Below are 71,004 nucleotides of genomic sequence, written 5' to 3'. Positions count from 1 at the left end.
TGGATAAGTGCGTGTGAGCACTGTGCCCGCTGAGGTAAGAAGGCCCTAAATCTTCCGGCGCTGGAGTTACAGGTGCAGAAAATGCTCTTGACTACTGAGCCATCTCTCTAGTTGATAATTTTCTTTCTACAGGAGAATTGTAATGCAATTTAGTAAGGTACCTGTAGATGTTAAATGATAAAAATGCCAACTCCTAATTGAAAATTCAAGCTCAAAGACCCTTACAGAAGGCAGCACCTCCGGAATGCCTGTTCTTGGTGAAGGAGCTGACCGCACTGAAGCAAACTTTGCCGGGCTGAGGGTGTCATGTGAACCAGGAAATCATCAGGAAAATTATCTTTGGTCTCTGTGACACTTGGTGACTATCTGACAGTGAATGTCTTCCCAGTCAGGGTCACAAAGAACTCCCACAGGTATACTCTGGGCATATATGGACTCTCTCATCAAAGTTACAGAACACAGAGAGAGTCTGCCATCAAGAGCAAGAGATGTAAGAAACTACAAAATAAGACTTTGGCCTCCAGACACTTCATATGATGAGTTACCTTAGAAAAGCTAGACAGCCAGCTGGGAAGATGTTCAGTCAGTATGATGGTTGTCTAACAAATATGAGAACCAATCCCAGGAACCCATACATTTTTTTTTAAGAACACTTGTAATCCCAGCACTAGGGAGGCCACGAGGAAAGAGACCATGTGTTCCTCTTTTGGGAGCTCACTTAAATACCCTGTGGGAGTGGTCCTAACCGCCCCCTGCCCTCAGAGAGAGGGGTCAGGATCTGGCATGCTGGGATTTGGAGTCCAGACTAATACAACTCTCAGGCCTGGGGGCTGGGATAGATGTGAGGGGCTGGGGTCTACACTCCCAACTTAACAAACGCTACTTAGGACTTAGTTCTCAACTGAACACTGCAGAAGCCAATACCGAAAGGACAAAATATTTTGAAGGTGACTAGTAAAAACAAAACAAAAGAAAGTAAAAAATGAAAAACCCATGAACTAACTCCAGACATGCAAGTCCCATTGAAGAAACAGAAACAATAAGAACAGAGACAAGTCATCTGCTTCATGAACCAATGGAAATGACTTGAAAAAAAAACTACCAAAGAATTCAAAAGAATGATTATAAAGATGTTCAAACAATCAGCGTATTCAAGAAGACACAAATATAGCTCAAAAGAGTAAAAACAAAGGGATGAATATAATGATGAAGTCAATCTATGAAAGTTGAGATAAAATTGCTGAACAAAACCCAAACTGAAATGATGGCAAAATGAAAACTCAATAAAAAGCGAAATAAAAACCTCAGTGGTAAACCACACCAACAGAATGGAATGTGTAGGAAATAGAGTTGGAGAACAAGGAGAAGGAAATGGGTCACACAGTACTGGCCAATGAGACATTGAAAAGGAAATAGGAACAGAAAGCGTGAGGGCTCTGGGATGCCATGAGAAGACCTAATCTTTGGATTATGGGCACAGAAGAAGGAGAACACCATAATGAGGGTACAGAGAATGCTTTAAATAAGATCATTGAAGAAAAAAATCCAAATCCAGAGAAAGATATGCCTGAACGGGTACAAAGGCACAGAACTCCAAATAGAAAGGACCAGAAAAGAAACTCCATCTGATTATATTATTATAATTAAAATGTTAAAAACATAGAATAAAGGATATTAAAAACTGCAAGAGAGAAAGGTCAAATCACTTATAAAGACAAACCCACCAGAATATCACCTGCTTATTCAACAGAAACTTTTTAAAGCCAGAAAGGCCTGGAAAAAAAATGTATTCCAAGTTCTGAAAAACAACAATTTTAACCCAGAATGTTATACCCAGCAAAGCTACCTATTAAAAATGAAAGAGAAATTAGAATTCCTCCAGGTATCTCATGCTGGGAGATGAAATTGCCAAAAGCCTAAGTTAGTCAGTCAGGTAAGTTTCCACTCAAAGATTTCCCTTTTATTACACCATCTTTCTTAATAATTTATTTATTTTACATACATTGGTGTTTTGCCTGCAAGAATGTCCATCTGTATGAGGAGTTACAGACAGCTGTGAGCTGCCATGTGGGTCCTGGGAATTGAACCCAGGTCCTCTGGAAGAACAGCCAGTGCTCTTAACCGCTGAGCCATCTCTCCAGCCCTTAGCACACCACCTTACAGAAAAGACAACAGTGTGTCACTGATGGGTATGACCACAATTTGCCCAGGGATGCTTAGATACACATAACTGTAACCCACTACTTAAAGTTTAAGCTTACCTCAGGATCCCGAAGGTACCAGGACCCCACTTGACGATCAGCGGATCTCTTTCCCTCTTCCCAATGTCACTGCCCTTCCACTCAATCCTCACGCAGAGAGATGTGTCTCCTTCCCTCAAGGTCACTTGCTTCCACAGGATTCTAGGAAGACAGCAGGGCTTCAGTGGGAGTGTTCTTGGTTAAAGGTTCAATAGAGGAACTGTCTAAAGAAAGAAAAGGTATCACTAAAAGAAAACAGCAGGAGATGGCCTCAACCAGCCCAAGAAACACACTGTTCAGTGGAGCTCACAATCACCATGACATGCCCTCCACAGGTGACAGCTGTCTGATACATTCAGAACGGAGAGCTGGAGACAAACCTGTGGTCAGAAGTCCACTGTCAGCCCTCAGCTTGTACGTCTGTCTTTATTTAAAAGGAGTAAGTATCCACCTTTTTTAAAAACACTGATGAAGTCTTCAGGTTTGCTCTAAGTTCTACCTGAATAAGGTAAAAGTCCTGGAGTTTGACGATGCCAGGGATGATGAGAAAGTTCTGGAAGCTGGACCCCAGTGACCCTGATGGTAGGAACACAAGCCACACCCTGTGGCCATATAGGCCATACAGCCTTTGGTGAAATTTGATAAGACCCAAAGTTGTGTCCAGGTGTATGGGAGCAAGGTGTGTGGAAGTGACTTAGAACTGAGTGTCGAGCCCCTGGCTCACTAAACAGTTTAATTTTTTCACAATGCACAGAACACTCTGTTAAAGAGAAAGATGGAACAAATGACATTCAAGGAGAAAACTTCACTTGCTGGATCGCAAAAGAAAAAAAAAAGTGTTCGGAAAGATATCACCACTTCCAGATTTGCATGCTTAAATCCACTAATGTTCTAAACGCCTACTATTTCCATTTCTCTCTTGTGCTGTTCCTACTGGTAATGAGTTGAATTTACTTGCAACAACTGAGAGCAATTATGTTGGCTTTCTGTCACTGTGAGTTAAATCCACTTAAAAAAAAAAAAAACAAAACCAGGAGCGGTGGGGTGAGGAGGTGGCTACATTGGTACAGTATTTGCCATGCAAGCATGAAGACTTGAGTTCAGGTCCCCTGCACTCGGGTGAGAAGCTTAGCACAGCACTGCACGCCTGTAACCCCTACACTAGGTGATAGAGACAGAAGGACCCCTGGGGCTCCTGGCCAACCAGTCTAGACAAATGGACGGGCTCCAGGCTCAGTGAGAGACCCTGTCTCAAACAATTAAAGCAGAGGAACAACTGAGGAGAACAGCTGGCACTGATGTACACACAGACATGAACAACCGGGAAAGGCTGGTTGTGGTGCTATGGTGGTTGGATGTTTGGGTTTGAACTCTGTCAAAGCAACATGTCACGTGGAGAGCGCCTGGAAAAGGTCCATTTACCTCATTGGGGCCAGGAAACAAAGACAAGAAGAGACTGTGCCTGTGTAGCCCTTTCAAAGGGGCTTCCCCAGTGGCCTAAGCTCTTCCCATGAGGTCCCATCTCTTGATTTCCCCAGTTCCCATCAGGGTCACAGACCTTGGACACATGGACTTTGGGGAGGCAGGGTGGAAGTTAAGATCCAAAACACAGGGCCAGGGGTACAGTGTTTCCAGACAGACATGAGAACATGGTGTCAGATCCCCAGGTCTGTGATTCATCGCTTACAGCTGAGTATAATAGCCCAAGCATCTGTAACCCCAGAGTGCGTAGGGCAAGACAGGAGATGGAGGCAGGGAAAACCCCTAGAACAGCGGGTCTCAGCCTGTAAGTGGTGACTCCTACATGGGTAGTGCATCAGATATTGACATTACAACTCATAGCAGTAGCAAAACTACAGTTAAGACGTAGCAATGAAAATAATTTCATGGTTGGGGGTCGCCATGACATGAGGAACTGAATTAAAAGGTCGAAGTACTAGGAAGGTTGAGAATCACTGTCCCAGAAGCTTTCCAGCCAGCTAGCCTGACCTACAGCCAGGAACACGAGACCCCCCCCCCCCCTTAGACACGGTAGAAGATGAGGCCCAACATTCAAGTCCTCTGACCTCCACACATGTACGGTGGCACATGCCCACCTACATACAAACAAAAGAATGAACACACACATCATACACATGCACATAGATACAGACATACATGCACACACCATTTAAAAAGAGAGAGAGAGAGAGAGAGAGAGAGAGAGAGAGAGAGAGAGAGTTATCTATCACAGCAGCAACTAAAGTCACCGCAACCACTCCAGGCACTGAGACTGATGGATGAAAAGGAATATTCCCACAGAGGGGCCAAGCAGAGAAGGAGCAGGGTGGGCTTGGGCCTTTTCTGTTTTGCTCCATAAATTTTGACCGCAGCAAACAAGCAAACCAAGATCTGGAATATTCCCTCCCCACCCCTCCCCACCCCCCGGGAAGTTTCCAGATACTCCTCTCCTCTTGCTACCCACACAGACTCACCCACCGCCTTGGTTTGCTTTCTATCACTGTGACGAAACACCATGACTGAAAGCAACTTGGCAGGGAGAAGGTTTATTCCACCTCACAGTTTATAATCCATGATGAAGGGGTGTCAGCACAGGAACTCAAGGCAGGAACCGAAGCAGAGGCCATTGGTCCAGTTAAGCTTAAACTCTCAACCCTATGCCTCCGTCTCCAAGTGTGTGCCGCCACATCCATTCATGCCATTAATATTTTTCAAGCTATTATAAATTTAGTCATACATACTTCAAGAGACAGATGAACCAAGGAAACGAAAGAGACATTTGTAAAAGAAGGGGGAAAAAAAAACCCAAACAGATGCCATAGGGAGACAGAAGGAAGAGTTTATAGCTTCATGCTCCAGAATCCCTTTCATTTGGTTCAAAGCTCGTCCTGATTTTAACTGTCCTGACCACAGTTCTGAGGAAGCTGTAGCTCTGGTTTGTTATAGCTTCCATATCTCGGTTAAAATACCTGAGATGTATTCATTTGTGTTATCTCTATTTACTGTTGAATCCTTTAACATATGTTTCATAACTGAGTTCAAATCTGTCTGTTCATTCCAACATCTGGGCCTTCTGTTTTGTGGATGGCTTCCTCTCTTGGCTGAGGTCATCATCTGTTATTTCTCTGTCTCCTCACCACTGGCTGTGGATACCAGATTCTGTCTGTAAAATAGTGGAGACTGAAGCGAACAGTAAACAGCTCTAGTGAAATAGCCCTCTTTTCTATGTAGCACAGCCCTGCAGAGATCAGCGACACTGGCTTTAGTCATCTGTAGTTGGCGGATCACATGAATTCACCTTGCGGGGTCTGCTTTGGGTACTATCTAGCCACGTGGGGCTACGCGCTGCATTAAAACGGCTGTCAACAGTTGTGATGGCACACATCTTTAGTCCAGGACTTGGGAGGCAGAAGCAGGCAGATCTCTGTGGGTTCGAGGTCAGCCTGATCTACAAAGTATTTCCAACCAGCCAGAGCTATACAGTAAGACCCTGTCTCAACATAAAACAAACAAAAGTGTTGGCCACCTCCTCCTTCCCTGCAGCGTTCATTTTTCCCTCACTGATCTTCCCAGAGGGAGGCGATCCTGACCCTCACCCACTTTCTGAAGTTCAGTTCATGATCATTTCTTTATAACCCCAACTGTCTAAAGGGCTTCTTAAAGCTATGGACTGTGACTGGGGAAATACTTGCGGTGCAAATGTGCAGACCAGCGTTTGAATCCCCAGAGCCTGTGTAAGCTGCATGCGCTGTAATATCAGCGCGCCTATAGCCAGGACATAGAGACAGGATACTTCCCAGAAGCCCCTAGGCCAAATGACCTGGTGCATGGCAGAGGTGAGCAAGAGACTGTCACAAACAAGGTAAAGGGCAAAGACAAACGCCTGAGTCTGTCCTCTGGTCTCCATACATGCAACACCATAACACACACATGCCCATGCACACACATACACAAACAATACATACACACATTATGCACACACCATAATACATACAATACACACACATACACCTCATATATGCACAAACTATACAATACATACATCATACATGCACACAATACACACATACACACATCATACATGTACACACAACGCACAAATACATATTATGCATACATGCATATACATACATTCACACCATACACACACACACACACATAACCTTCTCTCACAGATAGGGTAAAATTAATAAACGATATTGAAAAATAGATTTATAATTTTAATTGATTCACAATTCTTGCCATGTGGCAAAACAAATTCTAACTAAATTTGAGTTTTAAATATTAAAAAGGTAGAATAGGAATGAGGCTAGCATGCGTTTAGCCCTGAACTAGATCACTAACACACACATTTATTTAAAATAATTATATTAAAGAAATGTATAGTTATGAGATGCGATAGTCAAATTGTGACAATAAGGTAATAAATACATGTCATAAAGTCATGAGGTGTGATGTGATAGTCAAATTATAATGGTAAGGTAATAAAACATGAAGGAAATGTATGGATTTGATTGGATAGAAAACAAGAACTTATATATGGTCCCCCAAAATTAAAAAAAAAACTATGAAAATTATTTGTGAAATCTGAGGGAGGGGCTCTGTGGGAGAGATGCCCAGCAGCCGGAGATGCAGTCGAGTAGTGGTGGCGTGAGCTGCACATGGAGGGTGTCCAGCGTGAATGCTGAGGACAGAGAGTTTGATGACACAGCATTGAAGTTCCTTGTTTGGAGTACACGTTACGAACCCTTTGTGGAGCATGTCTGCAAACTCTGTGCGCAGACAAGCTGAAGGTGAAGAGAAGACATTAGCAGCGGATGTGAAAACCAGTCCTCCACGAACTGCACCAAAAAAAGCAGCTGCCATCTGTTCCCCCCAAAAAACGCTCTGCCCATAACGAAGCCTACATCTCCAGCCCCAGCAGCGCAGTCAAGAAATGGCACTCATGCTTCTTACGGACCCTTCCACCTGGAATATTCGCTTCTTGCAGAATTTACGTTGGCGGTGAAGCAGAAGCTAGCGGGTGTCTAGGTACAGGCATCGTATCGCTCTGCATTAGTGTGGTTTGGAGTAACACTCATACGACACGGACTGTATCGGGATGGTGTATTCAAGTTCACGGTGTGTATTCCTGATAACTATCCAGATGGCGACTGTCCACGCCTGTTGTTTGATATTCCCGTCTTTCACCTGCTAGCCGATTCCGCCTCAGGTGAACTGGATGTGAAGAGAGCATGCGCAAAGTGGAGGCGGACCCATAATCACATATGGCAGGTCATAACGTACGCAAGGAGAGTCTTCTACAGAATGGACAGGACAAGTCCCCTAAACCCTGAGGCTGTGGTACTGTATGAGAAAGACATCCAGCCTTTTAAAGGTAAAGTGGTTGACAGTGTTAAGGTAGGTACTCCTTGTTTGTTTAACCAAGGGAAAATAGACGACCCCTACGCAATTAGCATTTTCCATGGAACCCTCCTGTACACGATGAGGTCAGAGAGAAGAGGCTGACTCAGAACAGCCTGACAAATAACACGATAAAAGGGTTCATGTTGCTGGCCTGTCATGGCTAAAGCCTGGCTCAGTACAACCTTTCAGCAAAGAAAACAGTAGCAACCTAAGAGATGGTGGACCTGGCGCACCGTCCACTTTCCTGCTGGACTCTGGCCTAGTTAGAGCTGACTAATGGCGAAGAACGGCCTGAAGAGCAAACCACATGAACAGTCACTGGCTATCAGGCGTTGTGTATGCGTAGGTTCTAACAGCTGGGTGTGGAGACCTCTCATTAAGTAACGTGTTACTTCTGACAGAAGTGTCAGGGTGAATCGAGTTCAGTACTCCAAATTATTGGGGACCTTGAGGCTTAAGTATCTTTCTGAATATGTTAGAGGTAAGTTGTGTTTAACAGCGGAGAGAATGAACACTAGGTGGTAGGTGGAAGTTGGTGGTTTCCGCCGTACATACTTTAGGCCACGAAGAAGGTGTAGAGAGAGATCCAGAGGGCAGCACTTTTGAGTAGAAGGACTGGCTGGCTTTCTGGCTTCAGCCTGCTGACCTGCTGTACAAGTCTGTCTCAAAAGCATTAGGAAAATCTGAAATGCTGACAATTTGTGAATTCAAGGGTTCATTTGGAGCCTGGAGAGATCGCTCGGTGGTTAAAGAGCACTTGATGCTCTTCTAGAGGACCTGAGTTCAATTCCCAGCACCCACAAGGTGACTCACCATCACCTGTAATTCCAGATTTGATGCCCTCTTCTGACGTCTGGGTCACTGACAGACATGCAGGCAAAACTACATACACAAAATAAAAATAAAGAAATGGTCATGTGATGTCAACCAGGGGAAGTGAAGAAAATAAAAAGGAGCGCAGAGATGGCTGAGCAGGTGAAGCTGCTTGCCATGCCTGATTGCTGGCCTGAGTTTAGTCCCTGGGACCCACTCGCTATCTTGGTGGGTGCACATGCGTGTGTGTACACACACACAAGCACACATACACACCACAATGCAATTCAGAATTTTTATTTTTAAAAAGCCGAAAGTTCAACAATAACAAAGCTATGAAGCCAACCTGCGACGTATCCAAAACTGGGCATACTAAGGCAGGCAAACACATTTTTTTTTTTGAGGCAGTATTTCCTGTAGCTGCAGATGACTTTGGATTCTGAACCTCCTGCCCCTACCTCCCAAGGGCTTTGATTGAAGGAAAACGCCACCCTGTCTAGGTTCTAAGTGCTGGGGATGGACCCAGGGCTTTGGCCATGCTAGACCACCAGTTTACTAGCTGAGCCGCATCTGTCTCCTTACGTGGTGTGTTAAGGTGGGAAGTTTGTGTACCTCCTGGTCCTGAAAGCTAGAAGCTACCTCGGATGGCACCGCCATTTGCAGCAGGATCCCAGCTTCCACCATTGCTGGAGAACAGAAGGGGGGCAAATTATTCACAGAAAGAGAAAGCACAAGGGTCAGACCACGAGCATGGCTGCCCACTTCCTTCAGATCCCCCATCTCTTCCTGGGAGTTCTGTCCTCAAGGCCTCAGTATTTCTCCCAGGTTCACTTCCCAACATTACCAGTGTAGGAAGCTTCCATTGTAGAAACTATAGCAGACTGTAGACCAGGCTGGCCTCAAACTCACAGAGATCCGCCTGTCTCTGCCTCCCGAGTGCTGGGATTAAAGGCGTGCGCCACCACCGCACGGCTCAGACTGATTCTTGTAGAAAACGTAAACTTGATTGGGGAGACAGCTCAGTTAGTTAATGTAAAACCAGAGTTTAGTGCCCAAAACCCACAGTTAAGCCGCATGTGGTAGCATGTGCCTGTGAACTCAATACTGAAGAGGAGAGGCTGAGATCGGAGGGATCCCTGGGTCTCACCAGTCAGCCAGCTGGGCTGAATTCGGGGAGCTCTGGAACAGTTAAAGACCATAACTTTAAAAGGAAGATAGAACCTTCAAGATGATCAGGCAGGTAGGGGCTCTGCTGCCAAGCTTCACAACCTGAGCTCGAATTCCAGGACTCTCAAGATGAAAGCTCCTGTCCCTCTATCAAGGCTCCCTTTCTAGGCCTGGGAGCAGGATAGCCCATCTCTTTGCCTTCACAGGGGGTTGGAACCATGCTGGTCTTCCAGGGTAAAGCGTGGACATGAACTGGCCTATGTTGTGCTATGGTCACAGGAAGTTCAAGGCAAGTAAAAGAAGCACAAGCCCGGGTTCCCAACGTCACCACCACCTCCTTTGATATGTGCTGATTACACAGGGAGTGAGCAGAGCTTGGTACAGCAGGGTTGAGACTATGGATTGGCAGTTGATACCAGGGAATGGCGCTGAGCTAGAAGGGGAGGCTGAGAGGGTCCCCAGGGAAGAATTAAGATGGGTCCAGGTACAGTATATAACTTCTATTTCTTTATTAATATTTCATGTATGTGTGTGCTCTGTGGTGTGTGTGTGTGCTCAAGTGTGTCACAGGAAAGAGCTAAGTTGGGTCCTGGCACAGTATATAACTTCTATTTCTTAATTTATTTCTATTTCATATGTGTATTGCTGTGTGTGTGTGTATGTGTGTGTGTGCAGTGTGTGTGTGTGCAGGAGCACAGTGTGGAGGACAGAGGACCACCTCGGGTGTAGGTCTTTGCTTTCTTCCTTGTTAGAGACAGGGTCTCTTGTTCTTCATCACTGCAGGCATCCACTAGATTAGGTGGCCCACAGCTCCAGAGACTCACGTCTCCATGCCCCATCTCCCCACAGGCATACTGGGATTACAGACGCATTACACACACCCTGGAGATGGCCACCCAGCCCTCCTGCTTGCAGAGTGAGAGCCTTAGCCCCTCCACAATCTTCCCAACCCTTGCAGCTTCTATTTCTTGCCTAAGATTTTCTATTTTTAAAATGTGTTTCAAGAGAATTTCTAATTGCTTGTTGAGGCATTTTTTTTTAAAGATGGCTACTTGAAAATCCTTCCAGATAATTCCAACACCTGACTTAACTGTGTGTTGGCATCAGCTGATTTTCTTTTCATGCCCAAGCTGCAGTTTGCCCAGTTTGGGGGAAGGATGAGTGCTTTTTGGTTGTTGTTTTATCCCTGACATGTTTTCTATTACATTAAGAAACAATGAGTGTTTAGGGAATGTTGTCTTTCAGCAGCCAGGCCCCATCAGGCAGAGCAGACAAGTCCCAGCCTGTATGGTGGGCAGTGACTCCAGGAGAATCTCATTTCTGAAGTGCCCCCCCCCCCCAACTGCTTCTGTCCACGTGTGGTTTATCTGGTTCTTCTGGTCCTTCCATGGGCTACAGCTGGAGACTGAGGGCCAAGTGAATCAGCTAATCCTCCAGGGGTGGAGAAATGTTCCAGTCAGTGGAGCTTCAGGGGCTTCCCCGTGTAAGAAACAAAACCCCATTCTCCAGCAAGGAAGTCGAGAAACTAGCAAAAGGGAAACGGTTTCTAGTTCAACTCCGCAAAAAATCAAAAGGGTCACCAGCCTAGAGAAACGGTGAAAATGACTTTGGAAGCCCCTGATTGTGAGAAACCCTTGTGCTCACCCCCCCCCCACACACACACACAGGCTGGTGGTTCACAGTTACAATCAGCTCTTCCAGCAGCCTACTCCCTTCCCCAGCTCCCCATCCTATTGGTTCAGGATGCCAAGCTTTATCTAACGAATGTTCTGGGCCTTGAGACTTCCCCCTCTTCTAATAGCGGGCTTCCTCTCCCCCAACTGCCTGCAATTTTCCGTCTTTCAGAGTTCTGAGATAAGCAGCCACCAGCTAGGGAAGTGTGGGGCAGAGGCCCTCCTGCTTATCTGTGGTTCTTTGATGAGCTCTCGGAACACTTCATGCTGAAAATGGACCACAACCATTTACTCCTGTACAGGCTAGGCCACTCTGAGTGTGAGTGGGTGTGGGAGGGAGGGTAAATGGGTGGGGTGTACACTTTGCTGGTGCCACTCAGCGACATGTGGGGACAGGATTGGGGACAGGTCTGGAAGCTGGGGAAAGGAAATTCCCCCAGGCTAGTCTGTTATCCCAACTCTTCCAGGAAGGAGCCTCAGGGCTCAACTGGAATTCCCAACAGCCTCGCAGGCCTATCTAGAAAGGAACACACCAGTAAATCCATCCCTGGCTATTCACCTAGAGAGGCTCGCCAGGGAAGTTACACCTAGGGAGACACACCCTGAGAGGAGACACACCTGACTCACCTTCCTCTTTTTACCCCAGTCCTGAGTTCGGATCAGTTTACCCATCTCCCCCGCCTTCCACTGGCCTCCTTTGCCTGCCTCTGACGCCGGTTTCATTGTCCAGACACTCGGCAAAGAACAACAGACAAACAGACCAGAGTTGAACCACAGCCGTGTCTGTCTCTACCTGCTCCCACCTGCCTGAGAGCCAATTCATTGTGAAGGAGGAAAAAGACCTGACATAATCCCACCCAGGGATCTGACTGAGCCTGTAATTGCTGAAGCTTTCTTTCTGTGTCTTAGCTTTTGTTTATGATAAGTTCAACTGAACGCGGACATCGAGCAGGTGTCTTCATCATGGTACTCGCTCTCTCCCAATCCTCCCTTAGCTAGAAGCTCATCGGGTTCCCTACAGTCCCAGGCCTTTAAGCAAACCCCAGATGTCACATTCCTCTCACAGAGAGCTTGTGCCTTATCTTGGACAGTGCCCAGTCACCCACCTCTTTGGACAGTGTGGTATCTATTTGCACAGTTCAAGGCATTTATGGTCTTTGAAATTTCTAAATTTAGGGGATCTTACAGGACCCCCAACAAGACAGAGGTGTGTGACTTAAGGGGAAGCATATTCCTGGGGTGTAAGGCCACAATTCAGTACGGTGAGGCTCTGGGCCTGCAGAGGTGTGCAGGGGGTATAGGCAACAGGTCTGAGACTCCAGGGGCATCCCCAGATTTGACTGTCAAGGGGATAACCTGGCCCGTGTGTCTCCAGCATCCATCCTGTCTTAACCTGGGTCTTTGAGTTCTGCATCCCCCATTTGGGACATAATAGCCTCTGGGCCCTATCTCTGCACCAAAGATTCAAAATGGCTTAGAGTGCCTGCTGGACCCTCCTCTCCCAACCAAAGAACCATGTATTTAACCTTCTGGCCTTTCCTCGGTGATGGACTACGATGTGGAACTGTAAGCTAAAATAAGGCCTTTTCTCCCCTAGTTGCTCTGGGACATGGTGCTCCATCATAACGATGGAAACCTAACTGAAGCACTGGATTCATGCATGTCAGGCGATCATTGAACCAGCTCAGCTACACACATGCACCTCAGACTTGGCTTTCCATAAGCTAAATCCAATACTATTCTTAGACCCCCTAGTCTATCTGAGGAGGTGGAAGAAATACACAAAGCTCTGGCACTCGAAAGCCACTGGGGGCAGAGCACCTACCAGGAGGTCTTTGTGTCTATAGGCCCTTGAGCTGTCAATTTAGCTTGAAGCTCATGGTCTGACCAATGAACGACTCCCTAGCTCTCATAGCCTTTAGAAAAGAAGTGCTAAAGAAGGCCCTGTGCAGCTCTGGTGATGCAACCTGTAAGGTAGCAGTTCTCAACCCCTGGGTCTCTATATCAGAATCATATATTTACATTACGATTCATAACAGTAGCAAAATTACAGCTAGGAAGTAGCAAGGAAATAATTTTATGGTTGGGGTCACCACAACACAACATGACGCTGTGTATTAAAGGGTCACAGCATTAGGAAGGTCGGGAACCACTGCCAGTGTGGGGGCTGAACACAGCCGGCCCAGTCTGACCAGAGAGCCACTTTTGTCACTGGATACACAGGGCTCTGAGCACCTATCCCCAACTGCTGAAAGGGAGCCCATGCCCCGCCACTCCTTCAGGAGCTGACCTCCTCCTGGTGGCCCCCGCTGGGGCTACCAGTGCTACAAGAATCTGTTAAAAGCACAGTCCTTAGCCAGGTGGGTAGTGTCCTGTTTCCTGGCTGCTGTGGGATTATGTTGGGGCCTCCTATATGCCTGTGTTCTTCTCTTAGACCCAGAGTGGGTTGCCAGCCTTCCCTTCTACCCCAAACTGCTATGTGCCCCTGGACCAGACCTGCTTCACCTGGAATCCCCTTTATGAGGTCAAGGGACAGAAATGGGCAGCAAGGACATTAATATTTGGAGCTCTAGAGAGATAGCTCAGTTGGTAAACACACTTGCCACCCAAGAATGAGGGCCTAGCTTCTATCTCTAGCACCTCCATGAAAAGCCAGGCATGGCAGCACATGTTCACAAACCTATACTGGAGTGAAGCTAAGGGATCCTCTCTGGCCACCCAGCCTAGCTGACAGGAAGCCCCAGGACCCGGTAAAAGACCCTCTCTCCAAAATCACAGTGTATGTCTTTTGAGGAACAATACTGGAGCCTGAGTTCTGGCTTTCTTGTGCATGCACACACATATTAATGTCAGTGGAGATGGGCAGCTAAAAAGACCCGGCCACATAAGGGAGGGGCTCTGTTATCTTCTGGCAAGGGCTGCTCCCACCACAGGAGAGGCGCAGGGTGTCACAGGTGAAAGAGGAGTCACCCCCATGAAGGAAACAAAGGAGATGAGCTGCAAGAAGCCACACGTGAATGGAGGCTGATTCAGGATGCTGAATGCTACCCTCCTCATGGGGTTCTGTCTGGCATAGGTCCAGGACAGAGGACTTCTCTGCCTCCCCAGGGTGGCTCAAGGGAGGCGAGGCACCAACAGAACAAGACTTTCTGGACCAGGGGGCTTGTCTCAGCCTGTAGGATTCAACCATCCCCAGAGCTGTGGACTCTGCCTAGGGGCATGGATAGCCCTGTGCGTCTTCCCAAACCATCTGCTGGCCTCTCCTGTGGCTCTCCCTACCCAGCTAGGTCAGGACCCCTTTTGGAAAGAGGAAAGCTGGAAGGAGACCTCCCCCACACCCCCAGCAGGTGGACCTATGACTCCTTTGTGCTCTGAAATTTCTCAAGGCAGGTCCTGGCAGATGTTCCAAGCAGAATGGACCAGAGAGAGGTCTGGGGAGATGGCTCAGCAAATAAAGCACTTGCTGGGAGGCAGAGACTGGGGATCTCCAGAGCAAGGGGTTAGCAAGATTAGCAAAACTCCAGGAACAGCAAGGGACCCTGACTCAGTAAATTACACAGAAAGACATCAAGAAAGACACAAGTTGTGAACCCCTGATCTTCACACAGACTTAAACCCATGTGCTTGCCTACTTACACACATGTGAAACACACACACACACCTGCACAACACTCACACATATGTGCAAGCATATGCATACAGGCACAAGGAGGCAAAACCCTTTGGGTAACCCTTTGGACAGTAAGTCTGCTGGCATCTCATCAAGCTGTGGGAATCTGCCTTGCCCAGCCTGCCACTATAGGGTCACCAGCTAGTCTCAGGAATGTGCCCTGGGAAGGGGGGGGGGGGAGGGCAGAAAAGTCAAGAGAGGGACTTGAAATTAAGTTTAGGCTACTGGATGCACAGCCAGTGAATGATGCCAAGGAGCAAAGTTTCCCTTACACAGGCAGCCTCCAGGCGGGGGTAGTTCAGTGGGTGGCCCTCTTCACAGTGTCACGAGCATGAGGCAGACTTTTTTTTTTTTTTGAGACAGGGTTTCTCTGTGGTTTTGGAGTCTGTCCTGGAACTAGCTCTTGTAGACCAGGCTGGCCTCGAACTCACAGAGATCCGCCTGCCTCTGCCTCCCGAGTGCTGTGATTAAAGGCGTGTGTCACCACCGCCCGGCAGGCAGACTCTTTAGACTCTCAGGTGAAGTAGGCAGAAGCGGGGGGGGGGGGGGGGGGGGGGGGGGGGGGGGGGGGGGGGTGCGAGGCATCAGCATTCCAGAGGCTCTGGTGGCGGCTTCAAGTCTGAGTCCTTCAATCCACCGGAGGTGGAGCATTTTCTAGGGGACAACTAGATCACGCATGTTCACCCTAGGCAGGCCTTTGCGGGAGGGTTTGGAAGGGTACTGCAAAGTTCTTGAGCATAGGACAATTCTGCCGTGGGAGAAAAGGGAACAGCAGAGAAGGCTGTACTGGTGGAGGAGGCAGGGCACTCCAAGAAAGAACCATTCAGGAGACCAGGCGACAATAGGGGGTAAATGGGGCCGACAGGGTCTACAGAGACTGATGGGCTCAGGTCCACGAGAGTGGTCCAGCTCTGCTCCCCTGACCCCTTCAGTACCAGCTCTGGACTCAGTCCATTGGCTACTGAAGGGTCTGAGAATCCATCGCTACACCGAGTCACCTTTAAAAGTTTGTCCTCAAGCAAAACCTCTCCCGGCTCCCGCCTGCAGCCCCAGGGGAGGCTCTAAAGACAACGCGACAGCCTCCTGCACTCCTTCGGAAACAATGGGCAGACAGCCGACGGAGAACCAGGGAAGCAAGTGTGGAAAATCCCCCAATTTTACAATGTCAACTGCTGAAGGAGGTAGCAGCCAGAGGCTGTGCCCCCGCGTGTCCGCCCGCGGGACTGCACTCCCGGGGACGGAAGGGGGGGCGGAGATTGATCTTCTGGTTCTCAGACTATGAGAGCGCATGGTGGGTAAGGAATTATGTTAGCTTGCTAAAGACGAAATCTTAATCTTTTCTCCAACAGAAGTTTTTTTTTTATTGGGTCATCACTTCCTACCACTAACAGTGTCTTTTCTTTTTCCTCCATATTAGCCCAGAGCTAAGAGCTCTGAAGTAAGCCTTCAGAGGACAAAGGTAGGGACAAACTAGTATTTGAAACACTAAGGCTGCTGCTGCCTCCAGCAAACACTCAGCTGGGCTTCTTCTTCTGTTCATGCACTCTCCTAGGGCTATGGGGAACCCTGGCTACCAGGGAGAGAAAGGAAACAGTAAATAGAACCCGTACTGAGTGTCATATGACAGCTGAGCCTCATCGATCTCGCTGGCAATCCACAGCAAACTCTCAGGGTCACATTTCAGCCAATTTTTCAGGGGCAAGAGCCCAGGGAAGCCTGGCTAGTCGGGTTGCAAAAGCTTTACTCCTTGACTTCAGACTTCAGGCACTTGATTTCGGGGCAGTTCACGCGATTGCCTCTGGAGTATCAAGAAGCACCCGCTGGGCTTAAAGAGGGTGGCTTACGAAAACCTTCCTTGTAAGAGAGGCCTTCCTGGCTAAAGAGAGGGCTCTTCAGCCATTGTGGCAAGAACGAAGTCTGAAGAAACAGCCTCTCTAGATGAGATGCCGTCGACCCTTGAGCCAGAGCGCTGTGGCTACCACGGCAGTTTGTCACAGGGACAGCCATCCACCGCACACCTATGCCAGACTCATCTGCCTCCATGGGCTTTCAGTTTTCCCATCGGCACAGCCGAGCATCCGAGGTTTTCTCTTGACTGCTCTGGGGCCACTTGGCAATAGATACCACTGTGGTGGCCCTCTAGATCCTGGGGGCTTCAGCCTCTGACCTGGAGAGCAGAGATGAACACAGGCTGGCCAAGGACAGAGCTCCGGAAGGAGTTTCACCTGGCCAGGAATGGAGTGAGAAGTTTGTCTGGCTCTGGAGTGCTTCCCCACACCCCAAACCTCGGTATTTTTTTTTTTTTATAGAATGGTTATTATAGCTTGCGCTTGCCATACTTGCTGGTGGGGTTGGAAATAACATCTCTGCTGTGCCGGGCTGTGCCGGGCTGTGCCGGGCACCAGAGCAGCCCTATTTGGGATTTGCCTCTTGGCAGAACCTTAGCATCTGGGCAAAAACCATCCGATGGGCTCGTTTACAGCAATGCCCTGTAAGTCTGGACTGTTGGGCCAACCAAGTCCCACGCAGGAATAGCACCCTGGTCCGCTACTAAAAGGGAGCTCCCTTGGCACACTGCTGTGTCCTCACACCTAACCAGAAGAAATCGTTACTGAACAGGCTGCCCTCCGGTTTTCTCTGGGCCCAGGACAGTTCCAGCTTATAAAATGGGCAGGGGCAAAGGGCTCTGGATCTCACTAAGGGTACCCCTTCCCCACAATCTAGTCACGGGCCATGCACCCATCTGACAACAGTGGTTACTTCTTGGATCTGTCTGCAAAACTTCGTGTGAGTGTGAGTGTGTGTGTGTGTGTGTGTGTGTGTGTGTAGGATAGAGGACAACCTTGGACATTGTCTTTTGAGAGGTGCCCACCTTGTTTTTTGAGACAGTGTCTCACATTGGCCTGCTACTCACCAAATAGGGCAAACTGGCTTGGTTTGCAAACCCCAGGGATCTGCCCATTGTGTCTTCCTCCCTAGTCCTGGCATTGCTAACAAATGCAAGCATGTCTGGCCTTTTAAACGTGGGTTCTGAGTACTGAACGCAGGCCCCCTTCTTGCATAACAATCACTTTACCAATACAGCTACCGGCCCAGTTTCTGCGTGTTCCTGAGGAACTACATTTAAGCGTGTCTGCATTCTCTTCTTTTCTGTTTGCTTGGGTCGGGGGCTTCCTGGTTTGACCTTATTTTCAACAGTCTTTTTGGACGTGGCAATAAATGCCCTGGACCCCGAGTGTCGTCCCCTCTCCCACTCCTTTGATTCCCCCACCCCCCTTAGCAGGCCAGAACCAGGGCCTCACCTGGCAGTACATGATGTGGGCACCTGAGCCCAACCGCAGGCGTCTCTCCCAGAGGCCAAGCTGGCTTGTATCCAAACGAGAGAGCCCATCCCAGCTGCCCTAGGGTGTGGAATTCTGGACCGATTATCTCACGTCCCACCGCCAGCTGCTCCGGTGGCCTAAGTATAGCTAGGAGCCCAGTACAGAGCACAAAACCGCACAGGCTGCACAGAGGGGTCGCTGGAGCCTCCACTTTGCAGGCTAGGGCCTGGGATTGGGTCGAGGACCCATGATACACGCCACTGCGGATAGAACACCAGTCAAGGCTGCAGGTCCTGCCACCAACCCTTTTTAAAAAAAAAAAAAATCAAGGAAGTTGGAATTTTAAACGTTTGTCTTTTAATGTTGGTTCAATATTTTTAAACTACTTTTTTTTTTTTTTTTTTTGGAGAATGACCAGGATCAAGACAGTGCATGCTGGAGGAGAGGGTTTTTGCAGACATTTAGCTCATCTTCACTAAGGGCTTCGGGTCATCGTCCAATGCCACTGGGGAATGGGGGAAGTCCACCTAAGACCTGGATCCATGCCGCCCTCGACCTCTCTTTTCCTTCCCCAGCCTTGCTGCTAGCCCCAAACTGAATGGTGGTCCCAACTCCCAGAACTCTCAAACTTGGAACTTCAGATCCTTTGCTGTGAAGGTCAAGGCCCCAATATTCCCGTGGGAGTGCAGGTAAGACAAACTGTCCTGAGAAGGTGAAGAGACTCAGGCTCCCAAAGCCACGGCCGAGGCCCAAATGAACCACCCATTCCTAGACTCGGGACAGCCTTGTCGCCACCTACAGGCCTGCGAGCAGGAACCAATTCCCTTTCCGTAGCCACCAGCGGAGACGCAGCGTGAGAGACACGCGACCCCGCGCCCAGCACCGGCCTGTGCCCCGGCCTCCTCCAGCCCCTCCCCCCAGGGCGCTCCAGAGGCGGAGCGGAGGATCGGAGCGGGCGGCGACAGCAAGAGGCGCCGCGAGGGCGGGCCGGGGGCGGGGCGGGGCGGGGCCGCGACGGACTGCGGAGACGCGGCGGCGCACGGGGCGGTGCAGAGCGTTCTCGCCGCTGAGCTTTGCGGGCGGGTGCGGGCTCGCGCGGCTGTGGGGCGCTGTGGCGGGGGCCGGGCTGTACGCTAGCCAAGTCGGGGACCGGGGCGGGAAGCAACCACGGCGCCGCGGAGGCCCGGGGCCCGCGACGCTGCGCACAGCCTGGGCGCCGAGTAGCCGGGCCGGGCCGGAGTGCGGGCGGCGGCGGCGGCGGTGGCGGAGCAGCTGCGCCCCCCGCCCTCCCAGGCCCGGCGCCCGGGCCGCCGGCGATGGTGACACATGCGGCGGCGGCGCGCCGGCGGCAGGACCATGGTTGAGCGCGCCAGCAAGTTCGTGCTGGTGGTGGCGGGCTCGGCGTGCTTCATGCTCATCCTGTACCAGTACGCGGGCCCGGGGCTGAGCCTGGGCGCGCCCGGTGGCCGTGCGCCACCCGACGACCTGGATCTCTTCCCCACACCGGACCCACATTACGAGAAAAAGTACTACTTCCCGGTGCGCGAACTGGAGCGCTCGCTGCGCTTCGACATGAAGGGCGACGATGTGATCGTTTTCCTGCACATCCAGAAGACCGGCGGCACCACCTTCGGCCGCCACCTTGTGCAGAACGTGCGCCTGGAGGTGCCCTGCGACTGTCGGCCCGGCCAGAAGAAGTGCACCTGCTATCGGCCCAACCGCCGCGAGACGTGGCTCTTCTCTCGCTTCTCCACGGGCTGGAGCTGCGGGCTACACGCTGACTGGACCGAACTCACCAACTGTGTGCCCGGTGTGCTAGACCGCCGCGACCCAGCAGGTCTGCGTTCGCCCAGGTGAGCGCCCGCTGCGGGCGAGTGTGTCGGCGGGAGGCGGGGGTGGGGGTGTTAGTACCTTAAACGCCGGGCCAGATCAACCCTCCTTGCTCTCTTGGGGCCCCTTCCGATCGGCCAGTTCATCTGTCCCTGCAGCTGCCACTCCTGACCTCTGATCCCTCGTTTCACCTTCTTCTCTGCCTTCCCTCACCATTGGCCTGACTGCGCAGTGCCCAGACTTCCTCCTGGGTCACCGCCCGCTGCCCTCTGTCCACCCCACCTGCGGCGTCGTACTGCTGGCTAGCCTAAAAGATAAACCTCCGGGACTAAAGGTCCAACGTTGGGTCTAGAGGCAGAAAAATAGGGGTGAGTGTGTGTGTGTAGCCCATGCCTGTCTAGTACCGAAAGTGGAGCAAGAGATATGAGGTCCCTCTTCCCTTGCACCTGTGGTGTCTTCAGGCCCTCCAGTGCCTGCCAGCCTGGGGAGGAGCTGCCAGGAAAGGGGTGGGCTCTGCCTGCCGGTGTGTGCAGGTAGAACAAAGGCCTGTGTGACCCGGGCTGAAGGCAGCACTACCTGGCCACCCCAGCCACAAAAGTGGAACAAAAGCCTCGGGTTGGGGACTGCCTTCCCTAGAAATGTCTCCGCCACCCAGATTAGGGATAGCTGAGGCAGTTAGGGCTACTTGCGCAGCTAAGGACCTTCCATCAACCAAGGGCCCTTCGATCTTCTCCTTGTTTGAGGGATGCAGGTGGGGGCCAGTGGGGTTGGGGCAGCACCTCAGGAAGCACTTTGTAAAGTTGAGATTGTAGTCCTGTTCCTGTTTGGTGCCCGCTGAACCTTCCGGGATCATCTCCCCCACCCCACCCCTGGAAGGGCCAGGAATTAGGGCTTCTTGCCTGCCTTTGTGTCTCTTCCATAGTCACTGTGGGACTGAATTTACAGATGAGCTAGGAAGTAGGCGTGGGCATGTCTTGACTGATGTCGGTGTTTTCCTTGGTACACTTAGGGCCGGAAGGTGCTGGCTTTCTGATGGGGTTGGGAGCCTCCAGGGTCCAGCCAGCCTGGAAGCTGTTTAGGGTCCACAGTACTGCCTACCTTAGAGCACCAAGTTTATTTCTCAAACTGCAAGGTCACTAAGATATGAGAGTTAGGTAATAGATCTACTTATTTTGCCATACACCCTGCACCGTACCCCTGGCAGTTCCCGGTCTCAAAGTGAGCTGTTCCAGGACCCTAACTGAGACCCAGAGTCTCCTTTCCAGGCCCTTGAAACTGCTTCCTGCCCAGCACTAGCTCTGCTAACTCACACGTGTATTATGTTCCAGGTGCAGCACCCATTCCGTGGTTCAGCCATGCTCTTACGATGGGGCTGGGGCTGGCCATAGCAGCTGTTCACTTGTCAGCCAGCCAAGGCTGTGGGTGCCCAGTGCTGGGCCCTGACAGACCCCAGCAGGCCCAGGGAGGCCCTCTCTGTCTGCGGGATGTGGGGGTTGGGACATGGAGGGCATCCTATTTATAGGTGGTCCAGGCAAACGGTGCATGGCACTCTTGGAGCAGTAGAGAAGCCAGAGCCTACCCATCCTGGACGCGGTGAGAGGGAACCCTTGAAGGCTGTTCCCTCCCAGATGGCTTGTGAACTGGGTGGGCTGGGTCTTCCTCTTCTCTCTGCCCTCAGGGTTTTGGTAGTGCTTGGACAAATGACTCTGCCCAGTGGCTCCCAACCTCCCCATGGGACTTCTGCCTGTGGTTGCACTGAACTGGGCACACGTTTGGGTGACTAATGGGGATGGGCGCTTCTTCCGCTCCTTCCTAGGTTTGTGACTTACGGAGTCTCTGGTACTTCCTGCCTTGGTAGGAAACAGGTGTGTGAGCAAAGCGTTGGAGGTTTCTGTGGCCTCGGTCTACTACAGATGTTTCATATCTGCAAGCATCAGCCGGTGTACTTACAAGACCAGCCTGGAGAGATAGAGGTTGCTGGCTGACCTTGGACAGGTGGAACTGCCAGGGGCTGATCGTTACCAAGGACCACTGGCACCTGGGCCAGCTCTAGTCTGAGGACGTATCTACCTGGGCCAGAGAACTCTTCCTGATGAACACAGCGTACCTCTGGGAGCCAGTGAAGCCCACCGTTGGTGGCTCTGGACTCAGTTTATGACTTTCCTTAGTGGCTAGGGGTGAGGGTGGGAGGTTTTTATGCCGTTCTGGGGTGGTACCTAATGGGGCTGGAGTCCTCCAGGGTCAAATAGTGGGAGGAAGAGGAGTCTGGCATGATAGTAAGAGGCCTTGAGTCTTCCTCTCACATGCCCCCTTCTGTTGTGGTAATGATTTCTGTGACTGGGCAGGAAAAGGGGGCAGGGTTGAAAAGCCAAGCCCTCCATGGTTTTTGTGTTGAAAGCCCCAGTGTTGTGAGAAGCTCAGAGTGTGGCAGCTGTAGCCAGGCCCTCTGTGGGCCCATCGTTAGCGCCACATGTGGAGAGTTGAAGGTTTCCCTTACTTCACTTGGGTAAAGAATGAGCGCCGAGTGGACACCGCCGTGTGCAAATATTGCACATAGCTTTGGTTTCCTTTGCCAGTTTGTCTGGGTAGGAAATCCAAGCACTCTGCAGCTCTGGAGGCCGTTTAGTTTGCCCTTGGGGTATTAGTTTATCCATGCTTCATGCATTCCAGCCTGTGCCATCAGAGTTCCCAGCTGCCACCTCACTAGGATCACAATTGTGCTTTTAAAAACTTTCCTGGGGCTAGGAATGTGGCTCAGTTGGCAGAGTACTAGCCTAGCATGCAGGAGGCCCTGGGTTCTAGCCCCAGTACCGCATCAAACCAGATGTGGGAGTGTACCCCTCTAACTCCAGCATCCCAGGGCATGGGAGCAGGGGGACCAGAAGGTCACGGTCATCCTTGGCTGTAGAGTGAGTTCCAGCTTACACTACATAAAACCAGGTCTCAAAAACAATAACAACAAAGTTTTTCTTTTCTTTTCCATTTAAAACTCGGCTCCAACTTGGAAGCCACTCTCACTTTAAAAAAAGAAAAGCTATTACTACATTTTTGCTTTAGTGTGTATGTGTGTCTGTCTGTCTGTCTATGTTTGTATGTACCTGCCTTGGACATGTATCAGAGGTTAGAGACCAACTTGCAGAAGTCAGTTCTCTCGTTCCCACCATGTGGGGTCCAGGGGATGAGGTTTTATGGCTGGTGTCTTTTATCTATTGAACCATTCATCTTACTGGTTCCCTGAAGTGTGTGTGTGTTTGGGTTTTTTGTTTAAGCAAGCAGTACGTATGTTTTTAAATGTAAAGCCTTGCCATACTCCTACCTTGTAGGAACGGGCCATGGTTGTGTCCTGTAATCCATCCCACCCCCGTTGCTTCCCCACCTGCTTAGGGTGTCTACAGCAGTGATCTCAGTGGGCCCTGTGACTTGCTGGGAGTTCGGTCCTCAATATAATGATTTTGAGGCTCGAAGCCTTTAAGAGGAGAGCCTAGGTGATTTGGTTATCTGAGGACACCTTCCCGAGGGAGGGGGAGATCCACCCCGCTTAGTTCCTGAAAGACTGAATCTGGACCGTGGTTGCCCTGTGGCTTCCAGTCCTGCCATATGATCTCTCTCACACACTGTCCCACCGTGATGTCATCTGTGCACCACAAGGCCCTCACAAAATCTGAGCTGCTGCTGGCATCATGTCCTTAAACCTCTAAGAACTGGATTAGTCATCTCTGCTTTGGAAAGCACCAAGCCTTGGGGATTTCAGTACAATGGAAGAGAGAATGAGATAAGTCCTCAGCACCCCCATAAAGTAGGTGTTTAAAGATTGGCCCGTTCAAACTCATTGGAGTGGCTAAGCCTGGAAGGCTTGAGGCAGTATTTGGACATCTGTCCATCCTGAGCCCTGTACCTTAACTGGCCCTTTACTGTCTCCTGCCCCAGTGAGAATTATTGTCTCCAGGTAAAAAAGGCAGCTGTAGATTCAGGCCGTACAGGCTGTCCATCCCTAGGTAGAAATGTACAATATTACATGAAACCTGAGTCATCAGGCCTACTAGAAGCCATCCGACAGCCTTCACCCGTAGCTGCAGGGCAGGAATCAAGCCATGTTCTCTTGGCTCTGAAAGGGAACACTGGCAAGGTCTGCTGACTGACCATCCGCAGTGGCACATTCTAGTAGCCTACTCCTGTTCTCCAGGAGTTTCTCAGTCCTAGGCTGCCCACTCTGCCACCTCTCCTGGGGAGGATGGGCAGGGTCAGAGGCAGCACTATGGGGACATGGCCAGCTCGTCTCTAACTGCTTGTCTAGGAAGCTAGAAGCCAGGTGCCTTTCCACCCAGCCTCTCTTGTCCCCAGTGCAGAGGACTTGAGAGATGTTTCCAGAGCAGACGTGAAGCCACAGAGAGAGTAGGAAGGGGCTGTTGCTAGGGCTCTCCACTCACCTAGTAGGTTTGAAAAGAGTCAATAAAGTACAGATGCCATGCTTAGGAGAACGGTTACAGAGTGAGGGGCAGGTCGGTTCATCAGTCCAGGCTCCAGACTGAAGCGTTGAACCCCAGCTCTCCCGACCCACTGAATAAATGTATACACTGGGGGCAGGCAGGTACCTCTGCCCCTGTTTCAGGACCCATCAGCAAGGTGACGAAATGCATGTTACTAAGTGTCTGTCATCTTGTAAGACTTTTTTTTTTCTTTTTGGCTCTGGGGAACTCTGTCTTTCTCTTCCAAGTAAGACCTCATTATTTTGCTTTTGTTTTGAAGAGAGAGAGGGTTAGACTGACGGGGACGGGGAGAGGAATAAGCTCGAGACTCAGGGACAGGCAGAGGTGTGTGTAGTGCCCGTGGGAAGTGATGTGGGCAGCGTCTGAGTGGGTGGAAAACCCTCTCCCGTGTGTAGGGTTTTCCAGGTCGGAGAGAGGTATAACTGGTTCCAGAGGGCGGTTTTCTCTGGTGCAGGCCTGTTGCCCAGAGCCGGTCATAGGGATGAATGGGAGCAAGAGAGGTACTTGGAGATAGCCCCATTGGAGAGAGATAGCCCAGGTGTTATTGTCTCATCTGCCTTAGAATTCCGGCCTGTCATTGGCTGCCTTTTGGGCTTCTGGTCTTGTTTGTCCCTGAATAAAGTGCCCCTTCCTGCTGTGGCATTGTCCCCAGTCCCCAGGGTCTGTCACTTTGCAGACGTGGCACGTGCATTTTCACACACAGGAGAGGGCTAAAAGACCCAGGGAAAAGTCTCTCCTGCTTCCAGATAGCTTCCACTGGAGACGGTATACCCTACTTCAGCCTTAGGGGGACACTGGGGCCTGGCAAACCCAGGCTGGATGAGCTCTCTTTCCTCTATTGCAGGCCCTTATGAGGCAGGCCCATTGTGTGGGCACTGGGAGCTTGGCTGATCCACACCCTTTTCCTATACTCCTATTGAGCCCGGAAAACTTGTCATGTAGCGGAGGCTTCTCGACCTTCTGTGGCTGGCTGGTGTTCTGCCTGAGTGAGATGCCCTTCAGGGACCGTTTGAAGCCTTCCCGCGTATTCCCAGCTATACCCCAGTTATTCACTCATGGATTCCCTGAGACTTTGGCCTTGGCAGCCTGTCACAGGAAACAACCCCAAGTTCTAGGAATGTTTCGATCCTCTCTACGAACAGGACTTGGCACCAGGGGAGGGAGCATACAGTGGCCTGCCTGTGTGCCTGCCCTCTCGTGTCCTGGGGACATGTGCTAAGGAGGGTTCCAGAATGGATCCTCAGGGCTAGAGGGAGCCTCTGAGCCAGTCTCTTCTGCCTTGTGGCCAGAGCCAGTGTGTAACCCTGGGACTCAGTAGACACATCCCCATCTTTATTTTATGATGGAGGTAACCGGCCACCACTGGGGTCTAGAGAAGGACTGTATCCAGCTCGAGACTGTGCCCAAGTCTTGTGGGAGCCATAGCCATTCGTGACCACTTGAAATTCCGCCGTGTGCCAGCAGGGAGGGCCCAGCTCCCCATCTGGTGAGCAGGCTGTCTGTGGTACCCTGGTGGGCACTGTTGAGCAGGACCTTGTACATATGCATGGGGCTGCAGAGAGAATCCACTCCCCACAGCCCTGCATCTGGCTTGGGAAGGCCATGAGCCATGCAGCTGCCTCTGTTTGTTTACATGGAAATTGCTAAAAGGTTCAGCAGCAGGGACCTCAGAACGGATCAGTAGCTGGAGATAATCATTGGACCGCTTAGACTGGGGGATTAATGGTTTACAGAACTGTAAAGCACAGGGGTCAATGGCCAAAGTCATCTACCCCTCTGGTCATGAACAGGAGCAGGTTCCCTCCCTCTTGTGGCAGGCTCAAGCCTCTGCCTCCGTGGGTCAGGCTACTCCCGCAAATGCCTGGCCATTCCTCAGAAACTGTGCTTACCCTGGGGACTCTGCTGGGCCTGCATCTGGAGTCAGAACAGTATGGAGTTGAGTTTGGGCTGCTCCCTGTCTGGACCACTCAGAGCCTCATTTTCTGTCTTCACTCTTGTGGAATGGTGAGAGTCTAGGGCGCAACAGGGTGGTAAGCTCCACTCAGTGCAGGGGGCTAGGTAAGGATAAGAGATGCTTTGGCTGCCCAACAGCAAGGAAGCCAGCTAGGGAGATAGAGGGGAGCAGGAGCTGGGAGTGGCAGGCAGCTCCAGAGCCATACTGAAGTGGCCCAGAGTAAGTGGCCTTGAAGCTGGTCCAACAAAGTACAATCCCAGCTTCGCCTTTGCAACATTTGTGCCCAGTTTCCACTTCTGTAAATGGTCACCTTGACTGTGCCTGCCTCAGGGCTAGAGACCAGGACCGATCTCTGCACCTACAGTTCCCCCACGGGCCTGTCCATTCTTTTGAGAGGTTACTCACTGTAAAAAAACAGAGTTTTGCCACTTCTGGGGACAGAAAAAAGGGACCTCCAGAGCCAGCTCTCGACCTTACTCTGTGACCTGGTGGGACCTGAGGCTAGCAGCTAAAGCCTCGGCAGGGTCTAAGTTGTCCTTGAACTCCCTTATGTAACAGAAGGTGATCTTGAACTCTGCTCTCTGGATGTTGAGATTGGAGCCATACTCCACCGTGTATAATTTATTCAGTGTTGCCTACTGAACTCAGGCCCCTGTGGGTGCTAGGTAGGTATTCTGTCAACTGAGCTCCATCCCCAGCCCAAATGTGGACATAAGGCATGTTGAGCCTGGTAGTGGTGTCCATGGACTGACTCCCCTCTGGACTCACAGGAACTAAAGGGCAAGGGCAGGAAGAGTGAGCATGGCATGGGGCTTGCTCCTTGAGATGTGGCATTGGGTCAAGCCCAGGCTCCAATCACACACACACACACACACACACACACACACACACACGAGTGTGCGAGGGTGCAGTGGAGAGTCTGGGGGTATGTTCGCTTCTGCCCCATTGTAGTCCCAAGGTGGAGTCTCTCCCTATCTGCCCCACCCTGCTGTCTGCTATTTCATGATTCTCCTTTCTTCCTTTTTGTTGTTGTTTTGTTTTGTTTTTTGAGACAGGGTTTCTCTGTGTAGCTTTTGGATCCTGTCCTGGAACTCTTTGTAGACCAGGCTGTCCTCGAGCTCATAGAGGCCTGCCTCTGCTTCCCGGGACACCACTGCTCCGCTCCTATCTTCCATTTATTTGTTAGCATCTAGGCTACCTCTCCGCTAAACCAAACACAGAGCTGTTCCGATGTTGCAAACTTGCTAGGCCCTGTATCCAACTGTGCTTGGCCTCCCCCAGCCTGCAGTCTGTGCTCAGCCTGTCTCTGAGGTGTATCCTTGCTGGTCCATGACATGCATATATAATCCACCCACCTCCCAAATCAGCCCCATGGCTGTCTAGACACAGCTCCTGTTTTCTAGGCTTTGTTCTGCGAGCAGCCTGGAGGAAGCTTCATTTCATGTTGCCTGCCACGGTCCGGGTTATTAAAACTGCACATGTCTGTGGTCCTGTACACCTTGTCTAGTAAGACAGGGTGGTCCATCTCAGCACAGCAGGCCCTGCAGACTTAGGCATGTAGTTTAACTGCCATGAAATAAGCCCCAGTGGCCTGGGTGCCCATCTGCCTGCCTCCTCCGCTGGGTAACTGGGTAATCTCTCCTGTGTGTTGTCTGCTGAGATTTTCTCTACTGTTATCTGTTTGTGTATTTGGCCTTGGTTTTCCTCTGTGGGGTTGTTTATTCTCTCCCTGGTGGCTGGTAGGAGCCTCTCTGTGTCTTAGGGCCAAGTTCCATGGGTGATCTGCCCAGCAGATGTCACTTGCAGCATGCCCACCCACCTTTAATGTGGCTCTAGGCTCTTGGCTTACTTGGGCACTGCAGTGGCTAGAACCAAGACGGCTCGAGCACCCTCTGTCCTGTCACTGGGACCATGTGTACACATGGAGTGGATGTGCCTGCTGACCTCTGACCCCTCGGGGACCTTGCTGATAGAGGCAGTTTCCACCATAGGCCTTGATAGCCAAGGGAGTGGACAGATGACTGTCTTATTACTGTCCTCCCACCAATGTGGACACTCCAGTGGACACTCCAGTCTACCTTCAGAGGTGCCCACTAGGGCCAGGGTACACAAGCTGAGCCCAGGAAGGCAAGTGCTGCAGGCCGCATTAGCAGGGTCTCAGACAGTTGGAAGAAAGAGCCTTACAGCTAAAACCAGAGCCTGGAGGCTGCTGCTTGGAAAATACCCAGGCTCCATATCTGTGCACAGGAAAGTGGGCCCCAAAGACCCATCCCTGTTACTTGCAGCCTGACCAGGACCTTGGACACCACTTGTCTGCATCTGGTACCTGGCCCAATCCCCTCCCCATCCACAGTCAGCACCATCTGCTGCAGCCACACCCAGGGCTGTCCTCCGCGTGATGCTGTTCTGTGGACGAGCTCCTAGCTCTGCCCTCCCAGGGGAGGAGCTTATCACGGATGCCCCTACACACTCAGCCCCAGCCCCTGATGCCTCCTCACCCCACCAGCGCGGCCCCCCTGAGTCTCTTTCTGACTGAGAATTAGAACACTCCGGGGCTTGCACAGCCCAGGGGACAGATGTAGACAGTTGCTTCTAGCTCACGGGCAGCAAAGGAGAGCAGCTCCCTCCAAGTCGGCACTAAAATTCCCGTGTAAATATTTACCTCTCTGGAGCTTTGGTGTCCTTGGGAAATAAAGACTGGAGACGACTGAGTTTTGGTGTTTATGTCACCATGGTGAGAAACGAGGTGAGCGTCCTTTGAAGCAGGGAAATTGGGGGTGTAGGGGATAATAGCCTTCTTGAGTCCGAGACCTTAGGGAACGCTTTGTCACAGCTCTACTGGAAATGGAGGACTAGGGGAAGGTACCAAAGAATGAACTGTAGGGGAGCCAAGACGGGCTTTGCCAGGGCAGATGGCAACTGACCCACTACAACCCTCACTCGGCGCCAGGCTTTCTTCATTCAGTCTCATCATTAGGGACCCCGTTCTGCAGACAGGAAACTGAGGTCAGAGCATGAATAAATTGTCACATAAGGTCACCCACGGCAAAGCCGAATGCCTATGGTTCCAAAGACCCCTATATCCCTCTCCTACCTCTTTAGTGACAGGCAGAGGGGGCCTCCCACCAGGGGATCTAGGAGTCTGGCTCATGCCGGGGTCTTGGACCTACCGTGCTGCCTGTCAGCAATGGGGGTGGGGGGGGTAAATGTAGCTGGTCACGGTAGGCCTGTCAGAGGCCTGGGATAATGTGAAGGACCTGGGTGGAGGTTCCCACATAGCCTGACTAAATGAATGGTTGTGCAGGTTCATTAACTGTGGCATGGGGGGTCCCCAGAGATCAGAATCAGGGGGATGGGATAAGCAGATGGGCTCCCTAGTACCTAGAGGCCTTTTAAAGTATAATTGTTAAAGATTTATTTTTATGTTGTTTTTGTTTATGTAGATGACGTCTGTTTTTGTGGGAGTGTATGTGTGAGTCACTTTGGAGGCCAGGGGGAGGCCTTGGATCCCCTGGATCTGGAGTTACAGAGGTGGCTGTGAACTGCCCAGTGTGGGTGCTAGGAACCAAACCCAGGTCCTCTGCAAGAGCAGCAAAGGCTCTGAGCTGCTGAGCCATCTCTAACCTCTCGTTTAATTTTTAATCTGATTATGTGCCGAATGTGAGGGGGGACAACTTGCAGAAGTGGGTCCCTCTGTCCACCCTGAGGGTTCCAGGAATCGAGCTCCAGCGGTCAGGCCTGGTGAAGTGTTTACCTGCTCAGTCGCCTTGGGAGACTGAGCCTAGAGGTTTGTGAGGGAAAGACAGGCCCTGCCAAGGCAGAGGTGGGGAGAGAATGGGCTACAGGAAGACTTTGGTGGCCATGCCCTTCTCTGCCTGGAGGAGCTTGGGGCTTCCTCTGCCACCTCTGTCCCTGTGGCAGGTGCCAGGTGTGGATTTACTCATGGAAGTTCAGGCGAGGCTGCTTTCCAGCTCACCTCCTGAACTCCAAGAAGATTCACTGCCTTCCCCATCATGCTGTTTACAGCCGTCGGGAAGGTGAGTCCTTTAAGGACAGGTTTGTGCCTTTGCTTTCCTGGAAGCTGGGCTGGCACTGTGCCCAGCAGGAAATGCAGCTTCTGTAGGGGACCAGCCGGTTTTAGTCCCATGGGTAGAAGGCAGAAATGGGAGCAATGGACCGTCTGAAGCTCATCTCCTCACATCCTCAGCTCTCAGGGAGCTGGCTTGGAAAGGGACCCGGGTAGACTTAGACCTGACAGTCCTCCATGGAATGTACCGCAGGCCCTTGGCCTTGTAGGATCCAGATCCCAGCAGCCTGGGATTGTTGTGTTCAGTAGAGTTTTTAGAGGAGCAAAACTGGTGTGTGTGTGTGTGTGTGTGTGTGTGTGTGTGTGTGTAATAAAGATTTATTAGGATGTCTGGGCAGTCGACATCAGACACTGCATGCTGGAGAGGCTAAGAACCCAATAGCACACTTGGTCTGGGTGTGCAGATGCCTCTGAAGGCCTAGAAGATTCCTAGAGCTTCTAGGCCTTCAGTCTGTGCTGGGTGCTGATGCCGTGAAGAATGGCAACCCCACCAGGAATGCATGTACCCTTGACCAAGGGGGCAGACCAGCCAGCAGCCATGCTTCCCCCTCCAACCTCCCTGCATCTAAGCCGTCACTGGAGGACAATGGGATGGTCTTCTTCCCCAGTTCCTGGAAATGCCTTCACAGACCCACCCAGAGATGTGTCTCTCAGTTGATTCCAGATGCAATCACATTGACAATCGAGATAGCCATCCCGGAAGAAAGGTCTTCTGGCTTAGTCTGCAGTGTGGGTGTGCGCCTTAGGTCAACCTCGGCTGCTGTTCCTTGGGTTCTGTCTGCCTTAGCTGCCTTTTAATTGATAAGTCTCTCACTCACCTGTAGCTCCATAAGTAGGCTAGGCCGGCCAGAGAGCCTGAGGGATCTGCTTGTCTCCGCCTCACCTCCCCAGTACTGGGATTACTAGTGTGTAATTACAAGCCACCAAACCTGGCTTTAAAAAGAATTGTGTGTGCGGTGGGTAGGTGCAAGTGTGTGTGAAGTCGTCCGTCTCCGTGCACACTGCTGAGGCCAGAGGAAGACATCCATCGGTCTCCACTCACTCCTCTGAGCCTGGCAGCCAGCAAGCCCTGCTGATCCCGTCTACACCCTCTACAGTGCTGGGGTTAGGAGTGTGTGTGGGTGTGGGTGTGTGTGGGGGTGGTGTTTTTCAACCTTTCAATGGGTGCTGGCAGTTTGAGCTCAGAAGCCAATACTCAGAGGTGTGTCCCTTAGTTGATTCCAGATGCAATCTTGTTAACAATCAAGATAGCCATCACAGGTGTCTTTCTTCTGGCTCAGTCTGCATCAAGGCCAGGCCCCCTTTTGCCTGTGGGTTCCTCACATTGCTCACAAATGTCCAGAAGACTTGAGGGGTAGAGGGTGTGACCCTCCACATGCAGCTGGGGCTGTGGGTCTCCTCCCACACTGCAGCATCCTCCCTGCACTAGATACTACCCACAGTGAGCACCGTACCATCTCCACCTGGCACATGCTCCCAGACAAGAAACTGGGATGGGGGGATTTGAACCTGTGCTGACTCCAGGCCCTGCCAGCCACCCTCATTATCCTCTGTATCCTCCCTTAACCTCAGCCCTACTACGTCAGTCACTGTGTCCCCTGACCCCTTCCCCCATGTGTTTTTCTGGTCAGGATGGGACTGTGTGTGGTCTTGGCTTTTGTTCGCTTTCGTAGTGTGCAGCAGACAGGTGGAAGGAATGAACTGTGAGTGACCCTCCCCTGGTAATAATCACAGCAACTTTGCCAGGTCAATAGGAGGGCTTACTACAGAGCCATGGGGCGATGCCCTGCAGGGAGGGCGTGGTGGTGCTTGGCCATGAGAAGGGAGGCAGGCAGCTATCCCTTGAGGAGACGGATGCCGAGCTGTCCCAGTGTGGGGTGCTCTAACTGAGCTGGACACCAGGGTGCAGCTGCTGCGCTGCTGGGTTTCACGGGCCCAGCCAGTACACAGCCTTCCTCAGCGCAGCCCCGTGAGGCAGAGGCACTTCATATCCCAGCTGCAGACTGGAAAACCACTCAGAGTTGAGGGCTCCAGACGATGTGCTAGCCCAGGGGTCTTTCCAAAGGCCTCTGTTTCCAGGGCCACCCCTGAGGGACACTACACCTTTGCAGTCTGTGGTAGGTACCTATTTTTCCTACTTAGCCCACATACGACAAATCACCTGTGCCCATTTCCTTGTGTGCAGACTTCTTGGTTGTTCTTGTGGTGCCTGCCCACACTTGGGGAGCGAGTGTTACTTAGTTCCAATGCCAGGCATTCTTTTCCAGTCCTCTGGGGGTCCTTAGTGCAAACAGGTGACACCTAAAGTTAACCATCACTTAGTACCCTTTGACACGTGCCCCAGACCAGAGGCAATGGCAAGTGCCCAATCAACATGGCCATTATTTCCAGGTACCTACTTGATGTCCCCAAAGGACAATCTGGGCATTGCAGAACAATCTGAAGTTGATCTGATGGTTAACAAGTTGCAAATATGTACCCAGCGAGGCCGACCAAATTACCTCTCTGTGGATGCTCAAGCATCCAGGCTCCAAGAGAAGAGAGGTGGGCAGCCATAGGAAGCAGAACATCTCAAAGGGCCGAGCCCAACAAGGCCTACCCTTCCTTGAGCAGTATAGTATGTTAGGAGAGGGAGGCTGGGACCTGGTGTCCCCTGCAAACCGCACCTCCCCTTCCAGTCTGCTTGCTGCTACTTAAACATATCACCCTCGATTTTTGGCTGCTTTTCTTCGTCATGGATGCTGCCGCTCACAGAATGGGGTTGCACACCCCGAGCTGTAGCGAGGATGATAATAAGGCCAGGTGTCAGCACAACACAGATGTTCTCCAGACTTCCCCAGGCTGCCTGTGGCTTCCCTGTGCTGATGGAATTAAGTGCTGTCACGTGTCGGGAGGTTGGTTCTATTTGTCCTCCGAGGCTAAAGAAATACACAGAGAGCAGTGACTCCCTATGAGGTGGTTCGTGGACGGAGGAGGCAGGATGAGTTGGTTGGGTGAAGAGGCTGGGGTGGAAATAATGTATATTGTGGAGAGCTTCTGCTTGGTCACCAGCCGCCTCTGCAGGCCCTCCTTGAACCAGAGAGGGACTTGGACCCCCTAGGGAGCATGCATTCCTCAGGAGCCGGAGGGACATAGGTATTGTGGGTGCAGGCATTCTTAACTGAAGGCTCAGTGAGGAAGTAGGCATGTTTGCATATTTTCCTAGCCTTGAGGGAAGCAGACCTAACCCTGCTTGTGCTGAACCTCACCCTCAGCTCCTGGTCAACATTTGTGACCTTGGGTCCTGCAGCCCAGCAGCTAGCCTTTGAGTGGCAGGTCCCAGGAGCAAGTGTTCTCTTTTGCCATGCATGAGAGGTCCTTAAGGGAAGAGCAGTAACATAGAACCCCAGAGCCCAGGGTCTGTACCCACCCCTATTATACACAGTGGTTCCCATGTCTTTCTGCAGTGTGGCCTGACTTTAAGGCACTAACTGGGGTGTGTGTATGTGAGAGGGGGCCCCTCCTCGGGATCCTACTGTCAGGGTCATTAGACCTGGGCCATGGGTACGTGCCCTTATCCTTTCAGACCCAGCCAAGACCCATGTCATTTGGACCTCTGAGGTGCCAGAAGCGTGCCCTGGCTGCCTTACTCAGCTGCTCCTGTGAGCCAGTGTGGAAATAGACTCGCCAAGCTTTGAGGACACAGCTGTGATTCCCTGGGATCCTGCTGGAGTCTGGACTGTGGCAGCTGAGACACAGGTCTCACCTGCCCATACGTACCCCAGTGCAAGTCTGCGAGCCTCCTGGACTAAAACAGAGGCTCAGAGGGCAGGAAGCCTGCTCTCGACAAACACGGCCACCCTCATGCCTGTGTGTGTGTGTGTGTGTGTCCCCCCTCACACATGCACCCACGACAACTCATGCTTGGAAGCCCATGGTGGCTCAGACATTCCGGATCAAGAATCCCATTTTCCTTACAAGCGCTTGGCACTCACACATTTTCTCCTGCTTGGAATTCCTTCCCGCGAGTGCCCGCTAAGAACTGAGCAATTTTCCACTTGGTGGCTGGGCCCTTTCTGCATCCTGGCACTAGGATGTGGGAGGATATGTCTCAAGGGTGACCTCTCGCTGCCGAGGTGGACTGAAGTCTCAGCCCAGGGTCGGGTCCGTGGCCATGCAGAAGTCTGTTGCTAGTACGTCTATGCATCTGAAAGCTGGGACTAAGATGGTTCCCTTTCTTCCCTTGTGCCCTCCTGGGAGAGAGGCGCCCATCTAGGAGGATGGCAAACTTTATGTCCTAGGTGACACTGGTGTGCTGTGCTTTCACGCCTGTCCTCCTCACAGCCAGTGCTTGCTGTGACCCTCCTTTGGAAAGGACAAGGACCAGCACCTGGAAGAGACTGAAGAAGGCACTGAGCCTCTGTCCTGGCAGCCTAGAGGACAGGCGTGTGGTCCCACCTTCGGCTTCTCCTATTGGGATGGTTGGAAGGCAGCTCTCAGCACAGAGACCTGGGGCATGGACATGAGGAAGAGGGTACGGTGTATGATGTCCGAGTGCTTTCACCAGTGCCAGCCTGCCCCTTCCTTCCAGGCTGTTTTTACCCTGGCACAGAGTCATTACCAATGGGACCCTGGGTGGGGAGTCACAGAATCAGCTGCCCTTCTTTCTCGTTGGGGAGTGGTGTCCAAGAACAAACCAATGGAGGTATGCAAGTGTGTGTATAAGTGGGCGCCCTATGATGCCTCTGCCTGGTCGCAGTAGGTCCAAGAGGCGAATGCTGGATCATGTGGTCAATCTGTTTGTGTCAGGGCTTCGTCATGTTCCTAACAGGAATATACAGGATTCTCCTCTCACTTGCCAGCTCTTATTTTCTGGGTTGCTTTGTTTTGGGATAATGTCTCCCCTCGCCCAGGCTGGTGTACAATAGCTATTCATAGCCTAATCCCACTATTGTTACTCACTGCAGGCTACAGCCTCAGACTCTGGGCTCAAGCAGTCCTCTGCCTTGGCTTCCAAAGCGGCTGGGACTGCTACATACCACCAGGCCTGGTTGTTTTCTAATAGCCATGCTGGCACATATGAAGTGGTACCTAATTCACTAATGGCGTTGAGCACGGTCTGTGCTTTCATGGGTGTGTGCAGGTGTGAAGGCCACGTGTCTGCATCAGGGGTCTCCTCCCATCCCTCTCACCTTTCTGTTTATTTGTTTAGTTTTGTTGTTTTTGCTTTCTTGAGACCAGGGTGTGTACAGGGCTAGCTTAGAACCTGCTATGAAGACCAGGCCACTGCCAACTCACAGAGCTTCCTGTCTCCACTCCTGAGTAGTAGGATTAAAGTGGCGTCTGCCAGGCCCAGCCTCCACCTCATTTTCAGAGGCACAGTTTCTCACTGCATCTGGGGCTCGCCTATTTGAATGAGCTGTCTCACCAGCAAGCCCCTGCCACTCCCAGTGCTGGGGTTACAGGCATGCGCCACCATGCCCTAATTCTCAGTCCTCTTGTTTGTATGTCATATGCTTTGCCATTGGGCCGTCTCCCCAGCTTCCTCGTTGTGGTCAGGTCATATGCTTTGCCATCCAGCCGTCTCCCCAGCTTCCTGGTTCTGGTTTAGATTTGCAGTCCTCTTGTGCTCAGTCGTGGTGAGCATCTTGTGAGCGTCTTCGCCCTTTGTATATCTTTGGGAAACTGGTTCTTCAACTTCCTTACCTATCTTTCAATGGACCGTTTGGTGTTTTATTAAGTTGTAAGAGTTCTTTATATATTATGGATATCTGGATATGTATCTATTACCAAATACAACATCTGCAAATATTTTCTCCTATTCTGTGAGTTGTCTTTTCACTCGGTTGATGACTTTGACACACAAGAGTTTTAAATTGCAATGAAGCCCAGTGTGTCTCCTTTTTCTTTCCAAGAAATCATCATCCAGTCCACCCTCAAAGCTTCTCCCGATGTTCATTTGTTTTTTAACTCTGTTTAGTTGACTGATCACTCAGCGTGTTCTGTTACCTGAAGGAAGACAGGGGCCCAAGGGCTCAAGGTACAGACTGAGCACTTGTCTAGGCCTGGATCCGATCACACTGCCACCAGGTGGGGTGATGAGGTTCCAGGCTCATTCTGTAGACTATGGCTGTCTAGTTCTCCATCCCTTCCCCTGTAGACTGATCTTTGTTAAACTGGAAATGGGTGGGGGATGAATATGCAACTCTTAAGTGCTTACTTACTTCAAGGACTCCTTACTCTGTTTTGGCTCTGTCCTTCTTTGTGCTGGTACCAAACTAGTTTTGTTTGGTATTTAGTGGTGTTGGTTTTTGTTTGTTTTTTTGAGACAAGGTTTCTCTGTATAACAGCTCTGGCTGTGCTGGAACTCACTTTGTAGACCAGGCTGGCCTTCAACTCACAGAGATCTGCTTACCTCTGCCTTCTGAGCAGCGCTGGGTTTAATGGCGTGCACCACCACTGCCCGCCACCACTGCCCGCTACCACACTGTTTTGATTGCTTCCGTTTTCTAGTAAGTTTTGAAATGTGTGACCTTTAATTTTGCTCTTTATGACACACACTTTGGTGATTTGAGATGCTTCCATAAGACTCTTAGATGAGCTCTATCTACACGGAAAATACTCTGTGATTATGACAGGCATAACGATCTGTGTTAATCCCACCAGTCGAAAATAAGACCATTACCACGCTTTAAAGCCAAATTTATAGCAAGCTTTAAATAAAAATTGGCCAGGTGAATGGGCTCTGGCCAGGGCCTTACCTTCATTCTGGGAAATGGCCCCTATCGAGTTTTGCAGCAGCTTAAGTATTTCCCAGTGGGTCCATTCTGGCCAGCACCCATCCTGATGTGTTTCCTGCCTGTGGGCCTCCTCTTGCCCACATGTAATCCAGCACATCCGGTGCATGTGGGTCAAACTTGTTTAGGAGAATGAGAACGTGTGGCTTGTTATCTCCAATAACCTCCAGCATCTCAGGAACTACCTGTCCTTGGGCACGAGGCTCTCAGGTCGGAGGCATTTTTGTTTTGTGGATCTCTAAGGCATGGTAATGAAAATTGAACTGTGGCTCCCACATCTACAGACTGTAGTTCTGTAGTTCTTGGTTAGGTCTTCTCACTCATCCACATGAACATCTGTCCGTGTCAGTTTTCATCTCTTCCATTCGAGGCCTATAGTTTTAGGATACAAATCTTTTTTCCTCCTTGCTTTGAGCTTACCCTTAATGCCACTGAAAATATAGTTGTTTTGCTAATTTCCTTTTCAGATTCTTTATTGCTAGTATATTCAACCGATTTGTGAATTTATATCCTACAACACTGCCGAGTTAATTAGTTGTAGTGTTCTCTCCCCTCCCCTGTCGTTTGGGGTCATATACATATAAACTCGTTCGTTGCTCTGCAAACATAATTTTATTGTCTTTTCCTGTTTGGATGTCTTTTATTTCTTCTTCTTGTCTATTTCTAGGATCTCTGTTTCTAGGATTATGTTGACTAGACCTGGCAAGTGGGTGTTGTGTTTATTTCTGATGTCCCTGAGCTTCCCCGCCCCCTTACTGGTCGCTAGGAGTCGCAGAAGCCGGTAGTCAGGTACATAGACAATACTGGTGGCTGGAACCCATCTTCATGTCCTCGCCTAGCTATTGCTCTCCAAAGGCTAGAATTGCACACAGGCAGGCCACCTCTGTTCTCAGCCTCAAGGAGCCCTGTGCAGGGTGGACAGGGCTGTAGAGGCTTCTGAGTCCTGGGCTGCTGGCCTGGACACCGCACAGGGTCTCTAACCCAGCCAACAGCACTGCTCACAGCCAAGTTCCAGGGTGTTCAGGAGCCAGTGCAGAGCCCCCTTTGCACACTCACAGCAGACACTCTGCTGTTGGGGACTTCCATCAGCCAGGAGGACCCTAGCACCCTTGTAGGGATGGTAGCCACAGTACTATACCCAAGCCTCTACAGGGATCATTGTTGTCTTCCTCATCTTTGTGAAAAAACTTTGTGTGTGTGCACGCGTGAGCGTGTGCGTGTGTGTGAGCGCTTGCACTTATGTTTGCACCTACGTGCATGCCTGCCTGCCTGCCTATCAGTGTCTTTGTCTGTGTTGGCTTGTCAGTTCTTGCTTCCTTTTCAGCCTCAGGCCAGGGATGGTCACAGTACAGAAAGAGTATCTCAGGGAAGGGAATTTGACACCTAACTGCAGCCCTGCCTTCTACTCCTGAGCTCCCTCTGCACCCAGGCCCTCCCTGTTTCACAGACCCAGGATGCAAAGCACCCAGAGACTTGTGACCTTAGGAGACGTCGATTGCCCCACCCGTGTGGTCTCTCTGTCTCTCTCACTTTCTCTCTCTCTCCACCTGGAGACCCTTCTGCAGGCAGTTTCTGGTCCCCAGATCTTTCTCTGACCACCCAGAGCTTCCCTACCCCCACCCACTGCTTGCTGAAGACATTGTGGTCTCTGCCAGTCTTTTGCTCTCAGTTTTAGGGAGTGGCTTTGGGATTGTTAGCCAGTGGGCTTCCTGCCAAGCCTCACCTCAGAGGCTTAACTGAGGCCTCATTCTGCCCAGGCCCCATGGGGCCAGACTAGTGGAGAAACAAAGCAAGAGAGAAAAACAGCAGCTCTGCCTGGTGTGCATGGGGGCCATCAAGTAGGCCATGGCCAGAGCAGCACTCCCTTACGGAGACAGGTGTAGGGTGGGTCACTGGCGTGTGTGGCCTGTGCTGGCTTCAAAATAGTGTGATGAGTTATGTCGCTGTGATATGGTGTGTGCAATGCTGGGGTGGGCCCTCGAGGGAAACCATGGAGACTGTGCATAGCCAAGGGGCTGCAATTACAGATCCAGGGGTCCCCTGGGTGATCTGCGGGGCTCTCTTAGAGAGAGAGAACTACCATAAAGGCGGAAAAGAGAGAACTGACTTCACACAGTTGCTTTGCCCTCTGTACACACGCCGTGGCCTGCACACACATCCATACACAAGTGCACATCATAATAATAGCATAGGCTTAATTAAAAAGAAAAATGACATGAGGTTCGATGGTGTCCCAGTGGCAGAGCTGGGACTGTTCTTCCAGAGCCCCTCAGAAGTGCTGGCAAGGCCGAGTTGAGGTGGTGTTTCCACAAAGGGTCATGTGACCTCAGTGCCACCTGCACCCAGTCTGGGGTGTGGAAGGGTCTGCATGTTCCCGTGGGCACCCTATGCACGTGAGATAGATCTGAGGACCACAAGAACCTTAGGAAGCATAAGGAGACAAGGCCAGTGATAGATGCAGTGGGATCATGTGACCAAAGCATGGCATGGCTCTGTGGTCATATTGCATGGGGTGGACAGTTGGATGCCTCACACTCTGCCACACAAGCCCCGCTCCGTGGCCTCACACATCTCTGAATGGCCCCGGGACTCAGCTCTTATTCTGCTGTCACCTCCTCTTTAGGAAGCATGGTAGCACCCTGTAGATGCTGATGGGCGTGTCCCTATCGCAGGAGGAGCAGTGTGACAAGCACAGGTGACAGCTAGGCCGCAGCTCCCTGCAGGTTGCCCTCCTTCTCTGTTTCAGCAATCTTCTGGCTTCTGGGTCAAGCCTTCATTTCCACTGGGAACCTGTCAGTTGACACCACCCTAGTTGACCCCCAGAACCCCCTCATGTCAGAGGCCCTGTGCATGACGTGTCTGGGGTCTAGCCCCTGTAGCTTGTCCTTCCCTATACCCACCAGGATGGCTAAGCCCTCTTTGCTGCCATTGCATATTGATACAGCCCTGTGCCACAAATTCCCCACTAAACTTTAGCTTCCCCAAGGCATTGAGGGCCCAGCAGCTTACCCAAATGCCTGGCTAAAGTGCACTGGGATGGCTACTCCCAGAAAGTGTAGTCCCGCAGCTGCCAGAAGGGAAGGCCCTTTTTCCTGAGTGAGCCTCAAACCTGGGTGTCTCTACCCTGCTGGGTGTGGTTGTGCCGCCCCTGACAGAAATGTCTGGAGCACTCCTGCAACTGCAGGAACCTAGCCGCTCCCAGCCAGAGCAGGCCAAAGCCATCCAAGCCTGTGCCTGTCCAGACCAGCCAGGATGATCCCCTAGATCCTCTTGGCTTGTCTTAGTGCAGTAGGAGGGCTTGGGGCACTCCTTGGGCTAAATCCTTATTGTGTTGCTCAGACCCCCTCCCACTTCCCAATCCTAGCTGCTCCCCGTTAACTCTTTTCCGACTGTGGACTGCCCCAGCCTCGTTAGTGCATGCCAGACTTCTCCAGATACCCAAGATACTTGAGCCTTACAGGCTGCGCTGTCTCCTTCAACTACTCTGGGATAAAGGAGCTTAGGTGTGGCCTAAGGCCAAAGTTGGGCAGGGGAGGAGGACTGAGGACGCCGTGGAGGACAATTAAGTATGTTTTCAGACAGAAAAACCTGTGGGCACGCAGCCAAGCTGCTGGCCAGCCCCCCCGTCCCCCATGTCTATCTGAAGCCTCCCACAGAAAGGGAAGGAAGGCACCAGAGGACTGGAGAGGCCCAGCCTTGCCCATTTGCGTGTCCTCAGACACCTGCCATGGGCTAGTGAGACGTTCACTGGGCAAAGGTGCTGGCCGGCAGACCTGGTGATCTGAAGCCGATCCCAGGGCCCCATATGGTAGAAGGAGAGAACTGACCTCCACACCTGCCCTCTAACACACACGCACGCCCGCACACATATACACATACGTGAATAAACACTCTATAGGCAGAGCGCACACAGCAAGGCTTCTTGGAGAGGCCCACCCTCCTCCAGGCAGGGTACTGGTCCCTGGAGGCTCCAAGGCCCCAAGGCCTCATGCTGCAGCCAGAATCTCCCTGAGGGTGCTGAACTGTGCCCTGGCTGACGCACTACTGAGCTCACTGGTACCCCGGAGGCCAGGCCAGTACAAGGAGGAGATGACTAAGAAGGCCACTGCCTCCCCCACCCCCTTCCACCTCGGACCTCCAGGACGCGCTGTCTCTGAACACAGACGCGACCTTGACTGCTATGACCCCAGGCAAGGACTGTAGGGCGTGAAGTTCTCCACCCTGTGCGAGGACTTCCTGCTGACCAGCAGTGTCTGCACCTGGACAGTGGTGCCCCTGGGTCTCCTGTGTCTGAGGAATCTCACATGGTGGGAATTCTGTATGCCTGCTTTACTGGGGGCTTAAACTGAAGAGGTATTCCATTTCAGCAAACACTCCTGAGTGCCTATGGAGATCTATAATCCGCTGAGTGCAGAGCCCACCACCACAGGGGAGTTTTCTCATTGCAGATCATCGGGCACACCTGGTGAGATACTTAATCTTGATTGTCAGGCTGTTGATCTAGAATCGCTATGGAAATAAATGGTTGCATGTGTCCGTGAGGGAGTTTCTAGATTAGGATGGCTGAGGTGGGAAAGAGCCATCCTCAGTGTGGGTGGCCCCGTCCCATAGGTCCATGTCCTAGAATGAGAGAAAGGAGAAAGGGAGCTGGGCGGCAGCGTTCTCGCTGCTTCCTGACTGCGGAAGTGACTTGACCTGCCGCCTCCCACTCCCGCCGCCTCCTGCTGCCGAGCCCACCCCACCTTGACGGACTGCGCCTGCAGACCATGCGCCAAAGTCAACCCTTGAGTTGCTTTTGCCTGTCAGACCTGACCCAGTCACACAGTACAATGTCAGCATGTTCTCTTGGAGATGATGAGTGGGCCAGAGTTTTGTTCAGGATGCTTGGCATCTGTGTTTGAAATTGACTGTGCCATCCTCTTTGGTTTGTCTGAGCTTTAGTGTTGCAGATCCATTGGCTCCACCTTTCCTGTCTAGGAGAGAGAGGGAGAAAGCTCTATTTGTTTGCTTGCTTGCTTGCTTGTTTGTTTTTTGAGACGGTTTCTCTGTAACTTTAGAGCCTGTCCTGGAACTTGTTCCTTTCTTGTCTAAGAGAGAGCATTTGTTTGTTTATTTGTTTGTTTATTGTTTTTCAAGATAGGGCTTCTCTATAGACTTTAGAACCTATCCTGGAATTCACTCTGTACACCAGGCTGACCTCAAACTCTCAGAGATCCGCCTGCCTCTGCCTCCTGGGATTAAAGACGTGCACCACCACCACTCCACTATTGGGATAATCTTTTGCTTTAAGTTTTGGTAGAAATAAATTGGCATTTTTGTAACAATTTCCCCACCCACACACACTTTATTTTGAAAATACCAAATCAGAGCTGAGAAGATGGCTTAATGGGTAAAGTTCTTACCACCCAACACGAGTGAGTTCCTGCCCTCAGCATCCAGAGCAGCGTAGGGAACACAGAGGCAGAAGGATCCCTGGGGCATACTCGCCAGTTACTCTAGCCACATTGGTAAGCTCCAGACTCAGTGAAAGACTCTGTCTCAAAAGGATAAGGTAGAGAGTGATTGAGGAGGATACCTGTACACACACACACACACACACACGTGCACGCACACACACGTGCACGCACAAAATCAGATCTTCAAACAGTTGAAATAATGAGCTGAGATGGTCTTTCACTTGACTGTCAGTATTTTATTTGTGCTCATATATGAAAACTAAATTTCTAAATACACACATGGACTTGTAGATACATGTACACTTACGTGTGTGTGCGCATATGACTGCATATGTGTCGTAGTTGTTTTAGGTAAGAGTAAGCTGCAGTAGATTCTTCCCTCTATATTAGTCTAGGTTGGCCTCAAACTAGTGATTCTTCTGCTAAGCATCACCACACCCAGCATTTGTAGGGTTATCCTCAGTTACTTTGTGTGTCGGGATGGGGGTATGCATGTATATATACGATTGCACATTTGTGTGTGGAGACCAGAAGACAACCTCCCGTGTTATTCCTCAGGCACTGTCCACCTTGATTTTGAGATGGAGTCTCGAACTCATCAGATAGGCTAGTCTAGCTGGCCCGAACTCCCTAGGGATCCACTTGTCTTTATATCCCCAGTGCTGAGATCATAAATGTGTGCCACCGTGCTGTGCATGTGTTGGTGGGTGCGTGCACGTGTGTTTGTGTTCTTGTCATCATGCAGTGTGTGCGTGTGCACACACAAGTATGCAGGAGCGCGCACACATGCATATGTGGAGGCCAGAGCAGGCATTAGTAGCTTCACTTTATTGACTACAGGGTCTCTCACGGAGCAGATGTTCACAGTTTAGTCCTAAGTTGGCTAGCCAGCAAACCGTCAGGACCTGCCTGTCCCCGCTGCTCAGTACTGTTACATGGTGCTAGGGGGTCAGACTCTGGTCCTAAGGCTTACAGAGTCAATGTTCTCGCCACTGAGCCCCATACCTGGCCTTTTAATGTGAGTTCTAGGGATGAGACTCACAATCTCATGCAAGACAAGCCCTTTACTGACTGAGCCACCTGCACGGCCCAGTTCTGACTTCATTTTTGAGATTATAGGGCAGTCTGTGATCTTGCATCTAGACACTTTCTACAACATATTTGACAAATGGTTTCTCTCTTTTGCATGTCCTGGCACCTCTGCCTCAATGGGTGATGGGTGAGAACAGGCAAGTGCGTTTCAGCTGCTTCTCCTTCCTCTCATGCTGGGCTGGGCTGGGCTGAGCCTGCCCGGGTCACTCCTCCTGCTAGGTGCCATGTTGTGAACCTCAGGAGATGCGGTGTCTACGTTTCACAAGAAAGAAACAAGTCAGGGGTCTGTTCCGTGGGGACCCTGTTCCAGCCACACAGCTACTCAATGTCAGAGCCCTTGGCAAGTGGGAGACCTGAATCCCAGTGTTGACTATGGCACACCTGGTTCCTGCCGGGTGCCTTGAGTAGACTCAGTGATAGAACACATGTGACCTGTGACATCCCGTGTCTCTGGGAGCCTCAGTTTACCAATCCACGGGGGGGGGGGGGGAGCTCTAATAGTGACCAGGAGCAGAGCCAGCAAGCACCTGTGGAGAAATTGAAGTAGCTAGGTGGGTGGGGGAGGGTTCCTGACTCTAGAATAACCTGTAGTCCTCAGGACCCTGGTCATTACAGGTGACAGCTTTCCCAATGTATCCAGCAAAGGTGTCAGCTCCTTCCCTTGTGAACGAAGCTGGGTCAGTAGGGCCACAGGCTGACCAACACTGGGACATTGCAGTGGTTCTCTCTGGACAGGCTGTCAAGGTTCTGATCTCTTTGGGGGGAGGACTCTACTGCGGAGTGGGTGGAGGTATGGGGTGGAGGCAATAGCCTCCTTTTGAGAAGACTGTTTGTGGGGGCTCTAAGAGAACTACTGGTAGGGTGTTGCTTAGCATTGTGGGAAAGAGCCAGCCACCATCTTTAAGTTCAGCAAGGTGAGCCTGGAGGGTGGACCCCCCCCCTCCAAAAGTAAAGACACAAAGTAGCCTTCCAGCTTTGAACATAGTATCTGTGGTGCACTTGTGAATCAGAGGATACCTTTCTGTTAGATGTTGCGCATTGCTGTGTTTCTTTGGTTATAAAAAAGATTGGAAAACTATGAGGAAAGCAAAGAAAAATCTACCCTGGACACTAGACAAAGGCCCCAGCATAAGCTGTGCCCTCGCGGCTGCCTTGTAGTCTCTAGGAACAGCATGTCATTGACTCTGGCTCGTAGGCCCCGTGCACTTCCAGTCCTTGCAGGGATGGTTTCCATCAAGGTGGGGCATACTGCATGGTGGTTTTTTTGTGCTTATGACTGTGTGTAGCATACATGCCTGGCACAGATAACCAGAGGTGGGTGCTGCCTGGTTAGTGGCAGAAGCAGGTAGAGACTGGCTATGCGAGGGTGGGTGCCCCAGCATTCGTACTGCACACATTGGCAGAGCCCAGCGATACCCTCCTTCCAGGCCTCTGTTTCTCCTCTCTGGCCTGGTATTCATGGTGAGGGAGGGTAGAAGCTAGTTACAGACGGGATGTGAGGAGGTCTGGAGTTCTGACCACCTGCGCCCACAGGAGCAAGGAGGCCGGAAGAGTTGAGTTGCCCTTGCTCCCCTGGTCCCCAGATCTGGAGCAGGTCCATGCCACCTCCTCCCTGCACACACCCAGCAGAGGAGCAGTGTTCTGTCCCCTTCTCTTGACCCCAGAGTGGGAGTGCATTCATGGGTTCAGGCAGAAGTGACATCTTGCCTGCCCAGCATTAAAAGCCAGAAAGTACCAGGTAGGTGGGCGTGAAATATGAATGAGTTACAACAGGCAACCCCTTCTCCCCTCTTCCCTGGCATGCGGCCCCCAGGCAGCCTTTCCTCTCACTAGAGAGGCCCACTCACTGGAGCCCTGCCTAGATGACTCAGATGGATGCCAAGACAAGGCCCTCCCTGTATGCAGAAGGCTCCAAGTAGATCACTGCTTAGGGTGTCTGCAGAAAAATCCTGCAGCCCAAACTGGCAGAGCACAATGAGAACCCTAAATCCAGTCACTTGTCCCCTCTTCTCTAGAGAGCTGATAGCTTACAGGCCTGGTTCAGTGGGCTGTGCTGCTTGAAGGCATTGATAGGGCCTCCTCCTCTAACTCCTCCTGGGTGGGGCTTACCCAAAGCCTCCCCTGAGTCCCTCCTAGCCATACTGACCCAGCCTCCTTAAAACCATCCTGGGCCTCGTATCCTAGCCCCGCCCAGTTCCCTAGGTTGCCCTGTAGTTGCCATGGGTGTCATCACACAGGGTTGGCACTGGAACAGGTAACTAGGAAATATATCAAGGAGAAGGGGCCTCACCTGTGCCTTGGCTTGTCCAGTCAGCACACAAGCTGCACCAGGAGGCCACCCTGAGCTCGCTGGGCCTTGTCTGGTCTTCATGGCTTAGGTACTTTGAAATAGCTTGAACTTCTCCCAGGGTAGGCAACTACTTCTGGTAAGTCACCCGCCTTATCCTAGAGAGAAGAGGGACTTTGGGGGACCCTCATGCTGCCCCCCAGATACCCGCACAATAGCTCAGTTTCTCTGTGGGTGCAGCTCTTTGGCAGGAAGGCTTCTTGGTGAAGCAGCCAACCTCATTTATAAAATGAGCAAAGATTTTTTACACTCCCACTGAGCCACTGGATGTTGCCAGCAGGAGAGCGACCATCAAGATCCCACAGCTAACCGAGGAACACTGCACTTTCTCAGTGTTTTTTTTTTTTTAATAGTTTGATATTTTGAAACAAGAATGAGAGATTCCATTTTCCTCACGACAGGGCCCTCTCCTTTCGTGCATCCAGGAGATGTTCCGTGAATCCCATGAAGTAGGAGAGGGATCAACAAACCAGAGCTGAGAGGGTAATGCTCCCTGAGGCTGGGTGGAGCCACACCTGTGCTTCTCAGGGTAGACTTAGCTAGCTGGCCAGTGAGCTTCGATAGCTCGGATGTCTCCACCTCCCAGCTTTTTCCATGGGTTCTGGGGATTGAACTCATCCCCCACTCCCACCCCCATCCCAGTATAGTGTTCTTTAATAGATAGCATTCCATCAAGTCTTTGTGGGCTTAGAAGTATGTATCTTCTGTCAGCCTGTTTGACAAATGTAAGTGCTGAGACCTGGGGACTAAGTGTCCCATTTCGTCCTCTCCCCCCAACCCAAGCCATGTAGGACGACAGCTAGCCAAGTGAGGTCCTTCCTGTTAGTTTAGCCCTGGGACATCTTGTTCTGCTGCCCACTCACCAGGCCAGAAGTACGGGGATTGGGGAGGGGTGAAGGTAAACAGTCTTGAGTGCTAGAGCACCCATACCCCCATACTCCCCAATTCACCCTGCAGAGAGAGGCCAGCCAGTGCCCGTCTGGCCAGGGCGACTGCCGTGGACAGGATTTGTTAGTTCCTTTCCTCATTGCTGCAACAAAATACTTGACAAAAACTATCTGTGGCCTCCAACAAGGCCACACCTCCCACTAGTGCCGCTCCCTTTGGAATTATGGGAACTAAGTACATTCAGACTACCACACACTGACAGAGAAATAGACTTTTGTCAGGCCAGCTAGCTTCATATCAGAGAATGATAAGATTAAAGCAACTTCAGGAAGGAGGTTGCTTTGGTTCCGTTGACTCCAGCGTGGCAAGGAGGACAAGTGGCAGGAACACAAGGCAGGCAGCTGGTCACATTGCAGCTGCAGAGAGATAAGGGCTGGTGTTCATCGCCCGTCCTCCTTTCATTCAGTCTGCTGCAGCCCTCAGGATGCCTCTGCCCCCATGTATGGCAAGTCTTCTCACCTCAGCCCAGTCTAGGCGATGTCTCATAGTCACGGCCGCCGGCCTGTCTCTTTGGTGACTGCAACCCACCAAGCTGACTTTCTTAAGCATCATACCTGAGGTGGGCAGAGGGGAGGCAGGTTGATGTGGAAGGGCTCTGCTGGTTTACAGGTCTGCAGTGTCTGGTTACACAGTCCCTCAGCCTGGTAGCCACTCTCCACAGGCTGACTGACCCTCCCCTACATCCTACACACACACACAAACCAGGAAAAAAAAACACCCATGCTTCACCTGGACATCCTTTTCTTCTGACAACTTCCACCAGCCAAGATCTGACCTCTGGTCCAAAGAGAGCACAGGACAGGCAGCACACTGGGTGCTAAGGCAGCATCGTCCTCTACCCAGCCTACCACCCATAAGCCTACCTGGTAAGCAGCTCGGTTATGATTCCAGCTCAGGGGAGGACTCAGCACAGAGGTGCTTGGCACAGGAGAAGGCAGATCTATGTGTTGTGGTCTTGTTGGGCCCCACTGGGTCTGCAGACCAAGGGCAGGCTGGAGAAGTCACCTCAGGTCTGTCTTGGTCTTCCTGCCCTCTACACCATGGTCAAGGGCAATGGGGATGGACACTCATCAAATAAACAGGCCAAGGGCTACAGTAAAGAGGGATGGAGCCCCAGATAACTTTGGGTCACATATTACCCTGGCTCCAGGAAACAGGGTTAGTCTCACCCCAGAACCTGTCACAAGTTCACAGCAAAACTTCCAAGATCACAGCTGCTGCAAGTAATGTGCTAACATTAAAGGAGAGAGAGAGAGCTGGAGATAGCTCATTGTGTAAAATCTTACCACGTAAGCGTGAGGTCCTGAGTCTTAGTCCCCACAAAAGCCAGACGTGTAGCGTGCACATCTGTGATCCTGGCGTTCTGTCTTAGGCTTCCTATTGCTGTGAAGAGACACATGACCCTGGCGGGAAGCATGGTGGCATGCTGGAGGAGTAGCCCAGAGTCCTCCATCCTGCAGGCAGCAGGATGTCAGCTGAGACACTGGGTGGTATCCTGAGCTTAGGAAACCTCAAATCCCACCCCACAATGACACACTTTGTCCAACAAGACCACACCCACTCCAACAAAGCCACACCTCCTAATAGTGCCTCTTCTTTTGGGATTATGGAGGCCACTTACATTCAAACTGCCCACATCACATACTCTGGCAGAGAAATAGAGATGGCAGACCAGCTAGCTTGACGTACATATCAGAGAATGATAAGAAAGACAAAGGCAAGAACCTATACTTGAGGTTGTCCTCTGACCCCCCACATATGTGTTATGGCATGCATGCATGGACACACTCCTGTATACACACAAGAGAGAGAAGCATAGAAAACTAGTTCTCTCTAAAGGCACTGCACGGACCCCAGCCTCGGCAGACTGCCTGCCTAGGTAGGACCTTTGACAGACTACCCCCCCATGCTGCATGGTAGCCATGCAGTGCCTACCACACACATCTGTGTGTGAAGACAGTGGGCGCCCAGTTCAGACGAGCATCCTCGGCCGTCTGGAGCCTGTGTCCTCAGGAGAGGGGCCCAGGTGCTGAGGCTGCCGAGTGGACTGACCGGAGCAGGTAGTAGATACTCTGTCGGTGCATGTCTTGGGGAATGTTTGTGTCTCCTGGAGACCAGAGATGGGTTTGCTGTTGCAAATGATCTAAGGCCCAGGGCAGGAGCCCACTTAGCCAGAGCAGCAATGGCCAGAAGAGCTGTACTTAAATTTGCTGGACTGAGAGAAGGGTCTTGCCTTGCTGTCCACTTACATCCTGGCTATAACCCAGGAAAGTCACAGCCTCTCAGGAGTTAAAGGAGAAGGTATAGGCACCGACATATATCCAGGCCTTAAAAAGAAGAGGAGAGCGCAGTGCACAGGCTGGGTGAGCACCTGTGGTATGCAAGGCAGATGGCAGAGACCTAGTGCCAAGTGTGACTAGGACAGATGGGTAGCCCTGGAGATGGAGGTTGAGTATCAGTGTTGGTGGCCCTGGGCACAGGGCCCAAAGCATGCAGAGCCATGGACCCCTGACTCCTCCAAACACCCAGCTGCAGGCATAGCCATAGAAATCTGGAAGAAGGCCCAGGACAAGCAGCCTGCCTCTTGGCAGTGAGGCCAAGGTTGAGCAGGAAGGATGGCTGTGGACCTGGCTGAGAGAGACGAGTGGACTCAGAATGAGGTTGCAAGGCTGTCTCGGGGGTGGGGATGGGGATGGGGCAGATCCCTGCCCATGTCCAGCTTGATTCAGGCCAGGTTTTCTGTAAGTAAGGAGCCTCCCTGTCCTGCCTATTATCAGCCTAGAAAGAGAAGTTCTTGCCCACAGGGTCTATTTTTGCCCTTTCCATGTGTAAGTTTCCTGCAACCCTATGAGGAACATCTGCAGTAGACCTTGCCTCTGAGTGAGCCTGGGGAGCAGCCTAGGGATCCCAAGACTTTATCAAGAAGGACGAAGGCCTTGGCACAGACATTATCCCCTGCACCCCGGCATAGATGCAGCCTGCTGGCTGATCACAGGAGTAAAGCCCAGAAGGCCCCACTGGCAGCCCTTGTACAGTATTGCGTGTGAATGTGGCCCCTGAAAGCCACTACTTCACTCTAGAGGCCTGGGCCAGGGGAGGGGGGGGGTGGACTTGTGCTTCTGAGCTTAGAGCAAAGCTTCCAGTAGTGTCATTGCACGGTAACCCACCATGGCCCATATCTGGGGATATCTGTGACTGCTCTGTCACTGTAGGAACTGCCCGGTAGAGATGCAGAGGCATAGTGCTGCTGAACCTAAGGGTCAGAGAAACTCCAGGGCCTTTCCCCTCCAGGCCCGAGCTGTTAGGGTGCCAATGGCAGGCCTGCAGTTGCCCATGCCGCCAACAGATGCCAGTGTATCTGACAGCCCTGATCGCGGTCACCAAGAGGCACCAGGACATTCTTAGCTTTGCCCCATGACTGTGTAAGAGGCAGCTGGGAGGACCGTGTCCCCATTTTATAGGCAAAAAATGTGGGCCCAGAAGGTGCCCTGCCCAGGATCTGAAAGCTGAAGGCTTGGAGTCATGCCCTGGGTTTAAAAATAATAGCTAGGTTTTCATACACACACACACACACACACACACGCACACACACAAAATCAGGAGTTCCCCTCTCTATGTTTGAAATGCCCCTGGACACCGAGACTGTTGGGCTGGGGCCTTTGTGTTCAGACACCTGCCTGCCTTGCTGAGCAGTGGCTGCTGCATTCTGGGATGACTCAGGCCTCCTCCCTGGATTTGTGGTCCCTGCCTGGCAGCTAGACTTAGGGGCAGGACAGTGTCAGTGAGTGGGGTTCATAGCAGCCCTCTCCCCTATCCTCCCCACTCTATCTGCCTTTCCAGGGACACAAGGGCACTGGGAGGGTCAACACCGCCCTCCTGTGTCCATGTCTCCCAAACATCTAGCCTCTTCTCTTCCTAGCAGAGACGCTGTTAGGACTCCTGTCCTCAGCTTGGACTCTACAGTGAGAAGGATGTGTGTTGGGAGTTGGGGGGACCTGTCCAAGAATCCACACATGGCCAGAAGTGACTAGGGTGTGTGCCCTGGCCCCTAGGACAGTGCCAGTTTCTGTTGAATGTCTCTCACTGGGATGCTGCATTTTCCTTGCGAAGCTGACGTAAACGTGGCCCTCTCTGGCTTACAGCTAACGGACCTTAGCAGAACTGACCTGTGATGGATTTGTTTGTTGCTCGGAGTTGAGTTACAAGCACTGCCACCTGGGCTGTAATGTGGACAGCTGTCAGCGAGTTGTCCAGGCGCTCATTCCAGGCGGGCACATTTAGCTGGCCTTCTGGGTCACTAGCGTAATTATGTTATTATTGCTGCAACTCTGATACCCCGGGCCCTGTAGCCCAGCATCCAGCTTACCCTCACATTGTGTAAGGTCCTCAGTGTGTCGGCCCTGAGGAAATACACCAGGTTCAGAGACCCAAATGGGGTAAAAGTTTATGTCCCTCCCTTTAAAAGGATACAGACCCAGGCTGTCACAGTAGGAGTACAGCCGTGGGAACACCAGAGACGCAGGCTCTTCCTCTACCTGTCTGGAATGGAGCTTCTGCTTAGGGTCCAGGGTGCCTGCAGACACTTGGAGTCACAGCTACACTCCAGCCAGCAGGAAGAAAAGAAGACAAGGAAGAGTGTCTCTGGGGACATCCTGATGGCCAGGCTTAGTCACATAGCCATACTGAGTTACAAATACCTCCCGAGCTGCTTCCTCCGCAGTTGCTGTCATCTTGAGCATCCACACAAGTGAAGCTCCTTAGATCTGCGTTGCCTTTTTTGCTATCTATAAGAATTCAGCTTAGGCTGGGGCTGTTGAAGTGTCCATGTGATTTATGTTGGACTAACCACTCACATCCCTGGGTATTCTTTTCTAGTTTCTCCAGCTGGCTGCATCAGAAGATTGCATAGGTCACCAAAGAGGCCCATCTAGGGCTCAACTGCCCTCATCCTTGCCCAGGATAGGATTCCATTCTGTGTTCCCCATGAGCTGGTAGCTGTGGGCACTACCTACTCTGGGTGTCTCAAGGGCCAAGTGGGTTCAAGAGAGGGATCGGTAGAACAGCCTTCCTAAGAAGGCTGTGAGCAGGGTCTGCCTGCTCCTGTGTCTGCACCTGACCCCTGACATGAACCCTGGGCCTGAACCAAGGTATTTTTGGAAGCAGACTCGGGGACTCAACAGAAATCACCCCTGCTTTTCTTTAGGTATTAGCAGAGGGGTGGCCTTAGACCAGCATTTTCTGTGCTGCATTTGGAGAGAAAAACATACATACCCCTCCCCAGCTGCTAACAGCAGCTCAGACAATGGGCTGGGGCGGGGGAGGGGGGGGGGTTCCCACAGGTACCAAGTAGGCTAGTTCGCCCTGCATACAGGGTCAGGGGCAAGGTGATGAGGGGCAAGCCCCTGGGAACCTGTTTGCTTGCTAGGCACCCTCTTATGTCTCCATGATCTGGGCCATCCACTTGATCCTTTACCCCTCAGCCTGCAGCTGTGCCCTCTGGGAGGGGAGGCCACACACACAGTCTTACATTCTCAAGAAGCCTTGCCCACAGCCATTCTGCTCCTGGAAAAAGGAAAAAGCAGCCAACCCCACATGGCCTCTGCCCCACGGTGGGACTTGAAGCCAAAGTCACATTTCATTTTTCTAAAGTCCTAGCAGGAACCCAGGAGCGGGAACACACAAAGCCACTGTGGGGTAGGAAGCAGCTGGCACCTGGGGAGCCAGTGGCAGGATGCTAGCCAAGGTACTTTGTGTCAGGGACTCCCCAGCTTTGGCAACCTCCACAGTGTTCTCTTCCCTATCAGGGACCTAGGGCAAGGTCTGCTTGTCTCTCACAAAGAGGCACTGTCCAGCTCTGATGCCTCATGAGCCTGGGGTGATGACAGTAGTCAGAACAGGTCTGGGGAAAGAGACCCCTTCCCCAGTGTCCTGAGTATGTGGGACCTTCTGAACTTGAGTCGGGTGTCTTAAAGGTTATTATTTATCTATTTATGTGTGTATGTGTGTGTGCCACTGTGAGCTGTGCATATGTGTGTGCCTCTGTGAGCTGTCCATATATGTGTGTGTGCTTCTATGAGCTATGCATATATGTGTGTGCGTGTGCCTCTGTGAGCTATGCATATATGTGTGTGTGCCTCTGTGAGCTATGTATATATGTGTGTGTGCCTGTGAGCTGTGCATACGTGTGTGCCTCTGTGAGCTGTGCATACGTGTGTGTGCCTGTGAGCTGTGCATACGTGTGTGTGCCTCTGTGAGCTGTGCATACGTGTGTGTGCCTCTGTGAGCTGTGCATACGTACGTGTGTGTGCCTCTGTGAGCTGTGCATATATGTGTGTGCGTGTGCCTCTGTGAGCTATGCATATATGTGTGTCTGCCTCTGTGAGCTATGCATATATGTGTGTGTGCTTCTGTGAGCTGTGCTTATATGTGTGTGTTCCTCTGTAAGCTATGTACACCACATGCAGGCAGGAGCCTCCAGAGGCCAGAAGAGGAAGTCAGATCCCCTGGAACTGAAGTTGCGGGTGGTTCTGAGCTGCCCTGTGGGTGCTGTGAACCAAACCTAGGTTCTCTGCAAGACTGGACACTCAACTGCTGAGGGAGAGAGAGAGATTGTTTTCTCATGTTCGTATGTGTATGTGTACACATGTATACTGCATGTAGAAGCCAGAAGTCAAGCTCAGGTATGATTCTTAAGGTGTTGTCCACCTTGGGTTTTTTAGACAGGGGGATGGGGTCTGTCACTGGAGTGGAACTCACCAAGCAGACTAGACTGGCTGTCCATCACACCTCAGAGGTTTACCTGTTTCTTTATCCCTGGCTCTGGGCCCCAGCCTTTTTAACATAACATACATGTTGGGAAGTGCATGCAGGCACGCCACAGTGCACCGTGGACGTCAGTGGACCATTTGCGAGAGTCGGTTCTCTCCTTCCGCCATGTGGGTTCTGGGGATCAAGCCCAGGAAGTCAGGTTTGGCAGAAGTGTGTTTACTCACTGAGCCTGCATGCCAGGCTTTCTATATGATTTCTAGGGATCACATTCAAGGCCTCTGCTTGCATGCCAAGCAGTTTTCTGACCGGCCCAAGCTGTGTTCTCACAAAGGAAGGCAGATCTTGTAATGCCTTTTCTCTCTGAGGCCTTTGCGCTCCAACACCTCATCCTGCAATTGTGACATTGACTCAGCTGTTTACTTACAGGTTGAGGATCTTCTATCCAAATGCCTGGGATATTGAATTTTGTGGGAGATCTTTTTCTGATTTTATTAATAAATAAATAATAACGTTAATGAAGTATGTTGGCCATGGGTCCGAGGGCAAATATTACCCTCTGTGTACATGTAATACGGAGGTATTGAATGCTGTATTTTTAACATTGAGTCAGATGTGTGGTGTCATGTCAATACTCTTTCAGACTTTGAAGCATGCCCAGTCTTCAGATTTGGGATGTTCAGTCTCTAATGCATAATGACTAGCAACACAGAAATATAAAGAAACCGGGAAAAGGGAGGGGCTGAAAACATCTAGGAGCTAGAGGGTGGAGAGGAGCAATGTGAAACACTGTCTTCTGAACGTGGCCTGGTCCCTGCACCATGAACTCAGCTCAAGCCTGCGCTCCCAACATTCCAGCATGGGTGGGAGGGCCATGAAGCCCCCCCCCCCCCCCCCCCCCCCCCCGCTCCGCTCTGATGAACCTGTTTTGGGAGGGGGTCATATTCCTCGTGGTGTAGCCACTGGTCTCGGTGGGCCACACCCTTACTCATGCAAGCCACCCCGCCCGATTAAACTAATTGTGCTTGTGCCTAGTAGGTCACAGAAAAATGCGTGGAAACAGTGGGAGGAAGTGGGAAGAAGAAATTCAGGGATTAGAGAGGAGTGAAGATGGCAAAATGTGTTATATACATGATGAAATTGTCAAAAGATAATTGTTTTTTTAAAGAAGCCAGTGAGGTGTCATACGCCTTTAATTCTAGCACTGCAGAGAATTTGGGGCCAACCAGGACTATATAGTAGATAGACCCCATCTATCTGGGCATGGTTGCTTGTCTGTGATCTAAGCATTTAGGAGGCTAGGATGGGAGGACCACCATGAATCTGAAGCCACCCAGAAGCTACAGTGTGAGACCCTGTTTCAAAAAGTAAAATAAATTGGGAGGGAGAAAGGAAAAAGAAGAGTGTAATTATCAGACTTACCAGATTGTACTGACCTGTAAAGTTACCTAAGTTTGAAAATTTTTGTAATAAACTATTAGGGAAAAATCCCTTACCTCACTAAGACCCCCTTGCTCAGCTTTGAAGAGCTGTTCAAGGCCATCCTTAGCTCAGTAGGGAGTTGAGTTCAGTCTGGGCTTATCTATAGATGAGAGGAGCAGGATTATACTAACTAGAGGAGTTACAGGGTAGGGAGGGCAGTCTATTGAGGGAGGAGCTTATGACTACTGAACTGGTTAGGTTAGTAGTTCTGGGATTTATATGTAAATAAGGCATGAAGGCGAGTGCCTGCCATCTCTGCATTGAAATCTGAGTCAAGATTTCAGTATTCATTCAGAAATGTAAAAATAGTGGGTTTTCCCGAACCTGTTACCCAATTTACTCCCCCTTTCTCCGATTTCTCGCAGCCTCGTCTACCTCTTGTAAGTAGATTTAGGACATGTTGGGGCTGTGGTTCCTTGGGTTGTCAGCAGAGGACTTTGCTCTGGGAAAGTCGGCCCCCTGCCTCTGAGACCAGTCCCCAGTCATTTATAAGAATTGTGAGAGTCACCTGAACTCTTTTGGGATCGGATCCTGGTTTGCTCTGTCCCCTCAGGGCTAACAGGGAAAGTGTCATGTAACTGAGTCTGGCTTTGAATGATCCCCTTTGGGTTACTTTTCTTTTAAGATTAAGGCAAAGAGAACCTTGTTAGTTTTGTGTGAGTGTGAAACTTGGTTGTGTGTATATGCTTGCTTGTGTGCAGTGTGTGTGGAAGCCTCAAGTAGGCATCAGGTATCCTCATTGATCTCTCATCTTCATCTGTTAAGACAGTCTCAGTTGAACCCAGAGCTCACGGATTAGCTGAATTTAGCTAGCCAGCCTACCTCGGGGATCTCCTTCATCCATCTCTCCAGTGCTGGGTAATGGGTGGCCTGACCTATGACTTTTCTTAGTGGATTTTGGTGTTCCAAAGTCCTCATACCTGCATGGCAAGGAGTTTATCTACTGAGCCACATCTCCAGCCTCTGGGAACTTTTTATCATGCCCTTTGACCAGGCCTGCTTGGAAAATATGTTCACTTTCTCTCCTGGTGTCCCTGATTTTTAGTGGGGTAGCTGGGTCCAGAGCAGGGGCCCAGCCCCAAAGGCCTCCTATGGTTTTGCATGGGGATTGAAGGGAAGGGAATGTTGACAACAAGCGTCCAGTCACTCTCTGGTCTGGAGCTCACCAGTTTAGGTAGACTAGGCTAACCAGCATTTCCCCCCACCCCACCCCACCCCACCCCAGCCCAGCCCACCCCAGTGATCTCCTCTCAGGCTTCCCAGCACTGAGATTACAGGCACAGGCACATGCTGCCACAACCAGTTTTATATCAGTGCCTTCGGATCTGATCTCAGGTCCTCATATTTGTACCTACAAGCCATCTCCCCTCATGTGTGTCTGTGTGTGTGTACCAGAGGACACATGGAGAGGTCAGAGAACAACTTTACCCACCAAGACATCTTGCCATCCCTTCTCCTCTAATTTTTACTTAAGAGGCTCCAAAAACAGTTGCCTTTCTTGCCCTGATGGTACATGACTGGGGGGCCCACCAAACCAGTCTCCACAAAATTAAAAAAATAAAAATAAGCGTTAAAATGACTGTATGTCTCACAAAAAAGATTAACCCAGCCATGATTAGCTACTTAAGTAAGCCAGGCATGATGGTGCACAGCGTTAACCCCACCATTTGGTAGAGTCTCTGAGTCTCCTAAACAAGTTCCAGGCCAGCCAAGCCACTTAATAAGACTCTTAAGTGGTAACGCAAGGGCCAGTAGGGAACTGCAGTCTGAAGGACCGGAATTACTATCCCTAGGCGAGAGTCCTCTGAGGCCTGCCTTACCTGTGAGTTTTATCTTCCTGACTGAGCCTCTCTCACCTCTGTCTGATCCCTGCCCACCACACCCATGGTGTGTGTGGGTCTCCAGGTGTTCTTAGCTGCATGGGTACCCAGGTGTTCTCAGCTGCGTGGGTGCTTATGGAGGCCAAGTCGGATACCAGAATGTCTTCCTCTGGGGCAGTCCAGCTCACATTTTGAGATAGGACCTCTCACGGAACTAGTCATCCCTTCAGTTTGACCTCCCGAGCCCTGGGACACACATCTGTCTCTCTCCCGTCCCCTGTAACCCAAGTGCTGGGGTTATAGATGTATGCTGCCAAGCTTGGCTTCTTAGTGTAGGTGCTTGGGTCCCAAGCTTGAATCCTCATGATTGCACAGCAAGTGATGGGTCTCCCAGCCCTCCTACTTTGTCTGCAAACTAGGAAGATACTCTGCTCTGGCCTTGCCTTGGCCTCTGATCTTCACCGCAGCAGGCTCTCCTGAAGTTGAAACCATGTGCCCACAGTCCTCTAAGAGTACTGCCCGAGGCTCGGGGACCGCTGCCTCCCCAGGCTAGAGAACTCTGTACCTAGCTAGCTAGAGACCCAGCCTTGGTCAGAGGTATTGCATGGTCTATACAGAGATAGATAGCATTGTTATAATCATACCTAAACCACTATTTGAGGGCCGTCTCCCTCATGGTTTTTCTGGAGATGATTTTCCCGATCGCATTTGGCTGAAGCTGTCTACGCAGGTGTGGGTGGTGGTCACTGTGCAAGGAAGAAGATGCTGCTTCCAGAAAAGAGGAAGTGGCAGGCAGGGTCACACAAGCAGAAGTCAGCAGGGTGGGTTTAGCGCTGTTGTCTCAGATCAGGCGGGGTTCCTGTTCTGTGTTCTTATTCTGGTGTCCCCTGATATTTCCTAAGTAAGCCTGTCAATCATACTAGTTAAAGCTTGCCATTTCCCTCGTCCCCTTCAATCCCACCAGCCTTCACCCCCACCAGATCTCAGGTGGGACCAGAAAGCTGACAACGTGAAGACAAGAGGAGGTGAGATGAGATTCCAGTCCTGGGCCACCCTTGGCTCCCTACCCAGGTTGGCCACCCCTCTGGTTGACTTGGTACTGAACACACTTTGCAATCAATGATGGTTCCACCCAGCATGGTGTGGGCGGGGCTACAAGGGAAGAAGGGAGCCACCTCACAGTCTCCTTGTCCTTCACCCTCCCACCTCACCCGTGGCCCTAGGCTGTGTTAGCTGCCTAGAATGACCTAGATTAGTGGGCACAGACCAACTTTCCCAGAAGTAGAAGAAGAAAGCGGAACAGAGTCTGGAGATATCAATTGCAACACTTAACTGCAGAGGTGTTGTTTCCAGAGGGCTCCAGGGCACATTTTCACTGCCAGTTACTGCCTGGGGGCCTGGCTGTGGCTGGTTGCAGCTACAGGTATAGGAAGGACTGCTACTGAGTGGCCACCACATGCCCCATTCTGCTGACTACCATGAGCCCTAGACTTGTCCCTGTGTGGAGTATATATCGAGGGCTATGCCTCGGTCAGTGTGCCATGGGCACCTTATAGGGTGGGACAGTGGTTTACACTGTGCTCATGAGAGCACAAGTCAAGTGGTCAGCCACCCTGAGAGAGCACAATTTGTGGGGGAGTCCCTGAGAACAGAACTGCTTCTGTGTACACCCCTAAGGCTCTCTGTGCGACAAAGCCAGCCATCATCCAGATGCTGGACTCAGCAGGACGTGTGGTTTCCTTCAAGGGAGCAAGTGAGGGTGTGTGTGTGTGCGTGCGTGCGTGCGTGCGTGTGTGCGTGTTTTGAAGGCCAGATACAAGAGACAGTTTGTGAGCCACCTGATATGGGTGCTGGGAACTGAATTCAAGTCCTCTGGAATAGCAGTAAATGCTCATAACCACTGAGCCATCTCTCTAGCCCACCCACCACCACCACCACCCCTTTTTTTGGTTTTTCAAGACAGGTTTCTCTGTGTAACAACTCTGGAGGTCCTGGAACGCTCTCTGTTTTCTGACTGGCTTCGAATTCCTGTTTTCTTTTTAAATAGAGGTTATGATAGAGGTTATGTGTATGTGTGGGTGTCCCACTGATGCCAGCGTTACAGATAGTTGTGAGTCAGGACATGGGTGCTGTGAACTGACCAGGCCCTCTGCAAGTACAGCAAGAACTTTTTAACCACTGAGCCGTCTCTGTTGCCCGTTCCCTTTTCTTCTTCTGAAGTGTCTGGGACACAGAAGAACTTGTATCATGTCTATGAGAAATAATTCATAGTAGTGAGACTTAAACCCTTGCTGCCCTTAGGGCATCCCATAAGGATGGTGTCTTCGGATCACTGTAAACACCTGGGCCTCCACCCCAGAACACAGCAGCTTGAATTTCCAAGTATACCATATCCACTACAGGAAATCACTTACAATGATTCCAACATAAGCACCTATCACTAAAGACAGTTTCTGCAGTTTCTCTTAAGATTTGTTTTGTTATTTTGTTATTTATTTGTATGCATGTGTCTCGGTATATAGGTGTGCCAGGAAAGGCTCTCTGAACTCTTGGAGTTGTGAGCCACCTCACAGGAGTAAGTCCTGAGGACTGAACTTGGGTCCTCTGGAAGAACAGCAAATGCCTTTAACCGCTGATTCATCATCTCTCTAACCGCAGGACTGACTTTAATTTTGAAAACAATCTGTAGGAAAACCCGGCCTCTGAGGCCAATCTGTACAGTAAGCCGGGTGACCGTGCAGATAGGAGGTGTCACACTTTACAGGACCCTAGAGGGGATGGTGGGACTTTCCAGGGTGCCTGGCTTGCATCTGAAGTCAGAGTGACATGAGCCATGGGATGGGCCATGCAGATTCTTGGGGTGGGGTGGAGGTGGCACAGGGCTCATCCAGGAAGAAGGCACTCGTGTCGAGGTGCCATGGCCTGGCCCTGGAGCTACCATCTGTTCAGTGCTGATGGGCACCTGACACCAAGGACACAGAAGGCCTGCAAGGGGCAGAGGCCACCACACAAGAGGGCAACAAGGTATACAGGTCCCAGGCACAGGGGCCCCGCTTAGAAGTCACGCTCTTGGCAAGTTCGGTCCCTCATACCTAGGGTTTTCTACTCAGAAATGAATGGTAGGGCTGAGAGCTTGTGCTGCAACTAGAATTGCCGGGTGTCGCTTGCCCAAGGGTCCATGCTGAAGAGCCACAGGGCCTGCAACCGGCACAGCTCTATCCCCTCTTCCTCCCAGGGTCCTGATCTCTTCCCCCATTCTCATTATAGGAAGTTCTATTACATTACCCTGCTGCGAGACCCAGTATCCCGCTACCTGAGCGAGTGGCGACATGTGCAGCGCGGAGCCACGTGGAAGACCTCGCTGCACATGTGTGACGGGCGCACACCAACCCCAGAGGAGCTGCCGCCCTGCTACGAGGGCACAGACTGGTCAGGCTGCACGCTGCAGGAGTTCATGGATTGCCCCTACAACCTGGCCAACAACCGGCAGGTGCGCATGCTGGCCGACCTCAGCCTGGTGGGCTGCTACAACCTGTCCTTCATCCCCGAGAGCAAGCGAGCCCAGCTGCTGCTGGAGAGTGCCAAGAAGAACCTGCGTGGGATGGCCTTCTTCGGCCTCACAGAGTTCCAGCGCAAGACGCAGTACCTTTTTGAGCGGACGTTCAACCTCAAGTTCATCCGGCCCTTCATGCAGTACAACAGCACGCGGGCGGGCGGAGTGGAGGTGGATGAGGACACTATCCGGCACATCGAGGAGCTCAACGACCTGGACATGCAGCTGTATGACTATGCCAAGGACCTCTTCCAGCAGCGTTACCAGTACAAAAGACAGCTGGAGCGCAGGGAGCAGCGCCTGCGCAATCGCGAGGAGCGCCTCCTGCATCGCTCCAAGGAGGCGCTGCCGCGGGAGGACGCAGAAGAGCCAGGCCGCGTGCCCACTGAGGACTACATGAGCCATATCATCGAGAAGTGGTAGTGGGAGCAAGGGCAGAGAGTGATGGGCAAGATTTAATGGGGAAAGAAATGGGGCCGACAGTTCTTGCTGTTTGTTGGAGAGGGAAGCGTGCTAGTAGTATACCCTAGACCTTGATGGGCAGGATAGGACCTCTGAGGCAGGTGGCCTCCCTGCTCTCCCGGCCCCCGTGTCAAACTTAAAACTGATTTTGAGAAAAGACTGTCGAGGGGACATGTCTATTCAGCCGAGAGTCCCACACCTACTATGCACGCACTGGCCCCACTGACCCAGCCCCTCTAGGAACATATGACTGGTTCCTAATAGTTCATCTGAAGCTCCTTGGCCTCTGGGGACCCTAATAACCCAGAATGGTGGGGAGCCTCTTCCTTGAGAACCCAAGTGTACCTCTGAGGCGTCAGTCCTCAGACCTGGAATCTCCCCTCCTTACCCATCAAGGCTGCTGTCATGGTCGGGGTCGGCCCCAGCTGTTGCAGAGAAGACTCAAGTCTGGCACCTGGCCCCTGCACTGTCTGAGCCGTGATCAAAAGTCACAGTCCATGCTGGCTTTGAGGGAGCCAGGCTCAGGCAGAAAAGGGACATCAAGAGTCGTCCCCCCCCCCCCCACACACACACACAAATCCCTGTGCTTTATGATCCACTGCCCCCAGCCCTATCACTGGGACATTTATACAACGGCTCCTGTGCCGCTGTTGCCACCGTGCCGGCAATTCTTCAGTCCCATGCATTAAAGCATCCTTTGGCTGGGTGGGATACAGGGCCACACCAGCCTGAGTTGATACTGGATGGCCAGGATGGGGGCTTTCCCTTTCTCTGCTCTGAATGGTCCTTCCTGGGGCCTGTATGCACAACCCTCCCCACCTGGCTCTTCCTGCATCTGTCTGCCAGGCTCTTTCCAGCAGCCCCGTGGGCCAGCCAGTGGCCCTACTAGAAGCCATGTTGCATATCTGTTTTTCAGAACTTGCCTAGTGCCGTGTCCCTTGTGTGCTCTAGAGGCCCTGGGATGCCCCCCGTTAAGTGGAGGGGTCATGGCTTTTATAGTCCGTATGCATGCAGACGGGGGTTGCGAGCTGACCCTGAGGCAGGCCAGGGGGCCTACTCCCTGTGTCCGTCTCTCTCAGCGCTCAGGCTAGGAAGGGGTGGTTCAGCACAGACAAAAGAGTATGGGCTATATGTAGTCTAGCAATATTTCAGATGTTGGCAGGTAGAGCTGCTGCCCAGAGCGATGGCTTAATTTTCACACGCGTGTGGAATAGGGTCTACGCTTAAACACCAGGCTTGGAGTCCATAGGCAGGATAAGTTCTGTTGGGCGCTGTCCAGCCCAGTCCAGGGCCTGCTTATGGTGAATGATCACACTGAGGAGGTAGGTAGCAAGATGAGTTTGGAGGTCAAGGTCACTAGAGCAAATATACTTCTGAGAGGAGCATGGGGCATATTTGGGGAACCCTGAGGTCTTTCACAGGTCACATTGGTTACTGTCAGGAAGTACCCCAGTTCCACATGGCCCCTCTTCACAACTTCCTGTGCACATGGCTCAAATATAGGATCTGTTCTATACGTATTGGAATATGTTTTAACTTAACACCCTGCCATCCCGACTCACACGGAAGCACGGGTCAATTCTCTCTGCTGCATTTGAAAACTAGTCCCTCCCATCTCAGGCCAGCGCCAGGCTGAGGAAGCCTCAGTCCCTCGACTGTCCACCCTGCCTAAGGCTCAGGCCACCAGCTTTGGGGCTCAGCTTCCTGGTACTCATAGCATCTCAGAACAGGGTACTTCCCTGTCCCTCCAGCTCCAAGGACTCTGCCTATCCAGGGGCGTCCCCTGGGGCTGAGAGGCCGTGCACATGCAGCAAGCCGAGGCGCCCTGCAGCCCTGCAGCCCAACCACCCCCCCTCCTGGAGTGGGAAGCGGGGACCACGGAACTGTCCAGGTGTCACGTCTGAACTGGAACTGTTTGACTTGAACCCGGGAGCTTTAAAGCTTTATTTATTTATAGCTTCTTATTAAAAAATAAAAAGCGTTGGGAAGGAATCTCCCGGTTATCCATACAGAGCAATGGATTGATGATGGGAAAGTAGCTGGTTGTCTTCTAATTGTCTGTGTCTAGGTGGAGAATGAACACTAGCCGATGAAATAAACCCTGAAAAGGTCACCGTGTGCTGTGCTCCGTGCTGGACACCCCCCCCCCCCCGCAAGGCAGCTGCCTGTGTCATAAGAGTTAGCATGCTGCTTGCATGGGTGCAGGTGGCCCGGCACAAAGTGAGGTGCTGGGTGAGTAGGCACACACACTCAAACCACAAAGGGTAGAAACAGTCACCATTTGTTGCAGCGTGTGGACAGGTGACGCCAGGTGAAAGGGGGCTGTCACCAACAGCAGTGTCAATGCCATCTGCCACGGCCTCCTCTGCTCTGCTTTAACTTGGAAATTTTTCAAATGGCAAAGGGAAAGATGGATCTAAGGGTGTGGCTCATTGGCGGAGTGTTGGGAAGCCTAGGTTTGATTGATTCCCAGCACTCTGGAGGTGGAGGCAGGAGAATCAGTTCAAGTGTCATCCTTGGTGACAGTAAGTCCTGTCTCGGTGAAACTAAGCTTCCTCTTCATTATAAGGAACTAGAAATGAATGGAAAAGATTTCGGGGGCTGAAGAGAGAACTCAGTGGTGGAGAGCACTGGCTGTTCTTTCAAAGGACCCGGGTTCAATTCCCAGCACCCACATGGAAACTCACAACTGTCTGTAATTCTAGTTCCAGGGGATCTGACACCCTCACACAGACAGACATACAGGCAAACCATCAATGTACATTAAAAAAAAATTCTTAAAGATTTCATTTTGAAAGAGCAAGGACTGTTCTTAGAGACCATCAGCTCCATGTGAGTTCCTTACCTGTTGCCAGTAACTTACAAAGGACAAAGGTTTGCCAGGCATGGTGACATTTGTCAGTAATCCCAGCAGAAAGAAAAAGGGATCGCTTTCACTTCTGGCTCACAGATTTGATCCACAGTAGAGGGACTGCTTGTGGTGGCCTTGTTAGCAGAGCCCTTTCTGCCTGAGACAGGTGAGCCAAGCTTGCTGCATGTCCCAGTCCTCAGGACATACAGACAGCCTTCAGGAAAGTCACTGGTTCTAAGCCAGCCTGAGCTGCGTGGTAAAACCCTGGCTAAAACAACATGAAAGTCTGGGAAGGTAGTTCAGTTGCTAAAGCACTGGCCTTGCAATTGGAAGGATCTGAGTTTAATGTGCAGAACCTACATTCAGACCAACAAAAGCCAGACGTGGCTGCTGCGTACTTAACACCCCGGTGCTGAGAAGACAGACACAGCCAGCCAGCCTAGCCTACGTACTGAGTTCCAGTCCACTGAGAGACCCTGACTTAAAACAACAAGGTGGATAGCACCTGAGGAATGGCAGCTGGGGTTATCTTCTGGGCTCCCCAACTGCACATGCGCATGCACACAGACCACACGCTCGTGCACAGGTGCAGACAAAATGAAAGAAGCACACGTATATGTGTCCTCTAATAAAGCCATAGGAATTCCTGGGATCACTCTCATGATCTCTAATCCTAATCACTTCCCAAAACCAGAGGGAGTCCCCACCCTTTTCCTCCTTCCCACTGTGGATTAATCCATACATGGAGTCTTAGGGGACACCCCAATTATATCGAAGCCACGGCAAACCCAAAGAGTTCAGTGAGGTAATATTTATCACACTGTTGGCTCAGTGCTCTCTCTTCCATCTACACACGCACACTTCCTGAGCTATCTGAAGGTAGGTTGTGGCCACCGAACCCCTCTACCCCTAAACTCTTGCACATACGTCTACTGAGATGTTCTGCTGTAATAGTCAACCCAACTGCCATGGCCCCCAGGCATAACCCATATGCAGGGTTGTTATCTCCTATATCCTTGTCCCATAAATGTTTTCAGACCCAAACACTACTTCTGCACCTCTCGTGTATGGGTTAACTAGAGTCCACACACTCTCTGGTTCTCATCATACTATTGATATTGTGTGTGTGAGTGAGGGTACAGGAATGCCACCGTGCACATGTGAAGATCAGGAAGACCCCGGGTGTTAGTCCTCACTTTTCAACTTGTTTGACACAGGTACTTTCTGTTGGTTTTCTCCCTGCCTAAACCAGCAAGCTTTGGGGATTCTCCTGTCTCAGTTTCCCATGTCCTCTTAGAAGTGCTGGGGCTACAGACACTAAGTGTCCAGTCTTTACTTGGATTCTGGGAATATGAACTAAGGTCCTCACACTCACATGGCAAACACTTAGGTTTTTTTTTTTTTTTTGGTTTTTTTCGAGACAGGGTTTCTCTGTGGTTTTGGACCCTGTCCTGGAACTAGCTCTTGTAGACCAGGCTGGTCTCGAAGAGATCCGCCTGCCTCTGCCTCCCGAGTGCTGAGATTAAAGGCGTGCACCACCACTGCCCGGCTATGGCAAACACTTAGGCACTGAGCCATCTCCCGGCCCCACCATGAATGCTACTGGCTAATATGAACCACTAACCTCTTCAAAGGTGCTCAACCCATCCCCCACCCCCAACCAGTTATTTAACCTTCTTGAACCCAATAGGCAGGAGCCTGCTGTTGCTGAGCATCGGTTCTGGCCTGGGATCTGGGGAAACTGAGGCCTCTCCACTGGTTTCCTGTAAGGGAAGGCAAAGAGTCACAAGGAACTGCAGCCATCCTGCAAAACCCCCAGGAACTGGTGACCTGGTGGAAGGAACCTTTGTCACTGACCGGGGCCTGTCATCAAGCTTGCTTCTTTATTGTTTTTGAGACAGGGTTTCTCTGTGTAACAGTACTGGCTGTCCTGAACTTGCTTTGTAGACCAGACAGGCCTTGAACTCAGAGTTCTGCCTCTGCCTCCGGTGCTTGGATTAATGGCGTGCCCCACTCAGCCTCAAGATTATTTGTGACCTGAGGACTCCAGCAGCACTTCAGCCCCCAAGCTCTCTGTCCTTGACCTCTGAACAACAAAAATCTTAAGAGAGTTGGGCTAGGGAGATAGCATAGGTGCCTGCCACCCGAGCGTGAGGACCTGAGTTCTGTTCCCAGAACCCACATAGAATCCAATCCTGGGGAAAAGGAGACAAGAAGCTTCTTGGGCTCACTGCGCAGCTAACCTCTCCCAGTCAAAACCTCCCAGTTAAATGAGAGATTAAAATAGACATCCCAACAACTTGAGTTCAATCCCCAAAACTCTTCGTGGTAGAAAGAAAGAAAGGGCTCACAAAAGCTGTCCACACGCGCACATACACAGGGTCGGATGATGGACACTCTTGCACACAGACATAAATTTAAAAAAAACAGTTGTGACAAAAATAATGTGGAAAGCTATCAAGTAATACATCCGTGGTGGTTTGAATGAGACGTCCCTCAAAGGCTCAGGCATTTAAACACTTGGTTCCCCAGTGGGTGTCACTGTTTGCCGAGGGCTTGGAGGCGTGGCTTAGCTGGAGGAAGTATGTCACTGGGGCGGGCTTTGAGAGTAGATACCTTTCCTCCTTCCAGTTCACTCTCTGCTTCCTGCTTACTGTAGTGGAGGATGTGAACTCTGTTTCTCACTCTGACTGCAATGCTTGCCTGCGGCCATGCCCCGCTGCCAGGAACTCATATCCCTCTGAAATCATTAGCCCAAATAAACTTCCGTCTATAGGTACTTCTGCCGTGGTTGTCACAAGAGGAAAGAGACCAATCAATATCTAAAAGTGACCAATCTAATATTAGATATCTAATATCTAATAATCAATATCGATATACACACCAAACCAAACGGTACAGTTTGCTGTTGCTGTTCTTTGTAAGACAGGATCTCACCATCCCTCTCTGGTTATCTTGGGACTCAGTATGCAGATCCTGCTGGCCTCGAACTCACAGAGACCCGCCTGCCTCTACCTCCCAAGTGCTGGGATTAAAGGCGTGTGCCACTGTGCCTGAAGGAGACCCCATACAGCAGGGACTCCCTCTCAGACCCCGGATTAGACACAAACCACACCCAACCGCCTGTTTTCACAGAGAGATCCTTTATTAAGCAGGGAAGAAAAGTTAAAGTGGCTGCTTTCTGACTCAGATAAACAGCAGCAAGTGACCTCAGTTGTCATTCTGAAGAGAAAAAGGGGAGGTCCACGTCAGAATGGGCTAGGGTGCGCTGGGATGTTTTAATTGGGCCTGCCAATTAGGGGAACCCAAGGGGCCTCCCAATCGCTGGACCTTGGTAGTCAGCCTCAGGAGGAGAAAGTGGCCAAATAAGGGAAGGGACCTTGGGGGCTAGCTTCAGGAATGCAATCTAATGGTTTTGAGCAAGGCAGAGGGAATTTGGGGAGAAGGGCAGGGCCTGCCAGAGCCGCAAGTTCTAGTGAGCTAATGCCCCTTCGATTCCCAGCTCAGAAAACAGTTTAAGAAAAATCTAAGAGAAATTGCAGTGGAATGCTCCCAAGGCTCCCAGAGCTTCGCCCCACCCAAGCGTTTCCCTAGGAGATTTAAGTAAACAGTGGGCCTCTCAGCCTGGTTCCCCTTCAGAAAATCCTGCATGAAAACGTCCTCCATTTTATTTTATTTTATTATTTATTTATTTATTTTGGGTGACTCCAATCATCTTTCTACAACCCGTCTCCTGGTCAAAGGTGAAGTCAGGCCTGAGCTCCACCCCTGAAGACAGTGCTCGCCCAACCCTTCCTGTTTCCTATAAAGTCGAAGATTATGAAGTCTACCTGAGTCAAGCACTGTCCACCCCAGCCCAGCTTGCTACCTAGCCCTGAAAGCCTGGTAGGAGCCCCACCATGACCCAGACCTCCTGAGCTGCTGGGGAAGCCATCTTACCACTACGACTATGAGTTCCAATTAATACACTCCTCTGCCAACCACAAACCAGTCCTGTCTACTGCCCCAAGCCCTCGACTGGATCAGCTGGGCTGCTTCTCCTTGCCCCCCCCCCTCGGCCTTAGCCCATCCTCATGCCCTGCTCTATCGGAGCCCCTTGACACACTGACCTTTCTGAAAGTAGAACAGACTCCATGGCCTGAGGTCTCTGGTCACCTTAACCACTGAGGTTAAGCCAACAAGCCCGTCCTCTGACCAGCCTTATGAGGAGGGGGACGACACACACACAAGTTCCACACACTAGGCCCCAGGGACCTGCAGGACTTCTGGGTGGACACTGGTAGGGTTTATTAGTGACAGGTGGGCCTCACATCCAGGGATCCTCCTGCTGGGAGAAGCCAGTTCTCATCCTGATGACTACATAGCCCTTCAGAAGTGGTCTGTCAGGTGGGGTATTCCATTCCACTGTGCTGGATTGCTAGTTTTTTGTTTTTTGAACAGTGTCTCACATAGCCCAAGCTCTATATAACTAAGAATGATATTAAATGTCTGATCCTCCTGCCTCCACCCCACAAGTACTGGAATCACACACACTCCATATGACCAGCCCTAGTTTATGCTGCCCTGGAGACTGAGCCCAGGACTTCATGCATTCTAGGCAAACACTCTGCCAACTGACTACAGCTGCCTGTGCCCGGTCCTTGACTGTCTCTGTCAAATGGGAACCAGGTGTGTCTAGTGTAGACCGCGGGCATCCATTGAAGGGAGATTCTAACTCTGACTGGGGAAAGACAATCAGGGACCCTGTGGTCCGTGGAACACGGAAACACACATACTGCTCAGCCGCTCTGAATCAAACCCATGGGCCCAGCCTCTCCTATGGGAAAGAAATGTCCCCTTTCCTTTCCTCCCACGATCCGCGGCAGTACCCATACCCTCGTTCCACTTGGTTTCTGCTGAACCCCCACCCAGCTGGGCGGGCCACTTGGCCTCAGCGCTAGTGGAACTAGGGGAAGCCAAGCTCCTGGGCATCACCCAGATGTACCCAGGCCTTGCCCTGTGACAACTGTTCAAGGCCAACTTCTGATAGCCAGTTTGCTTTCTGCTAATCCCCTCATTCCTGTCATCTGATCCAGCATCCAATGGCCTTGCCTAGTATCCTATGGAGTTGCCCCAGGGGCACTCACTCTCCCAAAAGGGACAACATGTACATACGTACACACACACACACCTGCATACACACACATGCAAACACGCATGCATGCACATACACACTCATGCACGCACACACAAACACACACACTCCTCTTCCAGGTTGCTACCCCTCCTTCTGCATGCCAGAGTCAGCCCTCATCTACTGCCAGTTGTGGTGTTAATACAGCTGAGGCCCAGCTGGAGGAAGTACAGAGACTCTAGGGGTGGCCTGGCCCCTTGGGGGCACTATCGCTGAGTCCCCGCCTCCGCTATAGGCTCTTAGCATACCCGCCGGGAGTGAAACTATCTTCCCACCTACCCTGTGGTTCCAAGCACTTTCATGATCCCAGCTCTCACCCCTGTCCTCCAGTCCAGGGCTTTTCCTAGTGCCCAGCCCTGGCAGAGACCCAGGGTTGTCCTCTTTTCTGTCCAGAGGGTCTTTGCTCCAGGTTCCTTGAGGGCTTCTTTCTGAAGTCCTTCATTGTCACATCCTCCCACTGCAACCCCATCCCTAATGGTGCTCCAACCCTATGGTTTCTGAGAGGGGCCAGAGGGCTTTGGAAAACACTTTTCTTCGTCAAACAAAAAGCCAAGCGTTCAAGATATAAGGCTAGGTCTCCAAGGAGCCACTTCCCCCTAACTTCTCTGTCCTTCTGGGACCACCCATCTCCAGTGCCTCAGCTACCAAGCACCTGTGGTGCTCTTCTAGGTCTGAAGGACAGTGTGTGTCCCCAACACGAATACGCACATTCTACACTGTTGGTGACAAGGACTGCCTCCCAGGGACCCACTGGCCTCATCCAGGTTCAGCAGGCTGTCTCTGCCCTGAACTGTGGCCGCTCACCTCTAGCTACCAAGCGGCCACGAAATCCCTGGCAAGTCTGAAGCCTGTCAGTGCCCCTGCCAGGCATGGCTGGTGGCGGGGGGGTCTTTTTTCTTGTCTATGTCATACAAAGCTGTCAACTCCTTTATATGTCTTTTTGACGTCGGAGATGGGATGGTTTAGGATTTGCCTCTTTGTGAATAAAATCCTAGCCAATTCTCTTTGTCTTTGCAGAACAGCATCCAGCCCCCATGCACGTGCACGGCTGCCAGCACCCTGGCATGGGGCAGTCACTGTCTAGGACATGGCACGGCTCTGACTTTCCACCCTTCTGTTCTGAGACAGTGGGGCGGGGAGCAAGCAGGATCTCATATTTAGGCTTCACAATAATCCTGTGACCAGGCAGAGACTTTTGGGGGTTGATCTTGGCATTCGGGTCCCAGTCACTACCTTCACTTTGATGACCAACCTGCTCGCCTGACCAGCACATGGCTCATGGTGGTGTCAACATGGTAATTAACAGAATCAACACTGTGGATCACAAACATGGATGTAGCCCTCGGTCCCTGGAGCTTTTCAGACACTGTGACCTGGTGACAAGGCAAGACAAGGCCATCTTGTATTCTTGCTGAGTCCATTTCGTGTTTAGCTAGAATATGATCTCATTGATGGGAAATCCTTCAGGAAATTCTCCAACTCTGTTCTAGGATCCAAAGCCAAGATGCCCCAAATAATTTAGCTTCTGTTAAATTGCTTGATTGTGCAAAGTTCTCTCAGCAACTGCTGAGCAAGATATCAGGAGGTGGGTTTTACCTTAAAAAAACCCTTGGTTAACAATGAGGACAA

General features: G+C 51.3%; 1 protein-coding gene and 1 pseudogene across 1 annotated transcript; both read left to right on the top strand.

The window, feature by feature from the left end:
- Positions 1-2,770: 2,770 nt before the first annotated feature.
- LOC121450693 lies at positions 2,771-7,923 on the top strand (annotated as a pseudogene).
- An 11,394-nt stretch (positions 7,924-19,317) lies between these two features.
- Hs6st1 (heparan sulfate 6-O-sulfotransferase 1) lies at positions 19,318-63,464 on the top strand. Its single transcript, XM_041656029.1, has 2 exons — positions 19,318-20,145; positions 60,604-63,464. The coding sequence occupies exons 1-2, from the start codon at positions 19,619-19,621 to the stop codon at positions 61,310-61,312; spliced, it is 1,236 nt and encodes a 411-aa protein (XP_041511963.1). The 5' UTR covers positions 19,318-19,618; the 3' UTR covers positions 61,313-63,464.
- The last annotated feature ends 7,540 nt before the right edge of the window (positions 63,465-71,004 follow it).

The sequence above is a fragment of the Microtus oregoni genome, unplaced genomic scaffold (genome assembly GCF_018167655.1).
Source record: "Microtus oregoni isolate MIOR12 unplaced genomic scaffold, Mior012 000007F_ref0000211, whole genome shotgun sequence".
NCBI lineage: Eukaryota > Metazoa > Chordata > Mammalia > Rodentia > Cricetidae > Microtus > Microtus oregoni.
The sequence above is the reverse complement of the archived record's forward strand: the minus strand, read 5'-3'. Positions and strand labels throughout refer to the sequence as shown.

Bases quoted from the DNA above. Each gene is read 5' to 3' on its own strand.
- Hs6st1 (XM_041656029.1), top strand. From the start codon at position 19,619: ATGCGGCGGCGGCGCGCCGGCGGCAGGACCATGGTTGAGCGCGCCAGC. The intron at 20,146-60,603 runs GTGAGCGCCCGC...TTCTCATTATAG, and splicing joins GCAGGTCTGCGTTCGCCCAG to GAAGTTCTATTACATTACCC.